Source organism: Malania oleifera, chromosome 10 (assembly GCF_029873635.1).
Source record: "Malania oleifera isolate guangnan ecotype guangnan chromosome 10, ASM2987363v1, whole genome shotgun sequence".
NCBI classification, from domain to species: Eukaryota; Viridiplantae; Streptophyta; class Magnoliopsida; order Santalales; family Ximeniaceae; genus Malania; species Malania oleifera.
In genome coordinates, this window is record NC_080426.1 from 27,558,659 (window position 1) to 27,629,018 (window position 70,360).

Here is a 70,360-nt window from a genome sequence, read left to right on the forward strand (position 1 = left end):
AATATGTTGTAAATATACATTAATAACAAGATTATTGTTAATTAAATATAATAAACTGATCTTATTTAATAAGGTATTAATTATTAATAAAATATAATTAATTAACACACTATCTATATTCTTTATTTAAATGTTGAGTATTCAGATTGTTAACCTAAGAAATCGCAACAACTTATGTAGGAAAAATAAGATCTTAGCTATATTTTAAAAGTTCAAGAATTTTCCTAACTTATGAAATGATTTGTACTTAATTAAATAACATTCTGACATGCATATATAAATTAAATATTTTTATGATAAAAAATATTATTACCTTATCTTTGGAGAGACCTCAGAATTGAATGTGAACTTGCATTGGATTTAAATAAAATGTAATGTATATATTAAAAATTACTCAAATATATTGAAATCCAAATCTAAGGTCTCAAATTTTTGTAACGAAATAAAGACACTCCAAAGTCTATATACTCGAAGGTTTAAAAGCTGTAAGAGAGTTTAATGATCATAATAGAGTTATAAGATGACTCAACTTAGTGAAATTAATTATTGATTACTATTAGTAAGACGTAGCACTTATACATACAATTTTGTTTTGCGTAGGTATTTTTTATTTCCCGAGCGCTAACTTAAATGGCAGGAAGCTCAAGTAGTGCTCCAGTGACGGTATTATTGTACATAGGGGGGGATATCATAACCGGAGTAGATGGTGTTAGTTATAGTAGTCTGCTAGTTCGACCAATTCGAATTGACCATAGGTGTAAATTAAATAAATTATATACGAAGATATATAAATATTTGCATATTGATCCAGATCAATATGCATTGCGGGTGACCACAAGATACCCTTTGCGAGGGTACAATAATACAGTCTTCTATGAGACTGTTCCCATATATGATGATTATGGTCTGTGCATTGTGTTGGACGCACACTGCATAGGTAAGACATATTTAACGGTGCAATTATATGTCAAAACAATTCATCAAATGGGTGTAATCGCGGCTAGGCATCTAGACGCGCCTGCCGAGCATTTGGATGAAGTTGAGGAAGACACCCATTAAACACATCATCTCAATGTGAGTGTGGAGGTTGGTGGTATGCCTACGGTCGATTTTAACGAATATCTAGGATCGTCATTCGAGTCGTCGGCTCACGAAACACCTGTTCCTGAAACATATCCGCGAGGAGATTGTGAAGACATCCCGATAGATGGACCAGCATCGTTGTTCGCCATTGCAAACGACGCATTGGATGAGGGCATGAACATTATAAACGATGTTCATCTCGAAGATGAAGACACGCACGAGCAGGAAATGGGTGAAGGGTTAAATGAGGCCCCCGATGATGTGAACCCACCCCCTCGTGACATGGATGACGCAACATTCAATGCCCAATTCATGGACGAGCCTCCGATGTATGGTCATATTGACCTAGATGTTGCATATTTAATTGCGGTGGATGAGCTTCCTATACGCATGACTCGTTGGGTTGAATCCTACGAGTTGAGTAAGGGGATGCTCTTCGGATCGAAGGATCAGCTGATCGCCGTAGTGCGAATGTATCACACTCGCACCCACCATGACTTCCACATCGTGCGATCTACCCTAGATTTATGGGTTGCTAGGTGTAAGGACAACAACTGCGGATGGAGATTGTGTGCCATGTGTCGAATGAAACACCGTTTATTCGAAATCACCCAATATAGTGGTCCACACACGTGTCTAAACAAACTTCTCTCGTAGGATCATAAAAAAATCTCATCGTCTCTCATTGCTAGGGAGATAGTGAATATGATAAGGGGAGATGCGTCGACGTCGATCGCCACATTGAAGGAGTTCATAGATCGTCGTTTTGGTTATTCAATCTCTTATAAGAAGGTTTGGTTGGGCAAACAGAAGGCAATTGCCCAAGTATTCGGCGATTGGGAGAAATCCTATGAAACGTTGCTGAAATGGATGGAAGCGATATGCACGTACAATCCTGGGACTATAGCATGGTGGAGGTGGACTTCTATTCTAGGTAGTGAGAGCACCGCAACATTCGTATCCGTATTTTGGTCATTCTATTCAGGGTTTTCATCACTGCCCTCCCGTTATAGGTGTGGACAGGACACACTTGTACGGTAAGTACAAGGGCAAACTCCTTATTGTGACGTGCCTAGATGCAAATAGGCAAATATTTCCCCTTGCATTCTCTATTGTGCAAAAGGTAATCCTGGACACGTGGAATTAGTTTTTGTGTTGTCTTCGTTCCATTAACGACAGGGACGAAATTTGCCTTATATCAGATCGGCATCCAGGGATTTTCACTGCAGTGTAGCGCAATCTTGATTGGCAGCCACCACATGCCCATCACCGATTTTGCCTTCGACATGTGATGAGCAACTTTAATACAAAAGTGCGGAGTGTCAATCTGAAGCGAATGGCTGAGCGAGCGGGAAGGGAGCATCAGGTGAGAAAATTTGACATGTGGATGGAGAGGATATTCGATGAGGGTGGGGAGCCAGCGAAGTCGTTCTTCGATCAGATTCCTCCTTATATGTGGACTCAGTGCCACAACGGTGGAAAGAGGTATGGGAAAATGACCACTAACCTTGTTGAATGTTTCAATGCCGTCCTAAAAGGCGCTCGTAGCCTTCCCATAATAGCCCTTGTGCAACTAACATTTTATCGTTTTGCACATTATTTCAATAGCCGACGGGAGGCTGCTCGTAACGTAATATTTGGAGGAAATGCATTGACTCCACATATATTGTTAGCGAATCGAAAGAAGGAGCTAAAGGCGACCAGGCATCGAGTCACAACCTTCAACCAGTCTAGGGGTACTTTTAGAATCACGACCGGGCAGTTGGGACCCCATAAAAGAAACAACGTCCAAACTCTGAGCATCTAGAGGCGCAAATGCTTGTGCGGGAAATGGCAAGCTTTACACTTTCCCTGCTCCCACCTTCTCGCCACCTATGCAGAGACACGGCTAAACGCAACCCAGTATGTTGAGCCATGTTGGAGCACTATGCGACATATGCTACGGATTTTCATTCGATTATGCACGAGGCATATTGGCCAACATCCTCGTTACCGAATTTGCAGGCCAATCTAGCATATACCCGACATAAAGGTTGACCTAGGAGCTCACGTATACACAACGAGATGGACGCCTGAGAAGATAGGAAGAATATCACGTGCAGCATATGCCATCAAGAAGGACATAACCGCATGAGGTGTCTGAGAAGGACACAACCCGGGGATACAGCTGGACCTTCGCATTGACGTATCACTTATAGGTTACTATGAAGTCCTATTATTACCTTTAATTGCCAAATAAATGGAAAACGAATGATTCGGGGTGCTATCCAATGTCCAAACTTCATGCCTTGTTGCATCCCATGTATTCACCCCATTTATAAAAACTAAAGATTCTAAATGTTCCAAAGAGCCCGTTGTGATTAAGGCTATGTTCAAAGGATACTAGTTTCCTTTATTTACCCTCGACGAAGCCAAAGGGAAGTTTTAGCCTCACAGTATGGACAGTCCATAATGCCAAACTCAGTGAGTTCCCTTATGTACCTGTTATTGTTATAGTGATTACTTAACAATGCTTTCTTTTTGCAGGATTGATCTAGGGCCATTTGATTCCAGTGTATTGATGATGGGCGATCGTCATCGGTCCACTCGGGTGTGGACCGGCTTGCACGCTGACGTATTATGTTACCGAGGGGGCACACAAGTCGTACATAATAGGATAGGCGCAGACCCCCGCATTATTGATTGGATACAAGAGGCGGGCTTCTACGGGATATTCCAGATTGGCCATATCCAATTGGATTGGCATCTCATGACTTCTTTGGTTGAGCGATGGAGGCCGGAGACACACACGTTCCACCTACCGCATGGGGAGGTGACTATCACCCTCCAGGATATGGTGGTGTTGTTTGGGCTGCCGATTGATGGGAGTTCCGTCACTGGTCGTACGGCTAGACCAATACCGGAAGGGGGCGCCGGTCAAGGGGGAGCATTGCGCCGCATGTGTGAGATTGTTAGGGGTGGTGCCACCCGAGGGTGAGATGGTTGGCTCCCGTATTCACATGTCATTTCTTGAGGGCGAGATGTTTCACCAGCTCTCGGTAGCTACAGATGATCATACAGTGGCGTGCCACACACGTGCCCATTTGCTGTGATTCATATGTGGGACACTATTCTGCGACCTCTTGAGGAGTTATGCACATTTGATGTTCCTTCCACTTCTCGTGGAGCGAGCAGAGATACACTAGTATAGTTAGGGCTTCGTGACGTTAGCGTGGCTTTACCGGGAGATGTGCCGCGCTACTGACGTCTCCCACTTACAAATCAGAGGAGCACTCTGCTTACTACAGGTTTGGGCGTGGGAGAGATTCATGTCCTTAGCTCCTACATGCCGGGGTGTCCGGTGTCTTATTGAGAGGGACTAGGACGGTCACCCGATTGACCCAGCTCCACTCGCATAGAGGTTAGTAAGTTCATTCACAACTTATGAAGTGATTTGTACTTAATACGAATATTAATTCCTAGTACGTATTAGTCGTCACATCTGTTCACTAATGTATTATTTTGTACAGGTGGAGGGATAAGTTGTTGGGGCCAAATGTTGCGCAACATACGCTACCCTGGTACAAGTTCGAGTTGGACATGCACCGGGAGCACGAGGTATAGTCTCCTTCAAGTGTACTCACCATATTGCATATGTATATGATATCCCTACAAACCTCTTACATTTTGCATATGTTTAAGTGCAGTTCATATGGTCGCCCTACACGGTCGACATTTTAGCCGACCTACCCGCTGATTATGTAGTTGGGAGGGACCGCTGGGTAGAACGAGTGCCACTTATTTGTTTTCATATTATCGAGTGGCATCTCCGTGACCGAGTGATGCGTCAGTTCGGCTTTCGACAGGGCATTCCAGACCGCTTTTCAACATTGGGGGTTGATGTACGTGGGGACGACCTACACGAGATTGATGGCCATGGTCGGAGGAATATAGATTGGGCTACCGAGCACGCGATGTACGTGACTATGCGGGGGCATCGCCAGGAGTACATCGTACAGGGAGTGGAGGCGGAGGGTCCGATGGGTCCGGAGGACCCATATTACACGTGATATCGATCGATCACACGACGCTTTGTAAACAAGACCGCGGCAGTTTACATGAGCCTCGTAAGAATTCTCTAACATATACATAATTTTTTAGCGTTTACATTAAGTTGTCAATGTGGTAACCCCTTTTTTCGTATGTTGCAGGCAAACATACTACACCAGGTTGACTAGCTCTCTTCAGATCCCGTTGTGAGCAATTTAGTGAGAGCAGGTCTGGACGTTGTCTACGAGGACGGGCGACAGATCCCTACACCACACTAGTCTTCGGCACCACGAGGTGGTCGAGCAGCTCCAATACGAGGAGGACAAGCAGCTTTCTCCAGTCGTCCCCCGAGTTCGACCTTCTCGCCACTCGTTGTATAGGCGGAGTATGTATTTGGGCCGTCTGCACCGTATGCCCCATCGACATCCAACGATATTGCAGGCCCATCTAGTAGTCAGGAGGCCTTCTCATTGGACTCTGCTGCCACCCCGTCGATGTCGTACCTGCTAGACGACCCTCTTGATGAGGATGAGGTGGATGCACCAGCGTTGCCACCTCAGACTTGTCCAGAGACTTCATACGACTTAGTTCCCCGTCCACTTCGCATGGAGATAGATGATCCACTACCTATGGGCAGAGATTGCGGGCATGTAGCACATTGACGAGGTCGGACGCCTGACGCGGAGGAGCAGCCAAGAGAGGGTAGACGCAGACGACAGCCACCCCGACACTGGAGACGACCTCCCTGCGGCACCTAGTAGGAGATCATCGCTGTATTATTTCACTTGTACAACATGTATATGTTCATTCTTTCATTTGTACATCATGTATTTGTTCATTACTTAACTTGTACATCATGTGTTTGTTCATTGTTTCATTTGTATAGTTAATCGTATTATTTGAAGTGACAAGCATCTATTTGTTCATTTTTTAACTTGTATAGATCATTGTATTAATCTTTTGTACAATATGAGGATTTCCATTATTTCATTTGCATAGATGAACGGTCTATTATTTCATTTGTACGATATTATATTTTTTCTTCCAATCTAAAAGGATCGTTGTATTATTTATGTATAATTTAAAATATTTATTCATTCTCCACAGGATGAATATGTGAATGATATTTGGTTATGATAGGTTGGATGTGTATATAACTGGTGGAGGTAACGTTGTAAACATATTGGTATGCCAAATGTTGTGTAGGATAAATGTTTTCTTTGAACAGTAGCATGGATGGATATGCTGAATGTTCCAAAGGGAACTCTGCCGAATTTTTTATAGTAATTTGATAAGTTGGATGTGTATGTAACTGGTGTATGTAACATTGTGAACATACTGGTATCAATTGTGTTTGATAAATGTTTTCTTTGAATATGTGCATGGATGGAAATGCTAAATTTTTAAAGGAGACTCTGTCGAAATTTTTATAGTAATTTGATACGGTCGATGTGTATGACAGTGGTGAATGTAACATTGTGAACATACCGGCATGCCTTGTGTAGGATAAATGTTTTCTTTGAATAGGTGTGTGGATGGAAATGCTAAATTTTTAAATGGGACTCTGTCGAAATTTTTACAGTAATTTGATATGTTGGATGTGTATGGAACTGGTGAATGTAACGTTGTGAACATACTGATATCGAGTGTGTTAGATAAATGTTTTCTTTTGACGTCCAATACTCATATTACTATTATTTATATTATAGAATATTGAGACAACAACAACTAAAGAACTCAATATAAAAATCAGACGTTATAAATATATAGTAACTCATTGGACATATACCATGGTTTATGTGAAAAGAATTCATGCCTGTAAAGTAGGTCATGAGCTGCATACTTACCACAAAAGAAAATTATGTCAAACTTCATGAATTGTCATTAAAAATTGCTGCCAAATGAGCATCGCATATTAGTGGAACTGCATACATGAAGTTTGACAATAATTGGAGGAATAAACTTTGTTCCCGAAATTTGAACCCTATATCTCCCTCCCCCCCCCCCCTAAACTAAACACAACATTCATGCTCAAGCATGTACCAAACGAAGTCAAATTTCTAACCATAAGGCTATCTTTTATAGGCAACATGCCTATACATATGAAACATTATTACAAAAATTTGGCAATTGCGTATCTATTTCAAATTAATCCTACGAAATAGTGTACGTAACAAGTGTAAAAAAAGGACTTCGATAAGCACAAACACCTCTTTAATTTGATCCAGCTCAATGTTCAAAACCTGGACGAACTGATACTTGCTAACCCTATCTCTCAATTTCCAACTACAATATTGTCTTTTCTTATGATGTTCTATTTGATATGCACTGCTCGGAGTACCTAGGAACTTGAATGAAATAAGTCTTAAAAGCATTGTCCAAAATGTTTAATATTAGGTTACTAGTAGTGCAGCTACTGCTCCTACACCTAAAAATGTTGCTCAAAATAAACCAGCTAGTCTTCCACAGGCCTAGCCCTGTCATTTGACATCATTCCATTTGGGGCTTAGTAGTGCATATACAAACATTATACATAAATATGTGCATATATACACACAAAGACACATTCACACAAACATATATACATAAGTACATATATATTGTACTAGTATAATCATTTAGAATGAAATGAAAGGTGCATACTCCCAAGGAACATCTCGTACGAGCATCCAGTCCGCCTCCTTATCTTCATAAGTGAGCACAAATTCGGATGATCCATTTAAAAGCTGGGAGGTCATTCATGCTTGCTCACTCTTTCCACTCGAACGTAGTTACACAATCATAATTACAGTTTAAAACTATAACAAAATTATCTATGTAACTCATTACTGTCCTAGTCCTACTAAACCACTTGGTTCTTAAACCTAGTCGTTAAATTGAGGTGCAACAATGATTTAACAATAGTCTCACATAAAAAATTTTAAGATCAAATTGATAGAAATAAGTAAATTACACATTACTGATAAAAAATATAAAAAATAAAGAATACACTCGTGAATCAAAGTGATGCCCGTGGTTGGATTAACAAACATGTCCGCCAGTGCTTGGCTTAAAGTCTCATAGCAAGCCTGAGCATTTAGATCCACTTTCCTCCCTATTGGCAATCCATCCATGTTAACCTTAACAAACCCTAGATGTCCTTTTTCCATAGTAGCAGTATTGTTCTTCTTGCCACCATTGTACCCTTTTTTCTTTGAAGTATCCTGCAATTTATCATCCTCGCATGTCTCATCTTCTTCAGAGGTCAAAGTCTTTGCCTGGTTAGCCAAGTTGTTCATCCTATAAGCCTTTATAGGCGGCCATCCCACAACCTGACTGCTCCCAAGGAACAAAATTATTTATAGTAATGACTAATGAGTAATATATTAGTTGAGACATGGAGAGAGAGAATAAATAGTGACATGAGGCATCAATTATGCCAATCTTTTAGTTTCAGTCATGATCCCAATCTTTTAACAATCCAAATTAATATAGGCAGATCCTTATGAGTGACCCTTCTCAAAGTTAACTAAATTTAAATGGTTTCACAGTAGCAAGAAAGAGACGGTGTAGAAGAGAAGGACAATTTCTCAATTACACAAAACTCCAAATAAAAAATAACTCTATAGGATTAGTTAATATATGCTTTGCCTGGTTGCTGAGAGGATTAATTTTTGCAACAAAAATGGATTAATATTTTAATAAATTGGTTTTTCTTTGCGAGCTTCAAATTTGGGAAAATTAGAAACTTTACTTCGGTATTTTACATATAAAAATAATCAATATTTTTTTTCTCTACTCTTCATCATTTCAGTTTTCTCTGCAATTTATAAAAGGACGGTTAACCCTTAACAAAAGAAAATTGAAACACGCATATTAGAAAAATGAAAATGACATTAGAATTTATAGGGAAAATGGTGGAACAGAAACACAGAGAGAGAGAGAGAGAGAGAGAGAGAGAGAGAGAGAGAGAGAGAGAGATAGAGAGAGAGAGAGAGAGAGAGAGGATAATAGAGGAACAAACCAAAAATAGGAAATGTCAGAAATGCAGAAATTAAAATCCTAACTCCATCAAAGGGAACAGGATCCCTAAAACTCATTATCAGAGAAAAAACACATTAATAATGCTAAAAGAAAACATGAGAACAAAAAGAGAACCAAAAGAAAATAAAAAAAGTGTTATGCTACCATAAATATTTATGCTGACAACGGTAGCAGTAGCAACAACTTCTTGGGCAACAGAATCGGCGGCTCTCTTTGTGCTAGAGACAGCAGCATCAGAAGAAGAGGAAGCTCTGTTTGGAATGAAATGAAAGGTGCATACTCCCAAGGAACATCTCCTACGAGCATCTAGTCTGTCTCCTTATCTTTATAAGTGAGCACAAATTCGGATGATCCATTTAAAAGCTTGGAGGCCATTCTTGCTTGCACACTCTATCTACTCAAACGTAGTTACACAATTATAATTACATTTTAAAACTAGAATAAAATTATCTATGCAACTCATTATTGTCCTAGTCGTACTAATTTAACTTTGAGGTCAAAATGTCTATGTACTCTTAAACCACTAGGTTCTAAAAGCTAGTCGTTAGATTGAGGTGCAACAATGATTTAACAATAGTCGCACATCAAAACTTTTAAGATCGAATTGTAGAAAATAAGTAAATTACACATTACTGATAAAATGGAAGTGATGCCCGTTGTTGGATTAACAAACATGTCTTCTAGTGCTTGGGCTAAACTCTCATAGCAATCGTCAGCATTTACACCCACTTTCCTCCATATTAGCAATCCATCCATGTTAACCTTAACAAACCCAAGATGTCTTTTTTCTTTGCAGGTTTTTAAATCCGAAAAAATTAGATACTTTACTTCGGTATTTTACATATGAAAATAATCAATATTTTATTCTCTACTCTTCATCATTTCAATTTTCTTTGCAATTTATAAAAGGACGGTTAACCCTTAACAGAAGAAAATTGAAACATCCATATCAGCAAAATGAATATGACATTAGAATTTATAAGAAAAATGGTGGAACAGAAACACACACACACACACACACACAGAGGATAATAGAGAAACAAACCAAAAATAAGAAATGCCAGAAATGCGGAAATTAAAATCCTAAGTCCATCAAAGGGAACAAGATCCCTAAAACTCATTGTTAGAGAAAAAACAAATTAGTAATGTTAAAAGAAAACATGAGAACAAAAGGAGAACCAAAAGAGAATAAAATAAGCGTCAGCGCTTCCATAAATATTTATGCTGACAACGATAGCAGCAGCAGCAACTTCTTGGGCAACAGACCTTAGGCTCTCTTTGTGCTAGAGACAGTGGCAACAGAAGAAGCATAAGCTCTATTTGGAACATGTTAAATTATTTAAATACTAATTATTTGCAATTAATATTTAAATATTTCCTATTCAAAAAAATAATAAAAGATTTCTCAATTTAATTAAATATAATTAGTGTATATTTATAGTGTATGACTGTTATATTTATTTTTGATAAAAAAATATATTTAACTAAATTACGAACTATAATTTATTGTATGTCAAAATTTAAATTAATAACTGAAGAATTTTCAATTTAATTAATTATTAATAAGTAATAAAGGGAAAAGTTAGGTGCACGAAATCTCGCTACTTGGAGTAGTAATATTTAAGCAAATCTCGCTATTTTGTGCAGCGAGATTTAAATGTCAGACCCAATCTGACACGAACGTGTGACAGTCAAGGAAAATACATACGTGAGAAATCTCGCTGTTCCGAGTAGTGAGATTACATCAGAGTCTACTTATCTGTGATATTATTTAATATATATATTTTTTAAAAAAGTTAAGACGAGGAAAAACTCTCATGCCTTTTGTATCCATTTTATAAACTTTCGGTGGTAGTAGATGTAGACCGCAGTGCCCATAAACTCATTTCAAATTTGTTCGCAACATGTTCATGGATTTGCGGGAGAGTGGGGGTTAAACCTAATGGTGTGTTCATGGGTTTGCAGGAGACACAGGAGAGAGATAGTTTTGGGGAAGGGAAAATGAAGCGTTGAGATTTCTGTGACTGCCGAGTAATCTGGGAAGGCTTTTGATTTGCGAGTAAAATGGAGCTTGTGCGCGGAAATTATCAGAAAGGAGACGTCGTCTGGGGAAGGACCTCGCACCAAACACAATCATGGCAGCCCTGTTTCGTTCGGAGATGGGATCAGCGGGGGGTTCTCGTCTCCTTCTTCGACTGCCCAAGAACTCGGTACTTCCCGGATTCCGAAATCTGCTCCTTCGAGGAAAATTTCGAATCGCTCTATAAGCATGTTGGGTCTGAGGAGTTGCTAAATCGTGCTCTAGTACGGTTTCGTCGAAACGCTGCTTGGCGGCTAATGTGCCCTTGCCAATTGTCGTTGGAACACATGACTGTGCGCCGAAAACCTAAGGAGCAGGTTCTTGAGGAGACCAGTTCGTTTCGGCCGGATTTGGTGTTGAGGTTTGTGCACGGAATGGCTGTTTTCCCTTGGATTGAAGAAGCAGAGATTGCTACTGCGGCGAGGGTGGTTTCTCAGCTTGATATCTTTCGGTACTATGTTTCGATGAAGCAGTATCTTATGTACCAGGAGCCATGGCGGCGCTGTAAGAGTTCTTCTGCTATTGAAAGTTCAAAAACTGTGTTAACCGGTACGTGAATTTGTTGTTCCATCTCTAGTTTACTTGATCTTCTTGCCACTTTATTTATTTATTTATTCATTCATTTTTACTCGTGGGTATCCTCATACTCATGAGTCATGAATCATGCTTGAATTATTTATGGAGATGATCAATACAAGGCAGTGGTGTGGCCTTTTGCTTTCCTGAAATACCCAAAAAAAGTTGACCAGTTGTTCTCTCATACTGTATCATTTCAAAATTTCCTCATTTTTATCTATAATAAAATCCTCACTGTATTGTGTTTCTTCATTTTAATTCTTGGTTCGCCTGTTTTCTTAATCGCTATAATTAGAAGAATAATGAGATTTTGTTGAGTTTAAAAAAAGCTCAACACATCTTATCCAACATTAATTCTTTTTGGGACTACAAGCAACATTTGTGTGACAATCTGGATCATGATACTTTCCCTAAAGCAGTTCGTATTCATTCCTGTTGCAACTGAGGAAATGCTGTATCAAAAAGGAATAATTCATCTGTAGCTGTTTTGCAGTGATTCAGCTAAAGATGTCAAAATATCATTTGTAGTTGGTCTCTGAATGCTTACTTGGCATCGAAAGAGAACTGATTAAATGAATATAATCACCCATTATAAACAAAATTAGGCATGTCTGCCTGGTGGTAATATGTCAATATCAAAACTCAAAGCCGAGAGGTTTTTGAGTTCAAAAAGAGTTAATGTTTGATAAGATGTGTCAGAGCTGGTTCAAGTTCTTGGCAGTCTTAAAGATTTCATTTTTTAAGATTACGGCTATTAATTTTTTGGACGAATTTCTAGTAGTATTATTGTTTTATTTTGTTTTTATTTGAATTGATGAGTGTTCTGCGCTTTCTTCTCAATGGAAGAACACTATACTCCAACAATGTAAGACCTAAAGTTCTATTTCTCCTGTTTTAGCACAAAAATAACACAGGCAAAGAATGGAAGGTAATCATGTTATAAATAAATAAATAAATAAAAGAAATGATGTTCTAAATCAATCAGGTTTGTTAGGATATGATAGATCTAGTGTTGTGTGAATTGATAAATTCATATAAATTTGTTAGATTCATGAGTTGAATTGATAGATTTGGTGTGATGTTCATGGGAAAGGGTTCCTGTTTTATTTTTTTCCCATTTTTACATATTTATTAAAAAAAATAAAAAAACTTTGATGATGGTTTGCTAGTACTTATCATCTATTTTGATGACTGCTATGCCATATAATTTTTCAGTTTTCAGATCAGCAGGGTTGTAATTTCTCATGCAAATTAGTACACAATGTGGTCACTCAGTCATATCTATTTCCAAGATTAATTTAGAGGAATCAAGGAGCTGTGGTTGAGTTTTTTATTGTAGTTAATATGCCTGGAGGATACTGGATAAAAATGGTTCCAGGAGATAAGGATAAATAAGTCGGGAGGCACTAAGTGGCTTTTGAAAGTGGAGATGCAAATACATTAGCAGCTCTTGGTCCTCAATTTCATCAAATAGCAGTGGTGTTATTTTCGTTTTGTGATACGAGAAGAGGCACCCCTTGCTATTTATTTGTATGGATGTGGTGTTTCACGAGGAAACCATATGCAATTTGTAAAGAAAAAGAAAGGATGAACATTTAAGTAACTTGCAAGCCAAATTTTTTTTAGATCTTTAACTGCACTAAGTGAAATTTTGAATTTTTCTCCTCAATTGGATTGATAAAATATGTGTTGGCAAGTTCGATACTGAACCATGATAATCAGTAAATTCTAACACCCAGTGAATCAGGAACTGGTACAGAGGTTCCAAAATGTTTTCATTGTGGAACACTAAATCTAACGATCCTGGGTTTTAAATTCTATATTTTCCGCATAACATATTCTTTTATTAGTAAAAGTGGAGAATTATCACATTATAATTCTATTTCAGTAGTTATCAATCCATTTCACAGAAGAAAACTTTATCTAGATTTTGAAACACCTTAGGTATGTCTCCAAAGAATATATGTGCTGTAGCTTAACTGTTGTACTGCAATTATGTTCTCACCTTCTTATGCTATTCAGCGAGCCTTTGACTACTCTCCTTGATTTTTTTAATAAGTTACCAATATTAGCAGCAACAGCAGCAGTCCAAGATTCTTTAGTTTTCTTTTTAACATCTTGAACTGGGCAGATTTTTTTGTTAATTTTCTTTTCTTTTGACTTTGAATCAGGCATTTATTCAACAATGCAGTCATCATCATTTGGAAACACTGTGCACCCAATCATCCAAGAATCGAGAGACTTAGAACTGAGGAATAAATGTGAGGCATTGTCTAAGCAAGTGGATAATAATTTTGCAATTTGGGCAAAAAAGAGAGCAAACTGCAGTGCTTCTGTTTCAGAAAAAGCTATTACTTCTCTGCACCAGAATCAAGTGGAATTTGGTGGCGAATCAAGTGCTTTAATGGAGGAACATTCAGTGCCTGAAGGAGATAGAGGATTGGTGAACTCAGGAATTACAAGGCAAAACAATGACGATGCTGTTATTTCTTACAGTGAACATAAGGAAGATTGCTTCCCAGAAAATGCTAATTCTTACTCTCCTGAGGAGCTGGACAATGCACCTGCGGACATAAATGTTGATGGATCTGACAGTGTCTTGGTAAGAAGACAACATGAAGAAAGTCAGTGTCATGGCTTTCCCCTGGCATTTGAACTCAGGACAGGAAATCAGAAAGACTCCACTGAGCAAAGTGTGGAACAATGTCACTGTGATATGCATGCAAACTTGCACTGTCTGGCTCGAAATGCTTTCTGTGGTTGGGGACAGTGCTTGAAAATAATGGTGCAGAATTTCTTATACCAGAATATATCTAATCCCTGGCCAGGAGAAAATTCTCTTCATAAAACCAGTGAAGATCAATTCTATCATTCTGGATGCAATAATGCCTCCATGATTTGGCTGAGGAAGGAGGTTGAAAACAAAAATGGCATTGCAGATACTTCTGGTGTCTTAACACTTTACACGGGAAGCCCTTTCAACCGTTTGGCATTGAAAAGGGGGCTTGAAAAATCTGCCATGCCTGAAATGATTGAAGTTGGCATGGGGCAGAAACCTGGAGGAAGAGTTAATATTCTAAATGATGATAAGGCCTTGGTATATTGTGTTAAGAAGCAGAAATGTAAAGGAAGTGTGTTTAATGTAAATGATTGTGGAACCTCCATTTCCTATCTAAATAACGCCTCTGACAAAATCACTGAGCACATGAAAGGTGATGTCAACCTCAGTTTGGTCCAGCCTTCTGCCAGTGTATGGTTCAAGAATGCAATTGGAAATCATGTTGATGGTTATGAAGCTGGTGATGCAACTGCAACAACGAGCGAATATCCGTCATTATTCATAAATCAGATCAAGATGCAGTTAAACAATAGTGTTGGTTCCACATCTAACGTGACAGACAAAGTAGCTTGTGTTTCCGATGTTCATAATGTATCGGGGGACGTGAAAATTGATCCCCACATTGGTTTGGTGCAGCCTTCTGCTACTGTGCCATTGTTTAAGAATGCAGTTGGAACTCATGCCAATGAGGATGAAGTCGGTGGATACAATTCCTTATCTACTGATCAAAACAAGATGCAGCCTAGCAGTAGTAGTCGTTCCACATCTGATGTGACCAATAGGGAGGTGATCCTGAAATCCACTATTAAGAAGACTTCCATGGAGGATTTAGAACTAAAGGAGCCAACTGATTCTGATTTACCAGCTAAGTCACAAGTGGTTGAGGAACCAGAAAAAGTTGGCAGATTCGTTGGTCCTGCATCTTTGCACATGAAGTTCCCCAAGGATTTTGCTCTGCCTTCCAAGGTTGAGTTGGTGAAGAAATTCAGTAAATTTGGTCCGGTGGATTCTTTAAAAACAAAAATCTTTTTCTATACGGGTTCTGCCCATGTGGTTTTCTTTTGCCAACTTGATGCAGTGGCTGCTTACCAATTTGCTAAGAGAAGGGATATATTTGGTCATGCGGATGTCAGGTTTTGGCTTGACCCATATGAACAGAAGAGAAAAAGAGTCGAGTTTACGACACCCATGTTCAACCTAAAGTCTTGTCTTAAAAGATCTAATTCCACTGGGGAAAAGGATGGCAGGAAGCCTCGCCGTGTAAGATTTCTGTTAAGAACCTAGATTAATCAAAATTTATTAGCTCTGAGTCTCCTAAGAGATTACAGTAGGATTAGAGGCCTAAATATTTTTTCTTTGAAAGCATGTTTTGGTGTTCTGCTGGTAGAAAACTTTAACTTTATTAGTAGTAGTATTAGTAGTTCTTTTCATATCATATTTGCATTAGAGATGAATTCACAACATGAATGAAGCCCCACAACTGATCATTTATTCCACATCAATTTTTTTTTAAAAAATTTCTGTTGATCTAAAGTGACAAGTTCTTTACATGTCAACATTGGGTTTGCAGATCTGTTCTGAGTTTAGTGAAGTTTCTTGAGGTTTTGGTTTTACATGACCTGAGCAAGCCATAAATCTTCGATCAACAAATATAGAGATCACTAAGCATAAGACTATTTAAGGGAGTTCACTAGGCATTAGAGATGAGTTAAACAGACAGGAAAGGGTATATGGAAGTTATTTCGTTTCCAATCATCCAATGAAATTGGCAAAAAAAAAAAAAAGGGAAGGAGTTGTTGTGAAAGTGAAGAAAGTGAGAACACTATAATTTGTGCAGTTCAACAATGTGCTTATGCATCTCAAAAAGCCTTTGCAAAATCTACAATATGATGTCAATAGAAAATCTAAACTTTTTGTTTTGATAATGTATGAATTTGGATTTGTATTGGATTTGAATAAGATATAATATAAAATTATATTGAAATTTATTCAAATTCATTCAAATTTAAATCTAAGGTCCAAAATCGGTGCTCCCAAATGTAGCACAAGTATCGTTATATAACAATGCTGAGACTTGACTCAAAATACCTTCGTGTACTGGTTTTTTCGGCATTTGGGTTGCCTACAGAGGGGGCTCAGGGATCTTCAGCCCTCCTTTTAGGCAAAATCACACTTACTTACAGCCTTGACCATTTTGAGTGTAACCCCCACAACTCAAACATGAATAAATACTTGCGCAAAATGAACATGTTGAGCATGGACAAGCATTACTAGAAGGAAGCTGGCTTCTGGTGAAACATTAGACGCCTTGGCATCACACTGAAATCTGCTTGTTATTTTCACTGATTGGGTTTCACTTGACTCTGACATTGTGAAGTTCTACGGTCATTTCCAATCATCTTTCATTTTAACTTTGAGCGTATTCATTTTAGAAATTCTGCAACATATTATTTGACTTCAACAATTCCAAAGAGTTCTAGTTTGGTTTGGGGTCGTGAGAGGTATCTATGTATGGGTTTCCTCATTCCAATGAACCCCCTTATTCTAATTTTTTTCCAACAGACCATAAAGGTTCTACCAAACTTACAATTTGTTGGTATGTCAAAATAGACCCTCTCTTTTTTAGAACAAAATTTTTATGATAATGAATGATAATCAATGTAAAATTTGTCAAATCTCTATGACATGAATCCGTACCAACTAGCTATATAATATATGGGCCATAATGTTTGGGCAACTAAGCAAACAAAATAAAAGTTTTCAAAATGAGGATGCTAATGTGGTATAATGTTAAAAGATAAATTCAGTAATAAATATATTTGCAATAAATTAAGCATAACACTTATGGAAGTTAACATAGAAGGATTGGGGCTTTAAATGGCATCTGTAGCATAAAATAAACAGCACTACTGAGAAAAAGTGAGCTATTATAGGTACTATTAAATAGTAGAAAGAATAATGACAAATCTAAAAGTATGGCCAATTATGAAAAATAATTTTATTTTTAAATTTTTCAAAAAATTGCAAAATTGCACCTTATTTTTTAGTCTTAATTTGATATGAGATATTATTAATTTATTAATTATTAATTATTTTATTTTATTAAACTTTAAGAATTAGGATAAATTTTATAAACGATTACTAAACTTGAATAATTTCTTCAATCAGTTACTAAACTTCAATTTGTAATATACCTTACACATTATCTTCATATTATTCAATGTGCGATGACTTACAGTGGTGTAAATTGAAAAAAAAAAAAAATCAAAGTTATAGCAATTCCTAATTTTATCCAACAGTACCATGCTAATATTTAATATTTATGTAATCAGCAAAAAAATTAGAAAGTAATAAGTGGAGTTAACCAAACACATGTTTTTTTTTTTTTCAAATAGTTCCCATTCATATTAAATTATATTAAATAAAGTAGTATATGAGAGTATGTAATAAATGTGTATTTCAAGTTTTGAATTTGTATAAATTTAAATGAAATTTAATATAATTTAATATTATACTATATACAAATTCATATAAATTTAAGTGGCAGGTGTCAAAATGCCGCTCGGAATATAAAACTATTGCTAAAATTACATAGATGTTATGAAATATAGGTGGATGTCCCCATGTCAACTATAAACTTACCCTATTTATCTACACAAATTCATGTCTCATGTGAACCTACCCCATATATTTGTACTTATAAAGTGTATGTCCCTCTATCTTCCACCCCTTTGATTTTTCTCCTAATAAATGTTTAGCTATCCATATTGCCCTATAAAAGGGCATTCTCCCCTTCTCATTTGGGACACATTTGATGCTTCCATGTAAGTAGACATATAGTAAGAAGGGATAAAGAGGAGATATAGATATCTTATACAAGGTCGGTTTCATATCTTATTGTAATTTCTCCTGTAATAGTGAAGTTTTGATCTCATCTGCCTGTAGAGTAGGCATAGCTTGTAATGATCTCAAAATTATATCATTTTTTTAATATCATTATATATATTACTTAAATATCCCTGCTATAGACTCTCAGACCTCAAATAGGCGCTGAAGCATTTCTGTAGATAGTGGGCACACCTATGCAGCGGGAAAACATAAATCACATAACCACGAATATACATACAGTACCAGAATCCAGTAATTTTCCATATTATATTTACATATACTAGTATCACTTCCCCAAAACTCAAACCTCCCTGTACCAACTTACCCTAAGTACAGAGCAACCAAGGGACTCTCTAACCATGAGCCTGATCTGCTCGCCTAGTTAGCTCACCTGAAAAATGTTAAAATGATGGGATGAGTCGACGCTTAGTAAGTGAAAATATGTTATTACTAGTGTGTGGCGACCAAGTTGCATATTAATAATAATAACTTTTGAAACTGTAAAGTTGGCAAATCAGTATAAATAAATTTTACGTCAATCGTAGTTTAAAATATAACTGTAACATCTGAACTTTCTATCTTTTGTACTACTAATATCATACTATATACATTAAACGCTGTAAAACTATATACATATATAAAACTATGTTTTTCCCTAGAAATCTGTATGTCATGATTTGACCCCTCATGACAGGGTTGTGCGGCCCGTAGGTGGGACTTAACGCTGGTCTGCCCTCTAGGTAAGTCATTATACTCTACACTACCTCAGTCCGGCCAAACTACATTCACTCCTAAGCACGGAATTGGAACTGCTACCTCATCAAACTAGCCCCCTCATCCTAAGTGGGAAGCGCCATCCTCTCCGAGCATGGTTTGACGGTACCCACACACTATCTAAGATATATGGTTACACTCTATTCTATATATAGCAACGGTACCGTGCTCTGCAGACTGTATCTGTTTGCAATATCTCATCAGGGATCTGATACTATATAAATATATATACTATAAGTATCCTTGCTGTTTTTATCATGTTTTCAAAATAAAGATAACATTATAATTCTGTACTGTAAATAGTGTAATATCTAAACAACATGTCTGTAGCATCTTGATGTTATAAGTATATTTTGTCTATATAAACTGACTATTATGACATTAGGAAAACATGACATTCTGTAAATACTGTATATTTTGATCTAAGTAAACATTTGTGTACATGTATATATATCTGTCTATGTAAATATCTAAATATATACTAATATGAATAAAACTGTGGATGTACATATGCTCGTATATACTATATAACATGATATTCTGAGAAAAACTGCATAAGATTCTATATCAGATAATATCTACTCAGACCACACATTCTTTAATACTTTTATTCTATAAAACTGCATAATAGCTGGTATACATGCATATAAAATCTCTAATAATATAAGTAAAATCTCCTAGCATAGTATATTTTCCTTACCTAATTTTTAAAAAAGCCCTCACTGAACTCTGACCCTACACCCGCAGGGTTCTCCACTCAACACCCTAAAAACGACATCTCCCAGAACAAAATATTAGTATTTTCTTGCATACTACACTTCCTATAACTGTAGGAAAAGCAAATTCTAAATAAAACACTTATCCTGAATTTGGGATGAATTTCAAACCACTTCCACCAACGATCCACTCCAGCAAACTTGCAGAGAACTTCGCCAAGAGCGTCGTGGTGGCTTCAGATCGTCAATCCGGTGAAAGGCAGGGCCGAGATCGAAGAAAGAAGGAGAAAGAGGCGTTTTAGAGAGAGAAAGAGTCTTTTGCGCCAAAATTCTGTTGAAAAATCCGGGTTTCAGCAATTTATAACCCCAAATTCGTCAACGAGATGCGTCATCTCGTTGACAAGTCCTTAAGAAATTTCGTTGACGAACCTTACATCCTCGTCAACGAATTTCAGACTGCCCAAAACCCCTCTCGGTATCTATTCGTCGACGAGACATGGTTTCATCGACGAGGTCTCTTTATGCGCTAGTCGACGAACTTCTAGACTTCGCCGACAAGGCATTGTGCAAATCTTCTGCTGCCTCATTTTGTTTCTATTTCCATTTTCCTCCCTCTTTATTATTTAAATACCATTATTCTTCGGGTCATTACATAGCCAAACTATGTAAAATTTTTGTCTCATCTATATTTATTTTCTACATTTTTATAACACATTATTAGCATGAGACTCTAGCTAGCTGACATATTTCTTTAATTCTTATTTAATTCATGAGATTCTAACCGACTAATATATTTCTATATATCGTCTTAATGGACGGTTTAATTTCTATTTATACCACCTTAATGGTCGGTTTATTTTTATACCGCCTATATATATATATATATATATATATAATAGTCCTCCTGAAGAGGCTATATATTTAAATCTTCCGTATATATATTTCCCGAAGAGATAGTCCTCCTGAAGAGGCAATATATTTAAATTTCTCATTTACATGTTTAAATTTCCTGAAGAGATAGTCCTCCTAAAGAGGCAATATATTTAAATTTCTCATTTACATATTTAAATCTCCTGAAGAGATAGTCCTCCTGAAAAGACAATATATTTAAATTTTCTGTCTATGTTTTTAACCTCACAAAGAAATGTTAAATTCGACCTTTAGAAGAGGTGAAACATTTATTCTCCATATGAAATAGTATATTTAACCTTTGAAAGAAGTGTCAATTTAGTATTGTAAATTGAAATCATATGCTGGAAGAGTGCAAATTGAGAAAAATAAAATAATGTTCTTGAAGAAACATATTTAAGTACCCCAAAAGGGTGGAAATACTATTATATTATTATCTCAGTTTTATTTTAATTTTTATATTTTATTTTCTAAATTGTTTTATTATTGTTAATTTATTCAGATGTTGAATCTAAGCAAAGTAGAATTTGTTCCCCTTGATATCAAAGGCAACAATTATTTATCATGGATTCAAGATGCTGATATTCCTCTAAATGTAATGAACTTGGGAGATACTATTTTAGATGAAAATACCGCATCCCTGCAGGATCGTGCAAAAACTATAATCTTCCTCCACCATCATTTAGATAAAGAATTAAAAATGAATACCTCACTGTTAAAGACCCACTTATCCTATGGAAAAATTTAAAGGATAGATTTGACAACCAAAAAAATGTAATTTTGTCAAAAACTCGATATGAATGGTTGCACCTGATGTTGCAAGATTTTAAAACAATCGGTGAATATAACTCGGCCCTACATAAGATTAGCTCGAAGCTAAAATTATGTGGTGAAAATATTACCGATGAAGACATGTTAGAATTTTTTTTTTTCTATTTTCCATCCCACTAATGTGCTCCTGCAGCAGCAATATAGAGAGAGGAAATTTACTAAATTTTCTGAACTTATATCATGTCTTCTTGTCGCTGAGCAAAATTGTAGGAACCCAAACCAAGAAAATAAAGGAAAAAGAAAAGGAAAAGAAAAAAGAAAAAGTAAAGAAAAGAAGGAAATCGGTTCGGCACAAGACCAACCGTCGACAGTTTCAGTGAGCTTAGGGAAACCGTTGACGCTTTCAACTACCGAGAGCTCAAATGTATAGTACATGGGAGAATTTAGTTTGGTAAATGACCAAACCGTTGACGGTTTCAGGAAAACCGTCGATGGTTTTATGCGGGGCAAGGGTTTATAAGTTAGAATCTTATAATAATTTTTTCAGTCTAACCCACATTTTCTCTCTCCTAGGGTTTCCTTTCTCAACTCTCACGTATCTCTCTCTCTCTCTCTCATAAGCTTCCCCGAGCCACCCTCTCACTCTCCGATCCTCTCTCCCTCCTCCCGGCTTACAAGTTCGTGTTCTTCGGCCGGTTCAAAAGCTAGGGTTTCGGTTCTCCAAGGGTTTTAAGTAGATTTTCATGATAAGGTAAGAGGATTTGATTATGTAAGTTATTCTTGAAGTATGAACCGATTAAATTGAAATATATGATTACAAGAATAGTATGTATGTTTTTTGAACGAATCAAGCATATGAAAATGATAGTTTTGATTATTATAAGTATTTGGGGAAAACTAAAGTGAATGGGTTGATCATCTCATTTTTTTAATAAGATATATAGTTTGAGTTAAATTAAACCCTAGAGATGAACATACATTTGTTTTTAGCAAGTTATATGTTCCCCGGGCAGTTTATTGTATTATGATTTATCAGTCAAAATTATGTGGCATGAGAACAAGTATTATAACATAATTAAACATGATGGTTTTATTAGATGATTTTATCAGTATATGATATGGCAAATTTATACGGTTATGATATAATGATATGGTGGCTATATGTCGGTTATGATAATATGATATGGCGGCTATATAGCGGTTATAATATAATGATATGGCGGCTATATGTCAGTTATGATAATATGATATGGCGGCTATATGTCGGTTATGATATAATGATATGGCGGCTTATGCCGAGTTATGATATGCCGGTTTTATACCGAGACAGGAAATGACATATTTTATACAGAATTATGAATATGTCAGGTTTTATACAAATTTATGAAAATGAAATCATGATACAATTTTTATTACGTAAATTGCAATATATGGTTTAATAACCCTGAGGGATCAGATGTGATGTGAGCATGGTACCGTAGCTATAGATTGACAGGGAATGCAACCACACTGGTATGAAAGGGTGGTCTTAAATAGTCGATTTGACCTGGGTACAGTACTACTCCTGAAGGACATTCTAGGAGACCCCTTCTGAGGTACATTCCGGGACAGGGTAGGTAAATCGTACTTACAAACGGGGTAATTTAACTTAGCATTGGTCGGCTGGCCAGATGCTAAGTCCAATCTTCCAATTGCACAACCCATCATGGGGGGAAGAATGTCGTTGGCACAGTTAGCCCAAGAGTTTGGTTCTTATATGCATATATCTGCAAATTTATGATAAATGAGCTATATTGAGTCGAATTATGTTATACAGAAAAATATATGTATTTTCAGTTATGCAGGGAGTACAGTTTCCAAATGTCATTTTCTGTTCAGTTAAATAAATGGAAATATTATGTTCACACTAAAACTCATGTTAGCCACACACTGATGATAATCTGATCCACCTTACTGAGAAGTGTCTCACTCCAATATCCATCTCATATTTCAGGTCCTACAGGGAATCAGTCCTAGCGTGCCACGAGGTTTAGTGTAGTTTTTGTTAGTTTTTGAAAGTGTGGTGAGATACTTGATTTTGTTATATTTTTTCTATTTGGGATGTAATATATAACCTAGAGACACAAATGTGTAACTAGGATGGTTTAGAGCTCTGGTAATTTGATTGAGGTTCATTTAATTTCTGCTGCATGTTATAAATGAGCTTATAGACAGGGACACCGGGGACCCCATTTGAGTTTGGGTCATCATGTTTATGGTATCAAAGATGTATGTATAGGAAATGGTAGCACTCTAGGTCAACCGGGTTCGGGGCGCTATAGTTGTGGTATTAGAGCCTAGGTTGCTAGGTTCTGTAGACTTTGTGTAGAGACCTGAAAAATAATATTAATAAATAATTATGAAAAAAAAGAAAATTTGGTTTGGTAAAGACCAAACCATCGACGATTTTTATGGGAGCTCAGAAAACAGTCGACGATTTTATAGTTCCCAAGGAAAACTGTTAACGGTTTTGCTCTTGGATAGAACACTATATATAGGTTGTAAGTTATTTTATTTGAAAAGAAATTTTCTCTCACACACTCTCTCTCCTAGGCTGCGAACCCTCCCTTTCTCTCTCTTCATTTTCTCACTCAAACTTACCCAAATTGACGACCAGACACCATTTCTAAGGCCTAGCAGTGATCCTCGTCATTTTAACCGAAGTAGAATGTTGTTTTGAGAATCCCAGACATCACTCCAAAACTAGGGTAAGAGAGTTGTTTTTTTAATTAGTTATTGGGATTCTGTGGACTTAGGAATGTTAAGATGGTATGTATTCTAGGGTTGAGCTGATTAAATTAGGGTTTGTGGAATACAGGGTTTTGTGTGAACGCTGCAAGCACTGATTTAGGATCCCTGCAAGCATTTCCTTAGAAAACGGGTAAGGGGAATGAATTATGTCAGGAATTTCTAGAAATTAATTGATTAAATTAAAGTATGATATTAAAATATTATATGTGATATTTTGACTTATCAGGCATATATGAAATAATAGTTTTGGGACTATTGTAAGAACCCAACCCGTGATAGGTGCATTAAATAAATAAGAAAAGAGAAGGAAAATTAAAAAGGTAAAAATGAACAGGGATCGCCGACAAGGCTTCTTTTCTCGTCAACGAAGTCTCTTGTACAACTTGGCCGAGTTAGAGGCTCTATAAATATCCATTTCTTTGCTTCTTGCTTAAGATATCCAAATTTCTCTCTCTCTCTCTAGAACTCGAAGCTCCACTCTCTCTTTCTAGATTTCTTCACCATTCGTCATTAGAATTAACGAACCGATGTTACTGTGAGGATCTAGGACGGAATCTCTACGTGTTCTGTGGAACGGATCTTCGTTTTGAAGTCTTCAGGTTTTGACCCAAAAATCGAGGCAGGGTTCTATTTTCATTTCCGTTTCAATAGAGCTATAGGGAGTAAGATTGTAAGTAATTATCATACTGTGATTTATAGGTTTTGAAAACTTGGTTCGCTATTTAGGAGTCGTAGAGTTCGTGTTTCGATTTTCGAGGAAAGGAAAGGGGATTCTATTTATATCGATTATTTTTTAAATTGGAGTCGGTAGAACTGTGGTTCACGATCCTATGTATGTATTGGTTACTTATTTGGGGAAATCTAATGGGGTAAAAATTACGGGGTTTTCATGTTACAGTTTTGGGAAAAAAAGGCGTCGGGTTGCATCTTCGGTTTCGTAGGAAAACTGTGGATATATTGTGTTGAGTATATTGTGTTATGGACATGGTCATGCCTTGACTTATTTTAAACTGTATTTTGAAAATCATGATTTTGTGATTATCAAATAAGTGTGGAATGAACTGTTATATGAATATGCATTGAGTTGTGATTTACTAAAATGAGATATAGGGACGTGTGTTTCGAATTGTTTTAGGTTATGAAAGAGAGTCCGGATTTATATCCGAGGGTGTGAAATATCGCCTCTTACCGGCTGATCACCAAAGGGTGTGGATCCATCAGATGTACTAGTACGATGCCATGTGAGCCTGGGGCTATGCCATTTTCCGGGGATGCCGTGTAATGCATGTAATAACCCAGAAAAAAAAATTTAAAAAATTAGTTAATAAATTAAAATTATTAATTAATTAATTAATTAAACATTATTAAATTAATGTATTAAATAAGCAAATAAAAGGAATAAAAAAATTAAATTAAATTAAAATTATTTATTATTAATTAATTAAGTATTTTTAAATTTGATTTATTGAATAAATAATATATATATATATATATATAATATTATTATCTTCATATGATAAAGTAAGTAAACGGGAAAAAAAGAAAAGAAAAGAAGAAGATAAAGAAGTTGAGAGAATGGATTAAATTGCAGAGAAAGAGAGAGAGTTATGCGCTCTCTCTCCGTCGTCTCTATCTCCGCCTCTCTTTCTTTCCTAAATTTCGTTGGCCTCACGAGTGCCAATCGAGAAACGAAAGGTATCGTTGGATTCCTAACTTCGCCACCGACATTTCTACTGGAGTGGATTTGTCGTGGGAGTGGCGTAGGCATCATTCTTGGGGTAAGGTAACTTTCCTCTAATTTCTCAATTTCTCGTTAAATTTGCTGTTAAATCGACGATCAAATACCACCACGAGATCCTAGTCGTGATCGTCGTCATTTTTGGCGTGGGTAAATTTCTAATTGGGGTTTTCTAGGGTCACTCCAAAGCGAGAGTGGGATTTGAGAAATTTGACAAATTGGTTATGTTTAAGGGTATAACTGTTTATTTGGTATTTAAGAGCCTAGGAAATATTAAAATAATAATTTATTTAGGGTTAATTTAATGGAATTAGGATTTTTGATTCAGGGTCCGGGTGAGCGCCACAGGTACTTTTTGAGGTCCTTGTTGGCGTAGTTCAAGAAACCAGGTAAGAGAAAAAATATATATTAAACCAGAATTTTTATGAATTTAATGAAAAATGAATTGTGTTATATATACGTGTATATGTTTCGGTATGAGTTTAAAATGCCAACCATTTAAATTGTGTTTTTTCGAGTTTATGATTGTTTATTAGATACATATATGCGAAAATGAACTGATGAAAGTGGAAAATATTTTCATGACAATTATGTAAGAAATGAAAGGTATATTTTCAGCATATAAATGTTAAATGTGGGTTGACTTATTTTACAAGAAATATATGTATGAATTTTATTGTTAAATTGTGTGACATGAGTAAAATAGAATTTTTTGTGAAATTGTATTATATATATGATATGCAAGATATACAGAAAATGAATTGAGTATGAAAATGATATATGAAATATACTGCATGTGAGTGTTAATGCAATCATGGAACCAACCATGGCTGAAAAGTTGCCAACTACGGCTAAAAGGATGCCGAAACTAACCAACCACGGCTGAAAAGATGCTGACTATGACTGAAAGGATGCCGAAGCTAACCAACCATGGCTGAAAAGATGCCAACCACAGCTGAAAGGATGCCGAAGCTAACCAATTACGGCTAAAAAGATGCCGACCACGGTTAAAAGGATGCTGAAGCTAACCAACCACGGCTGAAAAGATGCCGAGATTGATTAACAACAGTTGAAATGATGCTAGTTATGAAATGGAAAGAAATGAAAAATAAGTATGAAATGAAAAAGAATGAAATGGTATGAAATGTGAAATGTGAACAATGTAAAATGAGAAAGAGTCACGTAAAGTGAAACGCTACGAAATGTCAAGCTGAGAACATGAACAGAAATGTATAATTGATTAATGACAAAGAGAATAATGTACTATAATATCAGAAGTACCTATATACATGGAACACGTTATGATTGGGCGAGGCGTACTCTTTGCCTGAGGGCTTGTTGAGAAAGGCGAGTGCTCTAGTAGCTTCAGATGTGGCAATAGCTGCATAACATACTAAGGTAGAGAAAATCTACTTATATGAGTGGGTAGATTTCCCTATCCTTAGGATTTTTTCCGGTAAGCTATTGTTGAATTGTGTGAGTATGAGATCAATCTAATACTTGAGGGCTTACTGAGTAAAGTGAGTGCCCTGGTATGCTTTAATTGTGACCTTCAGGTTGCCTAAATATTAGAGCAAAGGGGTGCTACTTGTATAGGCGGGTAATCACCCCTATCCTCAGGTAATCTCGTGGATTAAATCTTTTGCATGTGTTTGGTTAGAATCAAAGAATGATTTCAGAAGTTGTGTTAACGATTTTCAAATGTTAAATATTATGTTGTTATATAAACTCATGTTAGCCGCACTCTGTTTTAATATATTGTTTCTTCCCTTACTGAGATGTGTCTCACCCGAATATGAATTTATCTTTTTCAGGATTTCCTTGAGATCGAGCTTAGAGAGCTCGAGGTTTTTATAGCATTATTGGGAAATAGAAAAAGAAAAGAGTATATTTCTATGATGTTTTTGGGAATGTAAATATTATATTTTATGTTTTAAGTCTTCTAGTTTTTATGAATGGTTGTGAAACATATTGGTATTGTGAATAATGAATATTTTTGGGAGATATGTGTATATAGGGGAATATAGGTGGATGCATGGTTTATTATGGTATGTAGATAAATTTAGAAAACTCTGGTATTATATTTGTTAGAAGATTATAATTATATTTTCCTTTGTGTACATGATATTAGAATGTAGATTATTAGGTAAATGAATGGCACTCCGAGCCCATGTAGGGGGTCGGGGCGTTACAATGCAAGCTGACTTCGTGCCGAAGAGTGTGATGATACTAGGTTAATTGACCATGTGTGTGTTGAGAACTATACTGGAACTGTTTTGTGAAAATATTGGAACTGAATTGTATATGTTTTATGTCATGATAATACTCATATGCCACACACCGATATAACCTAGATCTGCCTTACTGAGAGGTGCCTTACCCCTATCGTATGCACATATTCTCAGGTCCTTCGAGTAATTAGAACTAGCATCCTAGTGTTGGGGGCGTGGTGGTCGGTTTACTGTGTGGACTACTTGTGTAAGTACAAGGACTGTAACGGGGTTGTCGTTTTGGGTATTGTTGGCACCCTGGGTTATGTTTTGTAATATGAAGCTTAGACTCTGTTTGTATAGACTCTGGTATGGTACGATGTATGTATGGAATGAATTTTTTCGCTACGTATATGTTGTGTATGTGAAAGTGTATAGGGTGTACAGGAACCCTACGGTGTCGGACCCTCATTCATTATAGTATCATGTGCGTTTTGTATAATACCAGGACAAGTTAGGTTACTACATCACACCCTGGGTCCTATTTCTAGGTTTGGGGCATGACAGAAGATGTACTGAAACCTGAAGGAATCTTTCTGGTGGTCCAACAAGAAAAGAGAGATCGCCCATTTTGTAGAGCAGTGCTTGACATGTCAGCAGATCAAAGCAGAGCACCAAAGACCCGCAGGACCACTTTAGCCACTTGACATCCCCAAGTGGAAATGGGAACACATTTCAATGGATTTTGTAACAGGGTTACCTGAGGCGGTGCATGGTCAAAATGCTATATGGGTTGTAGTAGACCGACTGACGAAGACTACACACTTCATTTCAATCAGAGTCAGCTATTCTCTGAATAGGTTGGTTGAGCTTTATGTGTAGGAGGTAGTATGAGTCCATGGTGTCCCTATTTCTATTGTTTCATACCGAGATCCATGTTTTATGTCTCATTTCTAGAAGAGTCTACAGGATGCCTTGAGATCGTAGCTCACATTCAATATATCTTTTCACCCGTAGACGGATGAACAGTCTGAGAGGACTATTCAGACACTAGAGGACGTGTTGCGGGCTTGCGTATTGGATTTCGGTGATAGTTGGATACTGTATCTACCGCTTGTCGAGTTCACCTATAACAATAGTTACTAGGCCAGCATAGAGATGACACCTTACGAGGCATTGTATGGTCGTCGGTGTCGATCTTCGTTGTACTGGGATCAGGTAGGCGAGCGATAGATACTAGGTACAGAACTAATTCAGCAGGCCTCTATAAAGGTCGAATTGATCAGGGAAAGAATCAGGACAGCTCAGAGTCGGCAAAAGAGTTATGCTGATACTCGTCGACGAGAGCTAGAGTTCGAGGTAGGGGATATGGTGTTTCTGAAGATCGCTCCAATGAAAGGGGTGATGAGGTTCGGGAAGAAGAAGAAGTTAAGTCCTTGATATATCGGGCCCTTTGAAATCCTGAAAAGGATAGGTTCGGTTGCTTATCGAGTGGCTTTACCTCCAGCACTATCTAGAGTCCATGACGTGTTTCACGTATCGATGCTGAGCAAGTACGTGTCGGATCCTTCACACGTGCTGAATTATGAACCTCTAGAGATCAATGATGCTTTATCATATGAGGAGGTACCAGTACTGATATTAGATTGGAAAGGTCAGTAGTTACGGACTAGGGAAATACCGTTAGTGAATGTATTATGGCGTAACCATGCAGTGGAGGAAGCTTCATGGGAGTTAGAGTCAGAGATACGCCAGAAGTACCCGTAGTTATTTTCTGATGGTACGTAGTTATGTATAGTAGTATAGGTGGTATGATCTTCGGGAGAGTTTTGTGTGTGTGTGTGTAATCTTCTGAAGCATCACATTGTAATCACGGTATTCTTCTACCATAAGCGAGGGTCGATAATAAATTCGGGTCGAAGCTACTTTGTGGGCGGCTGCCAACTCTTTTGCAGGTCTTTGACATCAGGTAGAGTATGCTTGGTATTGGTTGGAGAATTTAGGGGACAAAATTCTTATAAGGATGGGAGATTGTAGTAACCCCACCCAAAAATAAATAAATAAATAAATAAAGAGATATTTTGGAGGAGATATTTTGAAAGGAGATATTTTGAGATATTTATAAATATCTTAGAGGAGATATTTATTTTGATTACTTAAAGGCTAAGTTATGTTTTATTTTATTAACTTTCATTCTCTCTCTCTCTCTCTCTCTAGTACTCGAACCAACCCTCTCTCTCTCTAGGATTTCGGGCCGTCCATTGTCGGAATCCATGATCTGTCATTACCACATGAATCAGGAGGAGAATCTCTACGTTTATTGTGGAACGGATCTTTGTGGAATTTCGGGGCTTTCCCTAAAATCGAGGTAAGGGCCTAAATTCGGTTTTAGTTCGGTAGATTGGTAGTATAGGAAATCATATTGAAGTATTGTTTTTTGATTTTTAGGTTTTGGGGATCCCAAGTCGTCGTTTTGGATCGATTCGTTTGTGTTTTGGTTTCAAGTTTAAGGTAAGGGGATTTGTTTACATCGATTTATTTTGAAAAGCAAATCGGTAAAACTATAGTCTATACTATTATGTACGTTATGACTGTTCGTTTGCAAAATTCTACAAGGTGAAAGTGCTGGTTTAATTATTTTTACGATTTTGGTAAATTTAGGAATTTTTTGCATATGATCTCCAAACGTTTTAAAAACTTACCTAGTTGCTTTAAACTACTAGTAGGGGATGCTTGAACTCTCATTTTTCATTTAAATGAATTTTTAAACCGATTACTCCTTAAAACGATTTTTAACGAAATGAACGTGATATATGCTATTAAATGGACTTATAATGCATTGGTATATACAGTTATGAACTATAGGAACTAAGGTTCCATTATACTATCTAAAATTGTGGAAAAAAAGTACCGATTAAATACCGAACTTTATATGTGAAAAGGGGTAAATCGAGAGTACGTGTGCCGGTTGATACCTCGGTTTTAAAGAAAGAAAGAATGCTTGTTTAGTACATTAATAAGATTGTGAAAATGCTAGAAATGCACAGATTATTATGTTTTCATTCTAAATTGTATATATAATAAATGAGACCACAACTTGTCACTAAAGGAGTTGAAAGATACTTCAGATTAAAGGAGTTGAAAGATACTCTAGTTTCTAAAAGCGCAGTTCCGTTGCTAGTAAAGTACAGTGCAACAACACATGTGAATCAATGTGGGTACAGAGTTAGTCGGCTTGTAGGAGTATTGGGACCACTGGTGAAATAATGGACCAGGTAGGGCAGTCGGACTATATAATAGATGCTTGATAGTGTAACGACTTGCTTAATAAATTGATTTTTTTTTTATATATACTATGATAATCTATATGCTCTAATACCATACTGGGATAAACCCAACCATGAACCTAAACAGTGAGAAGCATAAATCACATAGACATAACCATATGAAAATATATACACAATACAAAAACCAATACCACACAATACTAGAGTACTACATGTTTTCCAAAATATATATATACATACGTCTGTTCCCCAAAATACCCTTAACTAGCTAGGGTATACAAAAATACTCCCAAAATGTACTCACTCTCCACTGGCAGGGCAGTACATAAGCCCCTCTATCTGCGAGCCTGATCTCCTCGCCTACCTGGATCTCTTGAAAAATGCTTCAACACTGGGATGATCCAACGCTCAGTAAGAAGAAATATACTATTACTAGTGTGTGGCAAATGAGCTACTATATCATGAAAATCTATTTTCAAATAAACATGTATAACTGAATATATAAATAAAGTGTAAGTGATAAAATCCACCACCCCTGTCCCTAATGTTTAACATGTTAGTATCGAAGAATATTATTCAAAATACTTCTAGTATAAGTAAGTATGTTCCCTATTTCTACAAATCTATACATACGTAATAATAACTGAAACTGTTCCCTGTGGATATCTGTGTGTCATGACTTACCCCCTCATGACAGGGTTGTGCGACCCGTAGGTGGGATTTATCCTGGCTGGCCAACTAGGAATAAATCACTATACTCCATCGGTCAATCTGCCCACGTCAACCCATATCTAGATGGGGAGTCTAACCTCTTCAAGGGCCTAGGTGATCAACCTTACCACGTATTATCTAAATAGGTGGTTGCACTCAAAAAATATCGTAATATTAGTAGCAACGGTACTGTACTCTATAACTGCATAGTCCAACAGGGTCTGATATCATATAGTATATCTCTGTATATATATATATATATATATATCTGATTTACCATGATTCTGAAATAACTGTAATAATCATGATGCTGCATAAACTGTAATATAATTCTAAGAACTGTTTAATCATAACACTGAAACTGCATAATCATAATACTGATATTCATATAATCATGGTACTGAAATATCGTAAAATCAGAATACTGAAATATCGTAAAGCATATCTTCGTACTATATACATATTCACAAGCCACACGATACTTTAATATATAATTTTCGTAATTTAATAAACTGTATAACATTTTAAAAATACCTAGTATAGCATATTTCCCTTACCTGACTACTGGAAAGCTCCTATGGAATACTAGCCTAACACCCGCAGGGCCTCCTACACGACACCTTAAAAACAATATTTGCCAGAACAAAATATCAATATTTCATTGCCTACATCATTTCTTATAACTACCATAAGGCCAAAAATAGGCTAAAAGGTCTTACCCTGAATTTGGAATGAAATCCAACTTCCTTTTCCCAACGATCCGCTCCGGCAGACTCGTAGAGAATTTCTCCAGGAGTGTTGTGGTAGCCTCAAATCTTTGAATCGGTGACCGGCGAGGCCAAAATTGAAGAGAGAAGGGAGAGAGAGAGAGAGAGAGAGAGAGAGAGAGAGAGAGGAGCATTAAAAGTGAATAAAAATCCGATTTTTAGCTATTTATAGGGCCAGATTCGTTGACGAGATACGTCACCTCTTCGACGAGTCCTTTATTAAATTCGTCGACAAAACCCTGTATTTGTTGACGAAATTCAGAGCAGCCAAAAACTCCGCTCGGTATTTTCTCGTCGACGAAACCCTGTATTCATCGACGAATTTCCTTATGCACTCGTCGACGAAGCCCTGTTTCTGTTTCTATTTCTCTCCCTCTTATTATTATTAAAATTTTATTATTCTTCGGGTCACTACAGACAGTGCCTGCACGAACAGGGCATGTCAGAGTTATCAGTGCACAACCTGTGCCACGGGGTAAATAGGCATATTATGACATTTCAAAGCTGGTCGTTGTTCTAAATATTCATATACATGATTTAAAAAACTAAAATGGGTAAGGTCACGGGGTTGAGTACCGTGTGGAGGGATCGTACAGTGTATGGGCTTGTACCCTACCCTAACCTCGGGAACTCTCGCTTGTAACGATGCTGAATTATATTTGTATCTCCTATGGTGCAGTAATATGAATGTGGAATTGTGCAACTGTTTTAACTGGAATAAACTCATGTAATCACGTATTGTTGTAATATCTTCCACCTTACTAAGAAGTGTCTCACCCCAATCTTACAACCTTTGTTTCAAGTCCTTCAAGGCATCGATCCTAGTCTTCTAGTGAGACTTTGGAGCTTAGAATCTGATTGATAGGAGTAAGTTTTTGTACTAGTATTGGGTTGTTAGCCTGGTTAGTTTCTTTTGGGGATGTAATACAGTTTATATTTTAAGTATGGATCCTATGTATTAAAGATATAGTTAGAACTCTGGTATATGTTTGATAGAATCCCTATGGATGTTTATGTTTTTTCCGCAACATTTGAATCACAATTATATATGAGATACACCCGTATGTCCCTGTTTAGGGCAAGTTGTTTATGTATGTTTATCAGATACATATATTCTGTATGTGTGGTAGCAATCTAGATCCATATAAAGGGCCAAGTCGTTACACTAGAGATCAATAAAGCAAACGATTACAGTAACATCCTCCAATCATTCTGAAATACTAGCTATCTATGAAACTAGTAGAGAATGTGCGAGTGACTTAGTTCGATGATTTCTCATATCCAAGCAAATTGTGGTCTTCAATCAATCAAAAATATTCCAACAGTTTTATATGAAGACAGCGCTGCATGTATAGCTCAACTAAGAGGAGGATATATAAAAGGTGACAGAACAAAACATATCTCTCCAAAATTCTTCTATACGCATGAACTCCAAAAGAATGGTGATATAGATGTTCAACAAATCCGATCAAGTGATAATCTTGAAGATTTGTTTACCAAAGCTTTGTCTACTATAACATTCAAGAAATTGGTTCATCTCATTGGAATGAGACACCTTAAAGATCTTAGTAGAAGGAGTTAACATATGGGTGACATCCAAGGAGGAGTGTAAGAACCCAAACCGTGGTATGTGGATATAATATTGGAAAGAAGTGTAAAGTGGTAATTTGGGCAAGTGTTCGTCGACGAAGTCCCTTCTATTCTCAGCGATTAAATTCAGTGTCTTGTCGACGAGGAGATCTCAAGGGATTTTGGGAAAAATCTGAAACCTCAGCTCGTCAACGAGGCCACCAACTCGTCGACAAAGGCAATGGCAGACTCGTCGACAAGGACGCCAATTCGTCGACGAATCCACCTGAGTCAAAGGGCTATAAATATTAGTTTCCATTACTTTGGAGTTAAGTAATCTCAAAATATCCTCTCTCTCTTGATTTCTTTGTCGTTCGTCACCTGATTCGTAAATCCAACGTTACTGTGAGGATCAGGGAAGAATTCTCTACGTTTCTAGCGAATCGAAATCTGGTTTTGAGCATTTTCGGGTTTCGGGCTAAAATTGAGGTAAGGTTCGATTTAGGTTTCTGATTCAGAATATGTGTAGTAGTACAAATTGTAAGCATGTATTGTACTGTGGTTTGTAGGTTTTGAAGTCTCGGTTCGTGGTTTTGGGGACCATAGAATTCGTAGTTGGAATTCGGGTTAAGGTAAGGGGATTAAGTTTATATTAGTTTTTTTTTTTTTTTAAATTGGGATCGGTAAGCTTGTAGGTTACGATCATATGTATGTTTTGGTAACTTATTTGGGGAAATCTATCAAGTAAAATATGGGGTTTTTGGGTTACAGTTTTCAGGAAAATTTGGAGATTTCGAGTATCATCTCTGCTTTGTTTGGAAAACTGTCTGTTTTGTTTAAACTGTATTATTGAGATGACAGTTATCCATATTTGTATAAAACTATATACTTGAATTGGAAACGATATGATTTGTCATAAACCAAATAAGTGTGGTATATATGGTTGTATGTAATTGTTCCAGGTATTTGTAAAACAACTAGTGGCGGTTAATTACTGTACGCTGATATGTATAAGAGTGTGAACTCCAAAATGATTCCAGGTTTTGTGAAATCGGTTAGGGGCGGCTAATTACCGTACGCCGCAACAGTTATGTGGTGGCTAATTACCGTACGCTGCGCCATGTACCGGAGTGAAAATCGTGGGCGAGAGTGTTCGACTCTATATCTAAGGGTGTGAAATATCACTATGTATCCCGACTAGTCATCGAGGGGTGTGAGCTACATTGTATTGGCAATGTAATCACTGTGAAGTTTCAGGTTTCATGGAGTAGTTGCGTCTTGGCAATGTAATCGCTATGAAACTTCGGATTCATGGAGTAGTTGCGTACTAGTGTGAGCTACATCATATTGGCAATGTAATCGCTGTGAAATTTCGGGTTTCATAGCGTGGTTGCGTATTAATGTGATGACACTGGCCGCATGTTTTAGGTATCGTATGTACTGGAATGCATTTGTGAAAATACTGAAACTGTATGGAACTATATGGAAATGTTTTCGAAGTGTATTGTATTGTATAATGTCATGTTATGCGTAAAATAATACTGGTATGTCACACACTGATATAACCTGTTTTCTTCCTTACTAAGAGGTGTCTCACCCCGAATGTACGTACAATGTTTTCAGGTCCATCAGGTTGCCGTATTTAGCATCCTTGCAATCGGAAGCGGGGTTGTCATTAGCTGCTGTTAGTACCTGATTAGGTATGAGATTTTGTAACCGGGTTGTCGTGATGGTCTTTGTAGACACCCGGAGTATGTACGGTATTTAGGGGATTGTATACCTTAGTATTGTATGAGTTTGTGTATCCTAGTTTTGTACAGACTCTGGTATGGTATGTTATATAGATAGATGAAGCATTTTTCGTTGTGTAACTGATGAGGATGGATGTATATGTGTATGTGTATAGGGCATCCGTGTACCCCACGGGGTCGGACCCTCTTATTGTATTGTATCATATATGTTTGAATTGATACAGAGACAGGTTAGGTTATTATATTCACACCTGAGACCCATCTGCTGGTTCGGGGCGTGACAAGGAGTGTTATGAAATATAGATGGATGTCCCCCATGTCAACTATGAACCTACCCTATATATTTACACTAATTCATGTCTGATGTGAACCTGCCCCTATATGTTTGTACTTATAAAGAGTATGCCACCCCATCTTCCACCTCCTTTGATTTTGCCCCTAGTAAATGCTTAGCAATCCATATTGCCTTATAAAAGGACACCCTTTCCTTTTTATTTGGGACACATTTAATACTTTCATGTAAGTAAAAATATGATGAGGATAAGAGAAGAGAAGAAATAAAGTGAAAAATGAATAAAGAGAAGATAAAGATATCTTGTATAAGGTCGATTTCATATCCTATTGTAATTCCTCCCGTGATGGTAAAATTTTGATTTCATCTGTCCATGGAGTAGGCATAACCGAACCACGTAAAAATTTATGTCTCGTCTTTATTTATTTTCTACATTTTTATAACAATAGATTATTAAAGAAATTTATCCTTAAAAAGACTAATAAGGGGTTACGTGGAAGAGTGTGATTGGAGGGAGTAGGCGCGTCTATGGCTATGTGCTCTCGGAGTTTCCAAAGCGTTATTAACGAAAGAAAGATACTTTGCTGTTTCTGGAAGGTTCCAGGTGTTTCAGGTTTTTTCAACAACAGTAGCTAAACCATTCTCTTCAAACCCATCAGCACAAGCTGCTTCTCGTTCTTCATTTTCCATCAGCAGATTTCCCCTCTCTCTCTCTCTCTCTCTCTCTCTCTCTCTCTCTCTGTAGCCTTCTTCCTCGTTTTGTGAATTTTGTATTCTGGCAGGAAAATGAGGTAAGCTCCCAACTCCATAGGTTTCATTTTTCGAAGAGGCTGTAGGGTTATTGATGTCTGCTTGTATTGGTTATTTATCTGATTTTTGTTCTGCTTTACTTACGAAGTTGTCTTTTGAGTTATGGGTCATTGTTCATTGGGTATGATGCTAGCTATTGCAGGGTGTTTTTGAACTGATTCTGAATCACTCCATTTCTGATTTTGAGCTTCTTTTATATCTATAATCGTGGTCTTTGTTTGAGTTTGTCCTAAATAAAAGCTTTTATTCTTATTATTTTTTATTGAGTGTTTTTTGGTTATTTCTTGTGAAGGAACGTCTTGTAGGAGGATGTTGTCCAACAAATTTGTTATTCTTTAATGAAAAGCAAATTTTGTTTGCGTCAAAATGTTAGGGACAGGGACTATATATATATTGGTACTTGGTAGAATCAAAATCGGAATTTAGGGGGAACCAATATGCACAAAAAGGATTCTCTTCTGGTTATTGTACATCTATTGGAGATTACAGAGTGGAATATGGATCTATGGCTCAGTCTCTGTGTGAAATGGTGTGAATCAAGCCCTTGGCTTTCTTTGTTGGTTTGTTTGATGTTTTTTCTTTTTCTTTTTTTTTTCTTTTATTTTTTATTGTTTCTGTTTTGTTTAGGATGATTTCTTATTCTCCTTTTTGTACGTTCTGTATTCTTTAATGAAATCTTGTTCTCATGTTATAAAAAAATGATGTGGATCAAGTCTTTTACAAGAGTTAGATTGTTCTTTGCTTTCTCGCTTTTTTAATTAATTTTTTCCCAGTAGCGCCTATGCATCAGAGTTCTGTTTTTCATGAGGACTAAACATGGAGAAGTAGATTGTCATTTTGCTGGGATTGGTGGTGGGAGAAGAAAGTTTCATAGGATATGCCATGGCTGGAAACTAGGTAGGAGATCACTTCAATTAGGTGTTGCATCCGGGATTTTATTTATTTTGGGTGTTGTTTTTCTTTGTAACAAAGTGCAGATGGTAGATATCTATGCTCTAGATTGGGGGGAAGGGGGCAGAAGTGCAATTTTTAGTATCATATTATAATAGTTATATAAGGAGAAGAAGATTAACAATAGTAAGGAGTGCTCTCTCTCTCTCTCTCTCTCTCTCTGTGCAATAGTCAGGTTTACTGTGATACCCTCACTTCTCAATCCCATGACGATTGTTGGGGGAAAAATTGTGTGTTTAATAAGCTCGGGTAATCTAACTGCCAAGCAACTTGGTCATGCATTTTGGGCTAGTTGTGGACTAGTAAGCTTGGCCCAGGGTGTTGCAATGGTATTTGAGCTTACATCAGCTAAAAAATGTGTGGATCAAAGTGCTATGCAGAATGAAATGATGCACCAAGTAGTTGGAACTGAAATAGCAGCATTATAAATTTATTTTCAATGCACTCCCCACCCCACCACCGCATTCACACGTGCACAAGCACTCTTATCTTTCTCCTCTCTCCTTTCGTTTTTTGAGGTTTGTGTATTTTTTTTTTTTTCTAACCCCCAATGATTTGCAAAGTTTAGGGAATTCCCAATCATGACTGGTGTACATCAAGGATTTGTTTTGAGCCCTTATGTTTTTATTAATAATGGATGAAATTACTAGATGTATCTAAAATGAGGTTTCATAATGTATGTTGTTTGCAGATGATATTGTGTTGGTTGATGAAACTAGGGGTGGAGTAGAATTTAAGTTGGAATAATGCAAAGAAGCTTTAGAATCTAGAGATTTTAGGATAATTCGAAAGAAGATAGAAAATATGGAATGCAATATATGGTAAGGAGAATATTGGATAAAATATTTAACTTGTTGATCAAAAAAATTAATAGAACTACTGGATTTAGATATTTTGGATCTATTATGCAAGTTAAGTAGAAATGAAGAAGATGTTTTACATAGAGTTAAAGTTGGGTGGGCAAAAAATAGAAAAGTGTTTCACCCATTTGGGTTTACTCAAGTGGTAAGTGTGAAGTTGGACTTTGATCATCCCAAGGTCCTAGTTTGATCCCTCACTTGTCGTTTGCTTGGTGAATTATGAGGGATGTGTTAATGGACAGGTGGCAATGATTCGTACCCCGGTTTGGTGCCACTTGGGTCGGTCCGAAGGGCTTGACTAGGTTGGAGTATTGGATCATTAAAAGAAAGTATAGAAGTGATTTGGATGTGTTGTATGATCATAGAATACCTCAAAAATTAAAAGGAAAGTTTTATAGGATGACAATGAGACCAATTATGCTATGTAAATTAGAATGTTGAGTGATTAAAAAAAGAACATATCCAAATAGTAGAAATCACATAAATGAGAATGTTAAGGTGGATGAGTGGTATAACTTTAAAAATAGATAAATTAAGAAATAAACATATTCGTGGTAAGTTAGGCACAACACATGTAAAAGATAAGATAAGGAAGGGCAACTTAGATGGTTGCTAAATAGTGCATCAGTTAGGAGGAGTGAGCTAGTTATAGTTAGTGCCACTAGCAAGGATAGGGATAGGCCTAAAATAAATTGAAATGAGATAGTGAGTAAGAACCTAATAAGTCTTAAATTATCAGAGGAAAATGATTCATGTAGCCGGTCCCACCTAGTGGGCTTAAGGCTTGGTTGGTTCATTGTTGTTGTAAGCCCCTAGTCCGTGTTTCATGTTACTTGTCTTTTTCTCCACCCTCCCCTAATTCAAAGTGGGTGATGGCATCAAGCTGCAGTTTTAGGAGGATGCTTGGGTAGGCGAGGGCTTGTTGGAGTTGATGATGCCTGGCTCATCTAAAGTTTCTACCCTTAGGCCTTAACAATGCACCCATCAATGCCTTTTTTCTTCCAAGGGGGGTGCTCCCCTTGTTATTTTAAGAGACTTGTCTCGGCATTTTATGTCATTTCATTGTTAGTTGGTGTCTTGTTTTGTCACTTAGTATTTGTACTGGTAATGGTTTCAGATTGTCACATGCTTTCTAATTTTTATTACAGTTATGTTTCATGGATGTGATGAGTTATCATGAATGTAATGCATGTAATATGTGGATTTTTTGTCCTAATAATAGGGAACAAAGTGAGGTCAAACAATTTGCATGGATTTCTTAAAAATGAATTGATCACTAACTCAGTCCCATAAGTTCTGATATTTTGAGTTTGATTTTGATAGTATTCCTAGTATGAGAAAATTACAAGTTGAGTGTGAGTGCACAATGCACATGCTGATTGTAAACTCAATTCATTTTACATGAATGGAGTTACTTACTATATTAATCCATGCACCTGTTCACCCATTGCAGTCGGCACCCTAGTGTGAAGTGGGCACAGAGATCTGACAGGGTGTATCTCACCATTGATTTGCCCGATGCCAAGGATGTAAAGCTCAAGCTTGAACCAGAAGGGAGGTTTATTTTCTCTGGCACGAGAGATGGTTTCCTGTATGAGGTTGACATTGAATTGTTTGATAAAATCAATGTCCAGGTAAAGTAATATGCACTAGAATCAAATAGAATTCTATGCCTGAGTGGTTTTGGTAGCTAAAATTGCATAATTTTGCAGGAGAGCAAGTATAACGTTGGCGTGAGAAACATTGTCTATGTTATAAAGAAAGCAGAGAATAATTGGTGGAGTAGGCTAATAAAACAGGAAGGAAAGCCTCCTGTCTTTCTCAAAGTCGACTGGGATAAATGGGTGGATGAAGAGGATGAAAATGGTAAGTAATGTGGATTTTCTGTGAGTTCTTTCATAGCTCTACGTGGAATTTAGTTTTATTGATGGAATTTACTTTGCACTTCCTGTTGACATTTTAACAGAGAAAGCTGGCATGGACTTTGATGACATGGATTTCTCAGTAAGTAACTCGTTAAAGAAATTAGGAAGTTTTTTCTTTGCTTCCAATGTATAGGATTTAATGTTAGAAAGGGGGAAAAACGTTAAATTCATTAGTTTATAATTAAGTTGCTGTTATCAAATTTTACTCAGGTTCCCATGGTCTGATCCTTGCAATTTGTTGGCGTATTGTCATTAGCATGATGATTTTAGAAACGGTTTATTTTGCTCATTGGTTTCCTAGCATAAAAATCTACTATGAAAAAGAAAATGATCCAAGCTCCTATTGTGGACATTCATCCCTTATAGAGGGTATCCTTTTAGGTTTGTAAAATAGATTTACATAAATGGCCAAATGTGCCTCCTCCACCCCCAAACCCAACCTACTGTTTATTTACATCTAAATCCTATGGACACACACACACAGACACATTATATAAATATAATGTCTGTGTCTGTGTCTGTGTGTCCATAGGATTTAGACCTAAATAAACAGTAGGTTGGGTTTGGGGGTTGGTTTGGTTTTTTTAGGGAGGAGGGGGCGCTGGGGTTGGTGATGTTTGCCTTTCTGGTCCTAGTGGTTTCTATTATGTTCCAACTGTAACTTGAGGAAAAATTAGTAGACAAATTCTATAAACTACTTGCATAGAGAATAATAAGGAAAAAAGAAAAAAAAATAGTAAGAAGCCCAAAACCAGGAATAGCAATTAGTTCGACCCTTCTAACTTTTAATGTATATATATATATATATATAATGTCTGTGTCTGTGTCTGTGTGTCCATAGGATTTAGACCTAAATAAACAGTAGGTTGGGTTTGGGGGTTGGTTTGGTTTTTTTAGGGAGGAGGGGGCGCTGGGGTTGGTGATGTTTGCCTTTCTGGTCCTAGTGGTTTCTATTATGTTCCAACTGTAACTTGAGGAAAAATTAGTAGACAAATTCTATAAACTACTTGCATAGAGAATAATAAGGAAAAAAGAAAAAAAAATAGTAAGAAGCCCAAAACCAGGAATAGCAATTAGTTCGACCCTTCTAACTTTTAATGTGCAAGTTCATGTGGCAAAGTGGGTTTGCTTTCTAGCAGACCTGGGTTTTCATTGCTGACTGAGGTGAATATTGTGCAGAAGTTGGGCATGGGTGGGGATGATTTTGATATGGATGAATCCAAAGAAGATGAAGGTTAGAACTTTTATTCGACACCATCTTCTCCCTTGTATAATTTCTTACTGTTTTCTTTCTAAATTTTTATTCACTCACTGATGGGAGTAATCAGATTAGTTCAGCAACCCAGCTCATTAACTATCTTCATTGTGCATGTAATTTTTTTTGTTTTTTTTCAATAGTCTTACTCTTATAAGCGGAGTCTGGGATGAGTGAATCATTATTTTCGCCTATTTATAATAGCTTAGAGATTTGAATTGGTATATTGGTGTGGCTTGGAATGTGCAGACTGGACCGAAGCAGAAGAGAAAGAAAGCAAAGAAGCAGCAGCAGAACCGAATGCAGAGGTGGCTGAGGCGGCTAAGGCTTGACTGCCTTGGGAAGATACGAGTGCAAGGTTTTACCTTCTTATGTGTGGTATCGGTTGCACCACCTATGTTGCCATGTTAGAAGTTTGTGGTTAGGACGTTTTGGTAGTCTTGAGTTGGATTGCTATCACACTTGTTCCCTCTGGAATGTGAACTTTGTAAAAATTAACCCTTGGTCAGATGAGCACATGAAATATTTTCCAAAATATATTTAATGCTATGTGGGCTGGTAGAGTGAAAACTCTTTCCAAAGAATCATTAGGTGAAATATTTTTTTAAAATTGGTTAAAAGATAGTGTTAGTGTGTATCTTAGGACAGTACTTGGCATCGTCCGTACATGCGCACATGTGCATAACATGGATTGTAGAGTGTTAGTGGCGCATTTAAATGGTCCACAATAAGGACTTAGCACTTAGTGCACTTGCATCATTATTGTGAGATCATGACCAGATAACTTAAAATTAATTTTATATTTTTTATAAAATCATGTTGACAATTAAGGAGACACAAAGGGTGACTAGGTTGAGTTAGAAGATTTTGGAGTACTATGTTCATAGAATGGTTCAACCAAGGTGCGATCGAGAAATCTTTGGTCGACTATGCTATCAATTGTGCGCATAAATTTTCTAGAGTTTGTTGATTAAGTTGCGATCAAGAAATTTTGGAGGTGCGATTAGGTTGATGCACATAATGCTTTGAACAGTTGCGACTATTTATACTTTGTAACTTTTGGGAAAAGGCATAATTTTGTTTATTTAAAGATAGAAATAACACCACAAAATATATAGAGAAACTCATCATTCTCTCCTCTTTCTCATATAAAGTTTTCACAATTTTTATTTTTTTCAAATTTGAGTTTTGTTTTTATGTTGAAATACAATTTTAAAAATTTATTTTAGATTCTTTTAAGGGTGTTTGTGATTGGTTTTCGTTTGTGTATAACATAAATTGATTAGATTATATTTTGGGCTTCATTAATATTTTGAAAACATATTTGTTGACTCTCTGGTGGAGATAAATAATGTTTTAAGGAAAGCATTTTATGTTTTGCAACATTTTCTTATTTTAATTTTTAGAAAGATCTTTAAATCAAATCAAATGAAGAGCTTAGCAAATTGCTTCCTCACCTCACGGTCCTCGTCTATAGGCTGCGACTTGCAAGTGCCAGTGTGTGACTGTATGCCATACGCCATATATTTTATATTTTATATGATCTATTTAGGCTCCATTTGGAATTCAAAAAATATAAGAAAAAAATATATCAAGGAGCCCGTATTTTTCATGTTTGGTTATAAAGAAAATAAAAAATATATTAAATTTATGAAAAATTAATTTTATACATCACTAAAATTTAGGTTTTTTTATTAGTTGTTAGTCATATGAAAATAAGCTCTCATTTTTCATAATATCTAATAGTGGAGGAGAATATAAGGGAGGATGAATTTTTTAAAAAAATTTCTTTCATTTTCTGTCGTAAAATTTTTAATCCGAACAGACCTTTACTGGTCTGCTAATTCAGCAACTGAAATTAACAAATTCTCATACCAAATCAAAATCATAACAATCAAACTTTATATTATTCTCTACCGAATTGATCCATCCAAATTCAGTCACTGAATCAATAAGTTATAATCAGTTAGTTCAGTTAATACCAAATACTGCTCTCCCTAATCACGTAGGCTTAGATGAGATCATCAAAGAAAAGATACATGGAGCAGATAGTCAAACTTCTTTTTTTGATTAATGCTGCTATATGGACTTGTGATGTACTCTTGTTCTTAAACATTTTTTTTTTATTTATTATATGACTCAACTCATCAATGAGAATTTATCAAGATTTTCCATCAATGTTTAAGAATATTTATTCTGTGAACCAAAAGAAAATAAAAACATTTACTTATTTTTTTGATACCATAATCATAATATTTTTGAAATAATGATGCCCTTACAATAATTATATTATTTCATTATCATTAAAGAAGATTAATTGTGTAAAAGGAAAAAATGTGATAGTAAATATGAGAATAAAAGATATTTTTATGGATAATTAAAAACATTCTTTTGGGTCAAACCCTAAATTAGAGAAGTTTGAAACCCTAAATTTAATTTTTTTTTTAATTTCAAACTATATACAAAATTATATTTAATTTCATTTGAATCTACACAAAATTAAATTTAAAACTTGAAATTTATGTTATCAGTGTGAGTGTTGTACATTTTTTTAAAAAAATTTGAAAGTAAGAAGAAATGCAATGATTGTTTTTTTTTTTTGAAGTGAGAAAAAACGCAATGAGGCTAGTGCAGTGGATCAGTTTGTTTAAATGGACAAGTACTCAAACTAAAATGAAAGGGTCATGTGATATATATAGGCGACCATGAGACTAGCTCAAGGCATTTTGTTGATTAAAAGATATATATATATATATATATATATATATATATATATATATATGTTGTTGATAATAAATTAAATTTTTTATTACATTTAAATGTAATGATACTTTAGAGAAATAACAAAAAATATAAGAATCATTGAAAATAGGAAAATATTACAAGAATGAATTATAGTAAAGAGATTACTGACTAAAGTATAGAAATCTATTGTTCTAAAATCGAATTTACCACCTTTAATAATGTACTAGGTACTTGACGTCTGTCTTTAGAATTCAATAGCCTATACTATTGGTAGGTGTTAGCTTTGGTGTATTCCCGAGAGGGAGGGGGGTTGAATTGGAATTTAAATTTTTTCCTAAGTTTGACCTAAATAGCAGCAATACATTCACAACCTAGAACTTGTCCATGTAGTTCCAAATGTGTAAATAAATATAACGTGCGGAAATTAAAATCATACGCAACATTCACCAACTATAACATACATGTGCAGGAATGTAAATTGTAGAAAGATAAACAGTGCACACGAAATATGTTATCGGGGTTCCGCCAATTGTGCCTACGTCCTCGCCTCTAGTTCGCAAGTTCAAGGATTCCACTAATGGCTCACTTAACGGGTGGAGCTGCACCTAATACAATCAAGTCAATTAGCACATGGCTGACCTCAATCTTTACAAACTCTCCTTGTGGGGCGGAAAAGACCCTAGGTCAAATTCACAGGGCTGACCCCAACCTTTACACAATCCTTATTGGGCTAGATTACCGCCCCCTTAGGTCACGCCTGGAAATATAACAATATGTTCACTCAAATGGTACAATGATTATGCTTTCATGTAAAACAGATATGTACCCAAATATGCGCAATCACATACACATCAATAATGTAGGTCATGTAAGCTCAGTGATACAAATAGTTGTGCTAACAACACTCAATATGGTATAATCAGTGATATGTTCAAGAGTGTTCAAAACAAGCAGTATCTTGGAATCTAAGCAAAACACAGTTCAGTAGCAAATTAATATTCCAAAGATATGAATATGATAATCAAATTAGTTCAAGAAGATTTTCCTCAATGAAATAAGCACAATACTAACTTGAAAATATTTTACTTGTTTGAAAATATCTTTGCACAACTAAAAACAAAACTATTGGACACTTACAATAATAATGCAAATATCCAAAGCTTACTAGGTTATCTTAACACAAGATTTATAATATAAAAATATGTGGGATAAATGTCACGACCTACTCATTTTTCACATTTTTTTTTTATAATAATATCAACATCATACATCCCAACTCAGCAGGTCACCATCCACCTGGACCCGTGGGTACCGGGGATTTAACAGAACATACAGTAGAAGCCCTAACAGTAGAAAACATACAATAATGTACATCTCAATACCATATATTACAATATACCAGAGTTGCTATAGTCCACAGTATTTCCATGTATACACCCCAAAATAAATCTAGGAACATTTCCCACCAAATCTAATTGTCCCTACAAAACTTACCCTTCAAAAGGGCAGATACACAACACTAGCTCAGCGAGGCTTTTCCCGCTCACCTATCTGGGGCTCTTGAAAAGTTTATAAGATTTAGGGGTGAGACACCTTTCAGTAAGGGAAATAAACTAATACCAGTGTGTGGCAACATGAGTATTTTGTGTTCTACGTATATCATGTATAACATATTCAATACTGTTTATCAAATCTGGAAAAACATATGTATATCAAAACATGGCAGAACATACTGCATTTCATAAGCATATCTCATCTCATATCATAATAATAATAACATAAAAACAATCCTGGTAGGTTAGCTGGCTTTTGTCATTTATTACCTCCACATGACTGGGTTGTGTGGCTCGAAGGCGAGACCTGACAATGGTTGGCCGACCACTGCCAAGTCAAACAATAGTTTGTAGGTTCGATGAGTCTGCCAGACCTGGTCCGTACACCAGGGGCAATCAACACACTTCTTATAAACCACATCGACCATCCAATCTCACACCACTCTGTACAGCGGTGTTAACACAGATAACATTATCACGAAGACCGTGGACACATAGCAACGGTACCGTGCAAGTGCAAGCCTAGACCAAATCAACCAGGTTCTGATATCATATAATATATTCTAAAACGGTGATACATGGATATCTCATATCATTAATTTTCACATCAATCATATCATTTCGCATATATACGTGTATCATGAAAATCATCGGCCCGTACGCCGGTATTACACATTTTATCATAGCTCGACCCGTACGTCGGCAAAACATAGCACAGCTCGTACGATGGCAAATCACAGTCACATAGCACGGCCTGTACGCCGGCAAACATAGTACAGCTCATACGCTGGCAAATCACAGTCACATAGCATGACCCGTACGCCAGCAAACATAGCATAGCCCGTACGCTGACAAATCACATCACATAACACGACCCGTACACCGACAAAACATATAAAATCTCGGCCTGTACGCCGATTTTCCATCATAGAAATCCATATCAACCACATTCCCAAAAAATAGTATTTCACAACATTTTTACTCATGCCACACAAATGGATTTTCACATATTCAACATATGATCATTTTCACAGTATTTTGCAAATATAAATCATATATATAAATATATTTATTTTTCTTGAAACCAAATGTTATATATACATATACATGCATTTTTTCAAAACAAAACTAGCTTAGTTTATCCCCTTACCTGATTCCTGGAAAGCCCCTAATAAAACTGCCTCGCACCGTAGGGTTCCTAACTCAACACCCTGAAAATAAAAACTCCTAGTATTAAAGTTAAGTATTTTCGTATGTACAACATTTTCTATAACTACCACTAAATCAAATTTGGCTTAAAAGCCTTACCTCAACTTAGGGATGATTCCCTACATTCCCAATTCAACACCCCTGGAAACAACATTGCCTAGAATTAAAGTTCAGTATTTCTAAGCGTATAACACTTTTTACAACTGTCACAAATCCAAATATTGAGTAAAAAGCATTACCCTGGATTTGGGATGGTTTCCACCTTACTTTCACCAACGATCCGCTCCCGCAGATTTGGAAAGAACTTTCCTAAGAGCGTCGTGGTGACCTCGGATTGTCGATCCGACAGAAATTTGGCCCGAAATCGACAAAAGAAAGAGGGAGAACCGAAGAAGAGAGAGAGAGAGAGAGAGAGAGAGAGAGAGAGAGAGAGAGAAAGAAAGAGTTAGCTTCTTAGAGAAGCTTAAAAATCCAGATTTCCATATTTATAAAACAAGGGATTTCGTCGATGAGACACGTCACCTCGTCGACGAGTCCTTCATTAAATTCGTTGACGAAATTCAGGCTGCCTCAGAATCTCTCTCGGTATTTTTTCGTCGACGAAGCCCTGTGTTCGTCGACGAATTTTCTTATGCACTCATCGACAAGGCCCTGTATTCGTCGACGAGTTCTGGCCATTTCCTTGAAATTATGGTTATCCTCCAAAATGTGATGTCATCGACGAGTCTACGACCTCCTTCTATTTCCGGTTTCCATTTCTCTTCCTTTTATTATTTAAATCTCATTTTTATTCAGGTCATTACAATAAACCTAAGCTAAACTCCCCAAAAACAATATCTCAATCACACAAGTAAGTGAGAGTATTTAGCACTATCTAGCAATTACAAGCACACTTACTAAACTCTTACAATACCAAGATTTATCAAAAGAATGAGTATTTGAAGGTATTTGAGTAAAGTGAGATTTTGAAATAGAGAGGATTTTTGGATAATGATTTTTTCTAATCCTTTTTTTAATCCTCACAAATGAACACATATTTATAGGCTAGGTCAAAAATATAATTGTTTAGGACCTATTGGGTATTATTAGAAAAGTTAAAAAATGTTTAAACATAATTTACCCAAGATAACCCGTATTTACCTCAGTTAAAAACTTTTTATCTCGGCAAGGTTCAGGTGGTTGAATCGTGGTTCGGTCGCTCGAAAAGACTTATTTAAAAAAGCTTTTAAAAACAGTTTGGTAGCCCGAGTGAAGGTTCAGTAGCCCGAAAAAAAGTCAGAAACATTTGTTCGTTGGTTCGCGTGCTCGGTCCTATGTTTGGTTAATCGAACCATCCAATTCGGTCGCCTGAGTCCTATTTTGTACATGATCGTTCGAGCGCCCAGGTAGTTGAAAAGGAACCTGACATAGGTTCGAGTGCCTGAGGGAGATACGCTCAAAATATGTTTGGTCGCCCAAAACATGGTCAAATTGTTGACTTCTCAACAGTTCGGGCGCCCGAGGTGATTTGTTCACCTAGGGTTCGGTTACCCGAGCTCTCTCATACTTTCCCTATTTTGTCCAATTTTATTTCAATTCTTTCCCCTGATAATGTAAGTGATTATGGGGACTTTGTGCACAATGTGTAGGAACTTAGGGTCTTTTCAAGTATGCCCAAAAACCTGGCGGTCTTTTTAAGCTTACAAAACCTACATGCATGACATGCATAGATTATTATAGACCGTTTCTCCTAATTAGTATTACAAACCCTCATTGAATTAAAATGAATTACAACATGAAAGAAGTCTTCAGGGTCTTTAGACTTTGAGTTTTCATGTGTCATTAGTTGATATGCTAATTATATACCTGCACACAAACTCAAAAGTCATCAAATACCAAGAGTATTTGTCATTATCAAAACTGGGTGTGGCCTATAAGGTCAACAGTAGGGCTACAATACTATTGGTAGGGCTGCAAATGAAGCAAGTTGCAGTTCTGAAATTCAGCTCATTAAGAGCCCATTCAGACTTGTTCAGTATATAAACAAGTGATTTCCAAGCCCAATTTTGTAACTCGTTTAATAAATGAGCTAAACCTAAATATAAATGAGTTCAATTGGTTTGGACACATGAGCAACTCAATTATAAACTCATTTAATAGATTTGAATGAGAATCATTTATAGGCTAGTTTAACAAGATCAAAGTAGACATGACTTGCTAAACTATAGTGGCTTAAAAGTAAGGCTATCTCAAGTTCCATGACCTGAATTAGTGATTAAGCTAGTGAGAAACACTCTAAAGCAATACTAGTGAGAACTTAATTTTCACCTTTTTACCTAATAAATTTTTTTATCTTTTTAAATGAAAAAATCCAAAAGAACCAAAACATTGTGAGCATCTTAGTAGCTTGGTTCTATAAAGGCTCGTGAGCTTGTTCATTGGCATAATAAACAAAGCTTGAGCAAGTATATTAAAGTTTGATATGAAATTAGCTCAAACTCGAGTTCGGTTAAAAATTTAATGAACAAGCTTGAGTAAGGCAAAGCTCAGCTTATTTTGGCTCGATTCATTTGCAACCCTAACTACTAGTAAGCTGCACACTAAACCATAAGCTCACAAGCTGAACCCAATCCTAACATAAACTAATATGTTATCTAGAAAAAAGAAAACGAGAGAAGATGGTAGCAGTGTTAGGAGAAGTGTTGGAAGGTCAAATATATCTCCAATGTCATGAACTACACCTTTCCATAGGTACTGCTGGAAGGTGTTACATATGAATTAAATTCATTGTATTAAGTACTAAAAAATTGAAAACTAAACCTTGTAAATAATTTAATAAAAAAATTAACTATTGCTGCAAATTAAAATTGGTAATAGCCAGCTATTGTTTTAAAACAAAATTAGAAACTACCAACCATTTAACGCAATTGATTACTAAAAAATCGATTAAACAATGCTATAAAAACTAAGAGACAAGTCTCAAAATTTAAGTTCTGTTATTGCCAAAAATCGAACAGCTTTCATGAATCATCTTTCGACCATGACCACCTGAAAAGAACCAAACGTAGATGGATTGGAGGCCCTAAGGTGTACTGTGGAGGATCACTCTGATGCCTAAGTTATGAACTGCGGGTAGTTTCAGGTTGCAATAGTAATAGAAAAGTGAGTCAGAATGAGATGCCTACCTCCTCTCAGAGTGCCCTTTTATAGTGGTGGAGGTTGACCCTCCTTCAATTTAGCATTTATGGGTGCATTATTGCGTTTATGGGGGTTATGGATAATTTAAAGGCATTTATGCAGGGGGTTTTAATAGCGATTTTATAACTCTTTTCCCTCATGAATGTGCCTATTGACTTTAGTATGTCAATTGTGCAGGGGTGTTAATGGTGGTTTCATAACCGTATCCCCTCATGAATGAGCCTATTATTTGGGTATATTAGTTGTCCCCCTTACTCTCGAATTTTTGAAACAAGTTTCTTTTATTAGAGAGTGTTTCGAGGTCCGCAATATAAGCTTCCATTGTAATCTGAGCTAGTTACTGAGCATCCAACTTAATTTGAGTGTCTTTGTTGAGCCGATTACCATACGAGTTGGCTCGATCTGAGCCGTTTGCTTCCTTGTTTGGCTCAGTCCGAGTAGACTACGTCATTGTTCGAATCAATCCAAGCATGTTGCTTCAGTGTTCGGCACAATCTGAGCTAGTTGCTTCACAATTCGACTCAATCCAAGACGGTGCTTCACTATTCAAGTCAATCAGAATTAATGCCTTCACTTGCTCATATGGTTGCTTCAGTGTTCGACTCAATCCGAACTAATACCTTCACAGTTTGGCTCAGATGGTTGCTTTAGTTTTTGGCTCAATCTGAATCGATACCTTCACTATTTAGCGCAATTCGAGTCGGTTGATTCACTCTTCGACTCAATTTGAGCTCGTTGCTTCACTTTTTGGCTCAATCTGAGCATGTTGCTTCACTCTTTGGCTAAATCCAAACTTCACAATTTGGCTTTATTTGAGTTGATACCTACACTATTCGGCTCAATCCAAACCCATTACTTCACTCTTTGCCTCAATCCAAACTCCACAATTTAGCTTAATCCAAGCCAATACCTACACTATTAGGCTAAATCTAAGCCAATATGTTCACTTGGTGTTCTTCACATGTTCTTCATGTTTCTTTCGTATTCCTCATATGTTCTTCAATATTTCCTAAAATAATTTTCCTTTTGATCTTATCTAACGAGTAAACGTGTTAATTTGTTGTTATCCTTCATATAGGAACCTTAAAAGAATGGAAACTTCTTAGGCTCAATCTTCAATGGTAGTTAGTATAAGGAGTGTTAGATTTTGCCTTTCCTCGGATGATCTGTCTTGTCAGCACGGCTTGTATTCAATTCCACACACTATTTGCCTCAGGATACCTACCATCTCAGAATCGCTCCAGCCAGGTCCAAGAGGGCTGCCTACTTGCTGACTATTTTGAGACTGGGCTTAGGCTGCCTTTCCACCCTTTCATTTCTAATTTCTTGTGGTTCTACAACCTATCACCTAGCTAGCTGGCCCCTAACTCCTTCCTTACTCTGGTGTGCTTTGCAGCTCTACTCGTACAAAAAGGTCACCAACCTACAGTCAGGTTATTTCGATCCTGTCATCAGATGAGGAAACATTCTTTTGAAAATTAGGTTTTCTATTTTAACTGCCTCCCAGAATATAAGCTTTTCACCCCTAGCGCCTCTTCCATTCACTAATGGAAGTCTAGGTTATTTTTTGCTTTCATGGAGTTGAACTTTCGCGGACCTCACACTTGGTCAAATCGACAGTGATATACCCTGTAAAAACCCCAAAAAGAGATATAAAATATTAGTGGATTGATTTTCAAAAAAAATAAAAATAAATAAAAATAAATAAAATAAAAAAATAATAAATAATAAATAATAATAATTAATTAATCAATTAATTAATTAACTAATTAATTAATCGGATTTAAAAGAAAAAAATTAATTAATTAAAATTTATTTATTTTTATTAATAAAATATATTATTATTATTATTATTATTATTATTATTACCCTCCTGAAGCTTGCTGAAGCTTCAGGAGATTCAAGTTATGTATATATTATTATTATTATTATTATTACTATTATTATTATTATTATTATTATTCTTCTTCTTCTTCTTCTTCTTTTCTCTTCTTTTCTTTTCTTCTCTATAACTCACTGCAATCTCTCTCTCTCTCCTCACGTTTTCTCTCTCCCTCTCCTCGATTTCGTGATGGATTTTCACCTGATCGAAAATCCAAAGATACCATTGAACTCCATTTGCCGCCGCCATCATTTCTACCGGAGCGGATCGGTGGTAGGAGCGGCGTAAGCGTATTCCTTGGGGTAAGTCATTTTCCTCTTTTTCTTTAATTTCTTGCAAAATATAAGCCCAATTGACGAACGGACACTACCACGAGAATCTAGGGATGATTCTCTACAAGTCTAGTGGGACGGAATTCTCGTGGGGGTGTCGGACCAAAACCCCAAATTTGGGGTGCGGCATTAAAAGGCTTATTTTTAATTAATTAGTATTAATTTAGAAATGCTAAAATATTAAGCATATAAGACTGAAGTAGGATTTCTGGAATTTAGGGTCCGGGTGAGCGCCGCGGGGGTAATTTTGGGACCCGCAGGCAAATTTTGAAAAATTAATTAGGGATGTTAAATAATAGTTTAAATATTAATTTGAAGTATATGGAGCCTAGGAAAGACTAGATGAGTATTATTTTGGAGAAATAGATTAATTAATCTGGGGAAAAATGTAAATTGCAGGAGTTAAATTTCGGGCTCCAAGGGCGTGCAATTTTGGGTCATAAGGAATTTCTCAGTAGGCAGGTAAGAAAATAAACTAAAGCAGTAATTTTCCATACAAATTATTATTGATTATGAGTAAATTTATTTTCAGAAAAGCATATGTTATATTGTGTATTACGAATGAAATGTACGATTGGGAAAATACTGTTATGATGATTAAAATGTATATGTATGTATGAGATGTAAGGAATTCACTATTTTAGAATATGAAGTATGACTTTTAACAGCATATGTGTGGCATGAATATTATTTTATGTGAAATGTATTATGATGTGAAAGATTTTATAAACCAAGCATGATTTCAGGTATTATGAAAATATGAGTTATGTTGTGATGGTTTTGACGATTATGTAATAAATGATGTATTTTCAGTATATATATATACCTGAAACAATTTTGACGCGAGGCCATATATTTATGTTATCGGTATGAGGCCGTATTTATGTTATTGGCACGAGACCATGTATTTATGTTATCGGCACGAGGCCGTATTTATGCTATCGGCACGATGCCGTATTTATATTATTGGCGCGAGGCCATATTTACTATGATTTTGGAGCGAGGCCATATGTATGATTTCGGCGCGAGGCCGTATCTATGATTTTGGCATGAGGCCGTAATGATGTTACGTGTGATCATGTATTATATGTTTTCACAATCAGGATGTTAGTTTAGTTCAGACCAGTAGCTCGGTACCGTAGCTATGGGTTCATTTTGGCACGAGGCCTTATTAATGCTACCGTCCCACGAGGGGATGGGAGATGGATAGTCGATGTGGCTTTCAGTAGAGTGTGGACGTCCACCTGGCAGTCCGGACCAGGGTGTGGCGGGCTCATCGTACTTACAGACATATTTGATTCGGCAGTGGTCGGCCAGCCATTGTCGGGTCCCGCCTTCGGGTTGTGCAACCCGTCATGGGGGGTAATACATGACACCAGCTAGCTAGTCATCCTGGATTTGTTTTCAGTACTACAGTTATAACAGATGATTTTATCTATGATATGATTTATTAACAGATGTGAAAATATATGTTTACCCAGTACGATATGATTATGTTTATAGAATTATGAAATGTACTGTATACGTACAAATGCATTAAATATTCATGTTGCCACACAGCTGTATTTAGTTTATTTTCCCTTACTGAGAAGTGTCTCACCCCCAAACTTAATTAATTTTTCAGGAGCTCCTAAGAGACTAGCGGGTCAGGGCCGCCGTTGAACTAGTGAGATTACCCTTTGAGAAGGGTAAGATTTTGTAATAGCGTCAGAGTTATTTTGTGTTTGACCCTAGAGATATTTTGATGTATATGAGGATATATAGAATGCTATGGTATTATGTTTTATGATTGGATGTTTAAGATTTTATGTTTGGATGTTTAAGATTTTATGTTTACTGCTGTTAGGTTTTCCGCTGTGTTTGACAGGTGTCCCTGCTACCCACGGGTTCGGGTTGACCATTTTATTTATTATGTGATATTTTATGTTAAGAAATTGAGGGACGTTACATACCCTCCCCTTCCCTCCTTATATTTTTGCTTTTCTTGTTTTGCATCTAATCCTGCCACCTTTTCAGCCCGCCAGCGCCACCTGCTCCCCAATTGATCACCTATGGAGCAGGCCATTATTGAGGAGCTCCATCTTGAGGCTTGTCAAGGAATTATTCCTTACACTAAGCTACTCAAGGAGCAAAATCTGATGCACTACGGATTCAGCCCTATCCCATCTAGTCTTGTCACCTTATCTTTCACAGTTCGAATTTATTGCCTTATATGTATGCTTGTGATTTATTCTCCTTTTTTTGCAGACATGGACTGGATTGAATTCGAGTAGACCATTGCCAAGAATAAAAAAAAGAAAAAGGTAGCACTAGGAAGAAGGCTTCCCAGGGTGAATCTTTCGAGGTGGATGATACTCCGGAGGCCACAAAAAGGCTTTTGCACCTCCATCTTTAACTGATGCACTCGAGGGGTTAGGTTTGCATGACTCAGTTGTCTCCGATGCTTCCCTCTGGCGTGCCATACTCCCGGAGGATGCTTATGAGCTGAAGATGACGCTTCCTGAAACCCTCACCTCGACTGCCCATCATGCTACTTACAAAGCAAAGTAATATGTGTATATAAATAAGTTTTTGCATGTCTACCCTGTTTACCTCCCCCCCCCCCCCCTTTTTAGCTTGCAGCGATTAACCCCACCTTGGAGGATAAAGTCATTGAAATGCATAGGGTGTCCTTGGAATCCCGGCAATAGGTAGTAGATTTACAAGTGCAATTGAATGCTAGTGTCGCACGAGAGAAAGCTTTTGTAGACGAGATTGCCCTGATTTGGAACGTGGAAATCTCGGCTACTATTGAATTTGCTATCGCTAGCTATCATAATTCCAAAGAGTTTTAGTAGAATAGAAAGAAAATCAAAGTCCAATCATACCGTGGGGGCTTTCACAGGTGCCAAAAGCAGTTTAAGATGAAGTACCCCAATATTGATGTGTCTAGAATTTGTTCTTCTGGGTATGGGAATGTAAGCTCCCCTCAAGAGAGGAAGGTGATGATGAAGAAGGAGAAGAAGAAGATGAGGCAAAGGATACAGACCATTCTGAGGGACAAGATTTGATTTGTAAAAGTCTTATTATGTAACTGCATCAAATACGATTTTATTCAAATAACATACAAATTATTGATAATATTTCTTTAAGATTTCTAAGTTCCATGTGTTCTAAATCTCCTACCCTGCTAAATACTTTAATATGTATGTTCCTGGTTTGACTTCTATTGCTATCTGGTAAGGTCCTTCCCAATTAGGCTTCAACTTGCCAGGTCCTGGGTTGCTAGGATTGTTTCGGATTTTTCTCAACACCAAATCCCCCAGCTTGAACATTCAAGCTTTTACCGTGGCATGGTAGTATTTTGTCACCTTCTCCTGGTACGTTCCCACCTAGATATGGGTTTGGTCCCACTTTTCGTCTAGTAGATCTAACTCTACTCTGAGCTCCTCATTGTTCCCTTCTTCATCAAAGTGTTGTCTTCACCACAAGGGGATTCCTACCTTGGCACGGATGATCGCTTCTATTCCAAAGGAGAGTAGGAAAGGAATCCCCTCTGTGGCTGTTCGTCAAGTGGTATGGTATGCCCATATGATTAAGGGGAGTTCTTCCACCCACCAACCTTGGCCTATTATAGGTGAGTTTTTAGGTCGTGTAGGATGGTACAGTATGCCCATATGATTGAGGGGAGTTCTTCCACCCACCAACCTTGGCCGATTCTAGGTGAGTTTTCAAGCCGTGTAGGATGGTACGGTTTACATTTTCCACTTAACAATTGCTCTGCGAGTGTGCTACAGACGCGAAGAGCAACTTTATGCCCAAGTCATAACAAAAATCTTTAAAGATATTTTTATGGAATTGTCTCCCATGGTCTCTCAATATTTCCCAAGGCACTCCATATCTACATATGACAAAAGTCCAAATGAACTTTGTGATATTCCGCTCCGTGATGTGAGATAAGACTTCAACCTCCACCCATTTTGTAAAGTAATCTATGGCAACCACGAATAATTTTCGTTACCCCGCTGCTTGAGGCAATGGGCCTAATATGTCGAGCCCCCATTGTGTAAAGGGACATGGGCTAGTCAAGGGAGATAACGTACTAGCAGGTGAGTGGGGTATGTTAACACATCTTTGACATCTATCACACTGTTTCACTAATTATAGTGCATCTTTCCTCATGGTGGGCCAATAATATCCCTATCATAAAGTTTTGTGAGTCAGGGCTCTTACGGCAAGGTGGTTACCATATACCCCTTCATGGATCTCTCTAAATATATACTCTGGTTCTCTGTTCCCTAGGAATTGTAAATATGGCAACGTTAGAGATCGTCAATACAATTCTTTGGCTATTATTGTATATCTTGCTACCTTCTTCCTTAACTTCAATGATTCCTTCCTATCGTCAAGTAACCATACATCTTGGAGATATTTTGCCATGGCAATTCTCCAATCTTCCTGTAATGCCCCAGCCCGTTATATGGCCCTAGAGTGCTACTACACCTATATATTACACCTGTCCCTGATAACATACATATACAACCCGCCCTAAATAGGGACATATGGGTATTTCATACTGATTTGCAATTTCATGCACAGCGGAAAACGTAAACATCCATATGGGAATCTAAAAGACATACCAGATTTTTCTAATTGTATCCTCAAATACATACATCCATACTTAAAACATAATCAGTTCTTACAACCCCAAAAACGTTCCGAACTAGTCTATAGCATATACAAAATAACTTACGTAAGATTAAGACAAAACGACCCTTTCAGGTTCCTCTAGCATCTAGGACCAAAGCCCTGTAAGACCTGAAACAAAGGTTGTATGTTGGGGTGAGACACTTCTCAATAAGGCGGAAGATATTACATCAGTGTGTGACCACATGCATTTATTTCAATTGGAAATAGATACATATAAGGCATATTCTCGATACTGTGATATAGGAGATATATATACATAATTCCTATGAGAGACGGTTTAACATCACAACAAGCGAGAGTCCTTGAGGTTAGAGTAGGGTACAGGCCCATACATTGTATGATCTCTCCGCCCGGTACTCAAACCTGTGAATTTGCCCATTTTAACTTTCAAATCATAAATATGCATATTTAAAATACTGTCTAGCTTAGATACAATAATAATAACTACCAACACATTACCCCTTGGCTTACGGGTTATGCAATTTACTATAGTTCGACCAGTACCACTTGATCCATTAATCTACTAGTGGCTACTTCAATATCCAGCCAACTATCTCGATACCCACACTAAAAATCAAGTGTGGTTGTACTGTATCCAATATATATAAAGCAACAGAATTGCGCTTAATGTTGAGCTTTTTAAGGCTCTCTTATAACGATGAGCTTTTTAGGGCTCAAATAACGGTGAGTTTTTTAAGGCTCTGATATAATGGTGAGCTTTTTTAGGGCTCTAATAGTAATAAATTGCGGTTTCCAAATATCATATATATAATTTACAGTAAAACGAATTAACTTGTTTCACATTCACAAATCACCTATACAATTCCAATATTTTCACAAACTTATACAATCGTATTCTGGCATAAACCAGCACACAACCTCTCGGTTTAACCTTTTTTACGTATATAGCTTGGTATATAACCGGCACCTATTTCAACATTTTTCACATAGCAAAATGAAACTCCAATTCCCATAGTTCATATACGTATTTAAATAGATTTACATATTCCATTTCATATCATATGTCACACCCATTTGATAAAAAATCCACTATATAGTATATAACTCGATAAATAGCATTTAAATGAAAAAAAAAAAAGGGATTCAAGCATCTCCTACGTCAAGATTAATCCAAATAAAGAAGTTTTGAAAATTTTGGAGATCATACGCCAAAACCATTATTTTTACCAAAACCCTAAAATCGTAAAACGGGCATTTTTACCCGGTGAAATTTCGCAAATAAGTAGTCATATCATACGCATAAACATAAGCTAACTTTTTAGAGGTTTAGTATTATAAAAAGATTGATGTAAACAAATCCCCTTACCTAATTCGAAATTTCAAAACACAAACAGATCGGTCCAAAACAACGACCCGGGATCCCCGAAACCTATAAACCGAAGAACAATACTTCAATATTATTCAATCTACTACAGATCTACCGAAACGAAAATGAATTTGGATCCTTACCTTGATTTTAGGGACAATCCCAAAAAATTTTAAAACAACGATCTAATTCTTTATAATTGTAGAGTTTCCTCCCTTGATCCACGCAGAAACTTTCGATCGTAGAAACAGATGATGAACGGTGATGGATTGTAAAGAGAGAGAGAGCGAGAGAGAGAGAGAGAGAGAGAGAGAGAGAGAGAGAGAGAGAAATCGTTGGTTCTAGAGAGAGAGATAGATATTTTGGGTTTTCTTAACCCTTAAGCAACCAGAAATGATATTTATAGTCTTTGACCGAGTCAAATTCGTCGACAAGGTGGCGCCTTCGTCGACGAACCAGCCACTCAGTTCGTGCCTTCATCGACGAACCTCATCCAGATATTTCCTTTAGCTCATTTGGTATTTATTCATTGACAACGTTCTTAATTTTGGCGGCAAAGAACTAAAGGGACTTCGTCGACGAACATACTACCTTCATTGACGAACCCAGCTGCAATTCCCTTTTTACCCTTTTTGTATTTATTTTCCTTATTTACGGGTTTAGGTCTCTACACTTCCTCTTCTTCTATTGTTGTTATGGTGATCTCTTCATAAGTTGGTTTTCCTATTCGCTCTAGGTATACTGCACTCTCCTAGTCTGGCTTTGAGGCTAAGGCTAACTTTGACAGTGCATCAACTTTTGCATTCTCTATTTGGGGAATGTGCTTAATTTTGAATTCTGAAAATGTCTTGATATATTTTAATACTTTTACCAAATATATTATCATCTTTGGTTCTTTGGCTTCAAAATCACCTCTCACTTATTCTACTACCAGCTGAGAGTCATTCAAAACTTGGAGCTTTCTCACTTCAAGGGACATAGAGAGTCACAACCTTACCATTAGGGTTTCATACTCTGCATCATTATTCATCGTTGCAAATTCCAACTGCAATGTGTACTAAACCTCTGATCCATTTGAGGCTATAAGGATCAAGTTTGCAACCCCTCATGTTCCATTAGAGGACCTGTCCGCATAGAGCACCCATACTTCCACATCTTTTGATTTTTCATAGGCTTGTTTGACGATAAAATTGGCTAGAACTTAGGCCTTGATTTCGAGTCTTGGTTTTATAATGGATGTCAAATTCTCCCAACTTGACTGACTAATTTAACATCCTTCCTGATGTTTCTGGCCGTTAAGGGTTTGTTTTAAAGGTGTAACACCTTGAAGAATGGCAGACACTTATCTTTTGAGCAGGAGACAAACCTACTCAAAGATACAATTCTTCTCGTTAAAATTTACACTTACTCCTGCTAAAACACTAAATGCATATTTGGTTGGATTCAACCTCATTCCGTACTTACATAGTAACTCAAATGTGGTTCACAAATCCCCCACATGATGATTTGATTTTAAGATCTTCGCTACCATGTCATCCACATAGGCCTCCATGGTATTTCCTAGGTGATCCTTAAAAATCTTATTCACCAGCCGTTAGTAAGTCGCTCATGCATTTTTCAACCCGAACGACATCACTCTATAGCAATAAAGCCCTTTTTTTTTTTTTTTCTGTGAAAGGCACTTTTCTCTTTGTCTTGTGGGTGCATGCAGATCTAATTGTAGCTTGAATATGCATCCATGAAGCTTAAGAGTTCATGTCCGAATGTTGAAAGGGAAGCTGTCCTTGGGATATGCTTTGTTCAAGTCTATGAATGCATGTTCACCACTTACCATTTAACTTCTTTACCAGAACTACATTGTTGATCCACTCTGGGTAATTAACTTCCCTAATGAAGTTAGATTTCAAGAGCTTGGCTGCCTCCTCGTCAATTATCTTAATTCGTTCAAGATCAAAGCTACTCTTCTTCTATTTTACTAATCGGTGGCTAGGGTTTACTTGTAACCTATGCTTGATGATCGTGGGATTGATTCCAAACATTTCATTAGCTGACTAGGCGAAGATATCTGCACTTACCCAATAAGCTCACAAGATTTTTTTCAATGCATCTGACCATTGGGTCCCAATCTGGATGCACTTTTCCTGGTTATATTTCTTTGTTGGAATGCTGACTAGCTCCTTATCTAGTGTGTTGATCTAAGAGTACTCACCCCTCACCTCTAGGTATTCCATGGTCAAAGCCTCCAATCCTTCTATTTTTCCCTTGAAAGCCATTACATAGCAATTGTGAGCCGCCATCTGATATCCTTTTATTTCTCCCACTCCATTTGAGGTGGGAAACTTAACCTTTAAATGATAAGTAGATGTTACAGTCCAAGTTGTATTGAGTGTGAGGCATCCCAATATTATATTGAAGACGAAAGGACGATCTACCACCAAAATGTTATTTATGAAGGTAACCTGCTGCGGGGGTGTCTCTATGGTTAATGGAAGTGTGATTGTACCCAGGGGATGGACCACGTCTCCTCCAAATCCAACTAAGGGCGTTGAGAAAGGCTTCATACGTTCCCTTCCCATCTTCATTTCTTGTGGAACCGACCAAATGACTATGTCAGCTGAACTTCCATTGTCTACCAATACCCTTCTTACCCAATAATTAGCAACGAGTAGTGATACCACCAAAGTATCATCGTGTGGCTGTTGTACACCTTCCTCATCTTCCTTGGTGAAGGTGATAATCTCCTTCTACTTATGCTTTTTCTGATTCTGCCTTTGATCCTCGAGTATAAAAACCTGCTTTGTATATATCTTTTTGGCTCCTCTGCTATCCCTTTTAGTGGTTTGTCCTCCTAAGATCACATCAATTTCTCTCACAACCTGCTCCTTTTTTTTCTCAGCCTTTGGTTTTTTATGACTTCATGCTTCGGTTCGACGATCACTTCTTTTATAAACTTTGACAAGTATCTCTTTCTTATTAGAGCTTCAATTTCATTTTCAAGTGGGCACACTCTTATGTGTCATGCTTGTGATCCTTATGGAATTTTTAGAATTTTGAGGTGCTCCTTTTGTACGATGGTGTACACATGGGTTATGGCCAAGAGATGTAGCCTTTCTCCCTAATGTGCATCAGCACATTGGTTCAAGAGACATTCAAGGGGGTATAATACTAGTACTTAGGTGTGGGTGCTGCCTCCTTTAGGTTGCTAAATTTCCTACTACTTTCTTGCCTTTTCCCCACTTTGGTTGCCTCATTCATATCCCTTGGTCCCTTCCTTTTCAAATAGGTCCGAATCCTTCTTGTGGTAATAACTTCTTCTAGATTGATATATTTCTGGGCTTGTGTTATCAACTCTCACATATTAATTAAGGGTTTTTTTTCCTAGTGAATTTAGGAAATCCCCTAGTTGAAGAGTTGTTGTCAAAGCCCTTATCGCCACCCCATGATCCAAGTTTCGAATCTCTAAGGTGGCGTTGACAAAGTGGAGTATGAACTCTTTTAGTGTCTCCTTTTCCCCTTAGACAAGACTCATCAGATAAGCTAAGGTTTTTGCCATTTTTCGGTTGATGACAAAATGTCCTACAAACTACTACTCCATTTCAAAAAACAACCCAATGGAGTTGGGCTTTAGAGTTCAGTACCATGCCCTGACATTCCCTTTTAGGGTGGCTACAAATGTTCGGCACATGATTGCATCGGGTGTGCCTTGCAAATGCATCAACACTCTAAAGGTGTCCAAGTGATCAATAGGACCGGGCAAGCCATCGTTCCATTCAATACTTGACATTTTAAACTTGCTCAACAAAGGAATATCCATTAACTCTTTTATAGAAGGAGGGTCTGGAGATTTGATCGATGATTCCCCCACAAAGGCATAGTTACACACTTCCTTCATCATATTTTCCAATTGGTCGATTTTTTAAAACTTTTCCTCTAGCTCATCGGACCGCGACTCATAAATGCTCACACCTTTTTGTTGGATTAGAAGCCTTTGCAGTAATTTTTGGTGGGGCTGCAACCTTCACATCAGACGTTGCTTCCGTTCGATTAGCCTCTGGACCATGTTCTCCATGATGCCTTTTCTGATGCAAGATTATAGTAAACATGTCTTCCACTCTTTTCTGAAAGGCTAGAAATTCATTCAGTGGTACACTAGGGTTGTCTATCGGTGCAAAATGAATTGACTGTGGTGATTGGTTTCCCACAGTAGGTTCTAACTTTGAGTTATATGATGCAGTCATCGTCAAGAATGGAAAAACCTCCAAAGAGGTCCCACAAATGACGCCAACAATTGCTGCCAAAAATCGAATGGCTTTCGTGAATCAACCTTTGAACGCAACCACCTGAAAAGAACCAAACGTAGATGGTTTGGAGAACCCGAGGTGTACTTCGGGGGATCACTCTGATGCTTAAGTTAGGAATTGCGGGAAGCTTCAAGTTGCAACAGTAATAGAAAAGTGAGTTAGAATGAGATGTCTACCTCCTCTCGGAGTGTCTTTTTATAGTTGTGAAGGTTGACCCTCCTTCAATTTAGAATTTATGGGCGCATTATTGCGTTTATGGGGGTTATTGGATAATTTAAGAGCATTTATGCGGGGGGTTTTAATAGAGGTTTTATAACCATTTCCCCTCTTGAATGTGCCTATTAGTATGTTGGTTACGTAGGGGTGTTAATGGCGATTTTATAACTATATCCCCTCATGAATGAGCCCATTAATTTTGGGTATATCAAGTTCAAAAGCACAATTAATATTGTAACTTTAAGACCATAAAAGTGAAGAGTTATTACTAAAAAAATTAAAGGAATAACTTTATAATTTACATTCCAAATCTATCTTTAGAAAGTAAGCAACTTGATTAGTATAAAAGTTCTTTCATAATAACTAAAAAAGAAATAAATTTTACAAAAAAAAAATTACATAGAAAAGTAGGAGTCAGGACCCACATCTAAGAAAACTTTGTTTTAACAACTAATGTACTATTCAACTTGAAACACACCTACATCTCTAAAATATATATATATATATATATATATATATATATAGAGAGAGAGAGAGAGAGAGAGAGAGAGAGAGAGAGATTCAACTTCACTAACTAGTTAGCTAGTTGTCTCAAGAGAAGAGCTTTATGATGGCAAATTAAAAAAAGCAACTACGTTTGTTTTTATTTTTTTAATAATTATTAATGAGTCAATGATGACGAGAAATTATAGAGAAGATCTATGCCTTCATGGCTTCACATGTCCATATCCTTATTTCTTAAATTCTAAATATGTTAAAAATAGATCCCTCTTTATATATGTATGATATTAATAAATGTAAGACTCATTTACCATATATTTAACATTTAAAATACAAACACATAGATATGTGAAGAGATAAATCCCCTCTATAATTTTATAGTAGGGATCCATGTACTTCTTTACTATTTTTCGAAATCGAAATTAGCACACAGCAATGAGCATTAAAATCAAACCTCATGAACCAAGATACCTGATAAGTGGTGTGCCGAATACTGGAGAGCAGGTTTTCAGGGAGGGTCAGCTTCGCCTCTGCAAGGTCTTCAACGTGCACTACATGACGAAGGGCAGGATCAGAAAAGTAGGATCATAGAAGATGGGTTCTCCAGAAGAAGTGGCCACGAGATGAGTCAACTAAATAAGTGGAGGCTCATTGTTGGCAATTGGGGCGTCCTCCATCTGGGAAGAGTCACCTTGTAAGTCTAACTCCTTCTTCTTCTTCCTACTCGCCCTCTGCTTTTTGGCCTTGGCCATTACAACCTCGTACTGATTGAAGTCCATGTCTACAAAAAGTGTTGCGAGATAAAAATGGTGATGACCTACGACGTTGTTCTCCGACTTCCGATCACCTGAAAAGGATGAAAACAAAGTAGGTTCGGAGGACCCGGGGTGTATTCTGGGGGATCACTCTGATGTCTTAGTAAGGGAACGTTTCGAAGAGGTTGAATGCAATAGTAAGATTGGGTTAAGAGTGAGTTACCTTGGCCTCTCGCCCAAGTCCCTATTTATAGTGGCAGAAGTTGACCCGAGGGTGTATGGCTATTTATTGGCAAGTTATGGCGGACGCGTGAATTGCTCTGCCTTTTAAGGAGCTGATAACAGCTGTCTGTGGCGCCGGTGTTGATCGCTCTGGCTTGCATGGGGTTGACCTCTTTAGAGCAGTTGTCCTTGAACAATGATGGCCCTAATTGTTGCTGCGCCATAATGCTCCTTTATTGCAGATGGACTGTTTTAACCTTGATATATATTTAGGGTATATCAAAAGAAATTTTCTTTTTCTTAACTACAAACCAACCACATTCATAGAGTTTCCAAACATGTCATTCCATGTGACAATTTATCTCGATAAAAAATTTGTTCCTAACTTTAGTCGATTTCTTTGTTTTATAGCTTCTTAATTCTTAAATAAGTTATTTTGTCATTTCACTTTAACAATTTTAACTTTTTAGTTCTTGAATTTATCAAGAATTAATAAAAAAAATGTACACTACCAATTTACTTTATATATAGTAATAAAGGTACTACATTGTATTTCTTAAAATATATATTTTATAAATCAAAAAAATTCTTAATGATTTTTGAATTTTTTAAATATGCTATTCTTTTATATCTCAATTGTCTTTCTTCCTTCAACATTCCTTGACGTGAGCACATAAATATCTTGTATACTTATCTTGTATACCTTTGGGTTTGCCCTATTTAATTTAAAACTTTAAATCATTCCCCACCTATCACTGCCTATTCATTTCCACAAGTACGACAAAGGCCAAGGGTGAACTTGTCACAGCCACTTGATCAGAAATGAACAAGATCCACTTCATTAACGTATTGTTGAAGACATGGTGTAGTAACTCGATCCAAATATATATATATAATAAAGAGATATTTTGGAGAAGATATTATAAAAGGAGATATTTTAAGATATTTATATATAAATATATTGGAGGAAATATTTATTTTAATTACTTAAAGACTAAGTTAGGTCTTTCTTTATAAACTCTCATTCTCTCTCTCTCTCTAGACACGAACTCCACTCTCTCTCTCTCTCTCTCTCTCTCTCTCTCTCAGATTTTCAGGTCGTGTGTTTCCGGAATCGACGATCCGACGTCGCTACATGGATTAGGGAAGGAATATCTACAGATTCTACGGATCAAAATTTTATTTTGAAGATTTTTTAGTTTTTCTCGAAAATCAAGGTAAGGATCGATTTTTGCTTTTGGTTCCGGTAGATTTGCAGTATACGAGATTATACTGAAGTGTTGTTCTTCGAGTATTAGGTTGTGGGGTTTTCATGTCGTTGTTTTGAACCGTTTAGGTTCGGGGGTCGGAAAGTTAGGGCTTGAGTTCCAGGTCGTTTCGAACTCCGATTCACACGCAAGTTAGGGGGTTATGTTGATACAGTGATTTATACAATATGAGTCGATTGAAATGTTGAAATAACTTTTAAATATCGAGTTACAGCGGTTTTAGGGTTTTCGAGCCCCGGTTCGGTAAACTGACTTTATTTTCAAAACCAATTGGTCAAATTCAAATGTTATATTTTTAGAATATTGTACTTGTCATTTTGGACCTTTTCACTGGTTGGAAATGTTGTTTTCGTTGTTTAAAACCCGTACTGTGATATGAATTGTTTATATTTACTTTCAGGTTGTTTTTGAATGTGGAAACTGTGTGGCAGGTGTTGATGTTGTGAAATACTGGAACTGTTGTGAAAATGCAGGAAGTTTATTTGACGGCTATGGGCCAGATTTCACGTAATGATGTTTTTAGTGAAATGATTTCAAATGAGTGTTTAAATTGCTTAAATTACACAATATGCTTTAGGAACCCTAGGGACTGATAGTGTAGGCACAGATCCATTGCCAATGAGGGCACTATACTTTTGATCTATATGAACCCGGGCTGAGATAGTAGGGGCGGTCTTAGTGTGAGTTTGCCTTTTGATCGTGGACCCAGGCTACATTGAGACAGTAGGGGCGGTCAACCCCGATTTTGGGGATTTATACATGGTATAGAGTTTGAGGGTATGTCCTATCCAACATATCTGTACATTTATGTAATTGTTGTTATATACTATGGAGTTGTTCAAATGATGAAAATGGGCTATGTATTTTACAATTACGAAAACGATGATTATATATGTTTGTGTTTTTGTTAAACACTTAAAGCATGTTGGCCACACACTGTTATTAGCTTAATCGTCTTTTACTGATAGGTGTCTCACCCTATCATCCAAACTGTCTTTTCAGGTCCTTATTGAGGTTGAGATTAGTAAGGATTGAGGCAGGGTAGCAATCTATTTTTGAGTGAGCGTCTCCACGAGCTCAATTTTGTAGGTTATGTTATAGGTTTTCAGAACTTGTAAAATGTTGTAAGACTTGAGGATACGTCGAGTACCATACAGTATTGTATATTTATGTTGGAATAGCTAGATGTATCTTTTAGGCAGTTAGAACTCTGGTAATAGTTTGATGGATGTTTATGTTTTCCGCTGCGTATATATATGTTGAGAAGTATATCAGGTACACTGACGTCACTACAGTAACACTTAGACCGTAAGTTGGGACCGAGGTGTTACAGGTGGTATCAGAGCTTAGGTTTTCTAGGTTCTACAGACTTTGACGGTCAGTGAGTAAATTACTAGACTATTGGCTGTAATGTGATAGAGTTAGAGAGTTAGTCGGGTTTTAGTCTGGAGGATTGGAGGCGGGAGTTCCTTCGACGGTCTTCTATGCTTTTTCGGGAATAACGATTTTAGGAAAACCATGGTAAATCCATCGATGGTTTCGTTTCTAAGTTGAGAGACTTGACTCGGATGTCGAGATAAGAGGTTAGACGGTTCAGTGTATATGGGTTGTCGATGTTTCGAATACGTGTTGTTTAATCTTCTTGTTCCATAATTGCATTTATTGTGTTAAATGTAGAATAATTAAGTCAGCTTTTACCTGTGTACAGGATGGAACCCAAAGGGAAGGGGATTATGGCAGGAGGCGATAATCACCTAGATGCCTCTAGTAAGGATGAGACTGAGGCTCCTGTGTTCCTGCGTGATATAGCGAGGTAGGCTAGGAAGGAACCCAGGAGGGGCTCCAGGGAGCAAGATCAGATGGTTGCAGATAGAGGCTGCATGTACTAGCAGTTCTCTAGAATGAATCCGCTGACATTTTCAGGAGGGCCAAACCCGATTGTGGTGGACGACTGTTTACAAGAGATGGAGGATTTTCTGGAGGTGTCTGAGTGCACAAAGGAACAGAAGGTTAAATACGCCTCCCTCAAGCTAGTGGGGGAGGCTAAGAGATGGTGGCGATTAGCTAAGCTGGTCGAGGAGTAGTGCCCAGGGTACGTGTTGACTACCTGGAGTCGCTTCAGGGAGGTGTCCTTCGCACAATACTTCCCCATTGCCACCCGTGAGGCGAAGTCTGAGGAGTTCCTCCACTTGACTCAGGGATCGATGCCGGTGCAGCAGTACGCAGCTAGGTTCGTGGATTTAGCTCGATTTGTGCCTCACATGGTTTCAGATGAGCCGAAGAAGGCTCGTATGTTTAAGAGGGGCTTGAAGCAGGCTATACACGCGCAGGTGGCAGCGTTGATGGTCTAGAGCTTTTACGAGCTTGTGGATAGAGCCATGGGGGCTGAAGCTAGCATCCGGTGGCCCTTCGAGCCAACAACAACAGTAGTCGGGATCTCAGGCTTCCTAGGGGAATTTGGAGAAGCCAATGTGTCCCAAGTGCCAGAAGCAACATTAGGGAGAGTGCAAGTCTCAATTTACGGGCTGCTACAGGTGTGGGAAGTCAGGACAACTGATACAAGATTGTTGGGCAACAATAACTCTCCCTTCAGCACAGGCTCAAAACCGGGGTGGTAACTAGACACCTCGAGGTGGTCACCAGGGAAACACCGCTCAGGCTAGGGTGTACTCGATGACGCCAGCAATGTGGTGATAGGTACCATTTACAACTTATTATATAATGTTGTAGTTCTTTTTTATTCGGTGCAACTCACTCCTTTATATCTCGAGAATTTGTTAAATGGTGTGGAGTAGAGGCTCAACCGTTAGAGGTCAAGTTAGGTGTGGATACACCATCAGGGTTAGTGGTGGTATGCAGTAGAGTGGTCAGGGATTACCCGATAGAGATTCAGGGGAGGAGGCTTCCTACCAGTCTAATCGTATTTGATATGCATAGGTTTGATGTAATCCTAGGGATGGATTGGCTGGCATCTAGTTTTGCGAGCATTGATTGCCGTAGGAAGGAAGTAGTGTTCAGGCCTGCCAGAGAGCAGGAATTTCTATTTTTTGGGTCGTGTGTGCATTCTGCACCATGAATCCTATCGGCGATGTCGGCGAGACAGCTGCTTCTAGAGGGTTAGCAGGGATACCTGGCGAGTGTGAAAGAGTCACCTAAAGAGGGATTGAAGGTGGAGGATATCCTAGGGATAAGGGAGTTCTACGATGTCTTTCCTGAAGACTTATCAGGGTTGCCTCCAGACAAGGAAGTGGAGTTTTCTATTGAGTTAGCACTGAGGATGGCACCAATCTCCAAGGCGCCTTACAGGATGGCTCCAGCTGAGTTGAAAAAGTTAAAGGAGCAGTTGCAAGAACTTTTGGACAAGGGGTTCATCAGGCCAAGCTTGTCACCTTGGGGTGCACTTGTATTGTTTGTGAAAAAGAAGGACAGGTCGATGAGGATGTTCATCGATTACCAGGAGATCAATAAGGTGATTGTGAAGAACAGATATCCGTTGCCTCGGATTGACAACTTGTTTAACCAGTTGCAGGGTACTCGGGTCTTTTCGAAGATCTATCTATGGTCCGGGTATCACCAGTT

At 37.1% G+C, this 70,360-nt stretch overlaps 2 protein-coding genes across 3 annotated transcripts; both read left to right on the plus strand.

Annotated features, from left to right (window-relative positions):
- The first annotated feature begins 10,992 nt into the window (after window positions 1-10,992).
- Window positions 10,993-16,126, plus strand: LOC131166479 (uncharacterized). The gene is made up of 2 exons (XM_058125079.1): window positions 10,993-11,764; window positions 13,963-16,126. The coding sequence occupies exons 1-2, from the start codon at window positions 11,200-11,202 to the stop codon at window positions 15,912-15,914; spliced, it is 2,517 nt and encodes an 838-aa protein (XP_057981062.1). The 5' UTR covers window positions 10,993-11,199; the 3' UTR covers window positions 15,915-16,126.
- Window positions 16,127-37,312: 21,186 nt separating this feature from the next.
- On the plus strand, window positions 37,313-43,139 carry LOC131166433 (co-chaperone protein p23-1-like). 2 transcript variants are annotated; one of them, XM_058124977.1, is made up of 6 exons: window positions 37,313-37,594; window positions 40,878-41,058; window positions 41,137-41,290; window positions 41,391-41,428; window positions 42,529-42,583; window positions 42,854-43,139. In XM_058124977.1, exons 1-6 carry the CDS (start codon window positions 37,590-37,592, stop codon window positions 42,934-42,936), a joined length of 516 nt encoding a protein of 171 aa, XP_057980960.1. In that variant the 5' UTR covers window positions 37,313-37,589; the 3' UTR covers window positions 42,937-43,139. The 2 variants fall into 2 exon arrangements, with proteins under 2 accessions (XP_057980960.1, XP_057980959.1); XM_058124976.1 differs by lacking the exon at window positions 42,529-42,583.
- The last annotated feature ends 27,221 nt before the right edge of the window (window positions 43,140-70,360 follow it).

Excerpts from the sequence above, each read along its gene's own strand:
- LOC131166479 (XM_058125079.1), top strand. The coding sequence starts at position 11,200 with ATGGAGCTTGTGCGCGGAAATTATCAGAAAGGAGACGTCGTCTGGGGA. Across the intron at positions 11,765-13,962 it reads TTCAAAAACTGTGTTAACCG|GCATTTATTCAACAATGCAG; the intron begins GTACGTGAATTT and ends ACTTTGAATCAG.
- LOC131166433 (XM_058124976.1), top strand. Across the intron at positions 41,059-41,136 it reads TTGATAAAATCAATGTCCAG|GAGAGCAAGTATAACGTTGG; the intron begins GTAAAGTAATAT and ends ATAATTTTGCAG. Across the intron at positions 41,291-41,390 it reads GGATGAAGAGGATGAAAATG|AGAAAGCTGGCATGGACTTT; the intron begins GTAAGTAATGTG and ends ACATTTTAACAG.